This window comes from Triticum urartu, chromosome 7 (genome assembly GCF_003073215.2).
Source record: "Triticum urartu cultivar G1812 chromosome 7, Tu2.1, whole genome shotgun sequence".
NCBI classification, from domain to species: Eukaryota; Viridiplantae; Streptophyta; class Magnoliopsida; order Poales; family Poaceae; genus Triticum; species Triticum urartu.
Window position 1 is genome coordinate 555,427,395 of NC_053028.1, and position 72,089 is coordinate 555,499,483.

Sequence of the window (72,089 nt, forward strand, 5' to 3'; positions counted from 1 at the left end):
TCTATGTCCGCATTTTGTTTTTATCGACACCTCTCTCTCAAAGCATGTGGACATGTTTTTTGATTTCGGTTTTCACTTGAGGACAAGCGAGGTCTAAGCTTGGGGGAGTTTATACTGAAGGAAATATGCCCTAGAGCCAGTAATAAAGTTGTTATTTATATTTCCTTATATCATGATAAATGTTTATTATTCATGCTAGAATTGTATTAACCGGAAACTTAGTACATGTGTGAATACATAGACAAACAGAGTGTCACTAGCATGCCTCTACGTGACTAGCTCGTTGATCAAAGATGGTTAAGTTTCCTAGCCATGGACAAAGAGTTGTCATTTGATAAACGGGATCACATCATTAGAGAATGATGTGATTGACTTGACCCATCCATTAGCTTAGCATGATGATCATTTAGTTTGTTACTGTTGCTTTCGACATAACTGATACATGTTCCTATGACTGTGATATTATGCAACTCCCGAATACCGGAGGAACACTTAGTGTGCTATCAAACGTCACAACGTAACTGGGTGACTATAAAGATGCTCTACAGGTGTCTCTGATGGTCTTTGTTGAGTTGGCATAGATCGATATTAGGATTCGTCACTCCGTGTATCAGAGAGGTATCTCTGGGCCCTCTCGGTAATGTACATCACTATAAGCTTTGCAAGCAATGTAACTAATGAGTTAGTTACAGGATGTAGCATTAACGGAAACAAGTAAAGGGACTTGCCGGTAATGAGATTGAACTAGGTATTGAGATACCAACGATCGAATCTCGGGCAAGTAACATACCGATGACAAAGGGAACAACGTATGTTGTTATGTAGTTTGACCAATAAAGATCTTCGTAGAATATGTAGGAACCAATATGAGCATCCAGGTTCCGCTATTGGTTATTGACCGGAGATGAGTCTCGGTCATGTCTACATAGTTCTCGGTATTATGAGTTTATGTGTTTTGATGTACCGAAGGTGGTTCGGAGTCCCGGATATGATCATGGACATGACGAGGAGTCTCGAAATGGTCGAGACATAAAGATTGATATATTGGACGGCTATATTCGGACACCGCAAGTGTCCCGGGTGGTTTTGGATAAAATCGGAGTGCTAGAGCGTTACCGGACCCCCCGTGGAACTAATGGGCCTAGATGGACCTTAGTGGAGAGAGAGAGGGACGACCAGGGCAGGCCGCGCGCCCCCTCCGCCTTGAGTCTGAATTGGACTAGGAGGGGGGCGGCGCCCCCCATTTTCCTTCCCCTCTCCCACTCCTTCCTTCCCCCTCCTAGTAGGATTAGGAAAGGATGAATCCTACTCCCACTAGGAGGAGGATTCCTCCCCTCCTTGGGCGTCCCAAGGGCCGGCCGGCCTCCCCCCTTGCTCCTTTATATACGAGGGCAGGGGGCACCCTAGAGCACACAAGTTGACATTGTTTAGCCGTGTGCGGTGCCCCCGTCCACCATAATCCACCTCGGTCATATCGTTGGAGTTCTTAGGTGAAGCCCTGCACCGGTAGCTTCATCATTACCATCATCACGCCGCCGTGCTAACGAAACTCTCCCTCGACACTCAGCTGGATCTAGAGTTCGCAGGACATCACCGAGCTGAATGTGTGTAGATTGCGGAGGTGCCGTACCTTCGGTGCTAGGATCAGTCGGATCGTAAAAACGTACGACTACATCAACCGCGTTGTCATAACGCTTCCGCTTACGGTCTACGAGGGTACATGGACAACACTCTTCCCCTCTCGTTGCTATGCATCACCTAGATAGATCTTGCGTGTGCGTAGATTTTTTTTTTTGAAATTACTGCGTTCCCCAACAGATACGTCCATTTTGTATCATGTTTTCTTACTGTTATTTATAATGTTTTTATCCATAATAATGCTTTTTGGAGTAATTCTAATGCCTTTTCTCTCATAATATGCAAAGTATACACAAAGAGGGAGAATTCCGGCAGCTGGAAATCTGGACCTGGAAAAGCTACCTCAGGCTACCTATTCTGCACAACTCCAAATAAGCTGAAACTTCACGGAGATTTTTATGGAATATTTGAGGAATATTGGAGCAAATAACTACCAGAGGGGGCCCACCGGGTGGGCACAACCCACCTGGGCGTGCTAGGGAGCCCAGGCGCGCCCTGGTGGGTTGTGCTCACCCAGGCCCACCACCGGTGCCCATCTTCTGGTATATAGGTCAATTTGACCTAGAAAAAATAAGTGGAAGACTTTCGGGACGAAGCGCCACCGCCTTGAGGCGGAACTTGGGCAGGAGCACTTTTGCCCTCCGGCGGAGCGATTCCGTCGAGGGAACTTCCCTCCCGGAGGGGGAAATTATCGTCATCATCATCATCATCACTAACAACTCTCCCATCTTGGGGAGGGAAATCTCCATCAACATCTTCAACAACACCATCTCATCTCAAAACCTAGTTCATCTCTTGTGTTCAATCTTGTTACCGATACTATAGATTGGTGCTTGAGGGTGACTAGTAGTATTGATTACATCTTGTAGTCGATTACTATATGGTTTATTCAGTGGAAGATTATAAAGTTCAGATCCAATATGCTATTTAATACCCCTCTGATCTTGAGCATGATTATCACTTGTGAGTAGTTACTTTTGTTCTTGAGGTCACAGGAGAAATCTTGTTGCAAGTAATCATGTGAACTTGATATGTGTTTGATATTTTGATATATGTATGTTGTGATTCCCTTAGTGGTGTCATGTGAACGTCGACTACATGACAGTTGACCATATTTGGGCCTAAGGGAATGCATTATGGAGTAGCAATTAGATGATAGGTTACGAGAGTGACAAAAGATTAAACCCCAGTTTATGCGTTATTCCGTAAGGGACCGATTGGATCCAAAAGTTTAATGCTATGGTTAGCATTTATTCTTAATACTTATCTCATAGCTGCGGAAGCTTGCGGGAGGGTTAATCATAAGTAGGAGGTTTGTTCAAGTAACAACAACACCTAAGCACTGGTCCACCCACATATCAAATTATCAAAGTACCAAACACGAATTAAACCAACATGATGAAAGTGACTAGATGAAATTCCTGTGTACCCTCAAGAATGCTTTGCTTATCATAAGAGACCGTTTTGGCCTGTCCTTTGTCTAAAAAATATTGGGCTACCTTGTTGCACTTTTGTTACTACTATCGTTACTTGCTCGTTACAAATTATCTTGCTATCAAACTACTCCGCTACTTATAATTTCAACACTTGCAGACATTTCCTTATAGAAAACCACTTGTCATTTCCTTCTGCTCCTTGTTGGGTTCGACACTCTTACTTATCAAAAAAAGCTACAATTGACCGCCTGTACTTGTGGGTCTTCATGGGGAAAGAGGTTGATATGTCTCCATCGTATCTACTTTTCCTAACGCTTTTGCTTTTGTTTTGGAGTCTAATTTGCATGATTTAAATGAAACTAACCCGGACTGACGTTGTTTTCAACATAACTACCATGGTGTTGTTTTTGTGCACAAATAAAGTTCTCGGATTTGGAAGAAACTTTTTGGACAATTATTTTGGAATATATAACAATTTCTGGAACCAAGACCCACTCGAGGGGGTGCCCTGGATGCCCACAAGACACCAGGGCGCGCCACCCGCCTCTAGCGCGCCTTGGTGGCTGGTGGGGCCCTCTGGGCTCCGCTGGCCCTAATTCCGACGCTATAAAAATCCTATTTTTCCAGAAAAACAGGAGAGGATGTTTCATCGCGTTTTACGATATAGAGCCGCCGCCACCTCCTGTTCTTCATCGGGAGACCAGATCTGGAGCCTGTTCGAGGCTCTGGAGAGTGGGATCTTCGGTCTTCGTCATCACTAACCCTCCTTAATCACCAATTCCATGATGCTCCCCACTGGGAGTGAGTAATTCCTTCGTAGGCTCGCTGGTCGGTGAGGAGTTGGATGAGATTCATCATGTAATCAAGTTAGTTTTGTTAGGGCTTGATCTCTAGTATCCTCCATGTTCTGAGATTGATGTTGGTATGACTTTGCTATGCTTAATGCTTGTCACTAGGGCCCGAGTGCCATGATTTTAGATCTGAACCGTTTATGTTTTCACCTTTATATCAATGTTCTCGATCCGATATTGCAAGTCATATGCACCCATTACGTGTTATGATCCGTATACCCTAGGGTGACAGTAATTGGGATACTTTCCGGTGATTACCATAGTTTGTGGAGTTCATGTATTCTTGATGCGGCTTGAAACTGCGTCGGTATTTCCCCAAAGTGGAAGGGATGATGCATTACAACTACGGTAGGTATTTCCCTCAGTTGTGAAACCAAGGTATCAATACAGTTGGAGAACCAAGCAACACTATGTAAACAGTACCTGCACACAAAGAACAAATACTTGCAACCTCACGCGTAAGAGGGGTTTCCAGTCCCTCCATGGTAAAAAGATTGATTGATTTGTGGTAGTTTGGATAAATAGAGCTGAATAAAACACGAAATAAAATAAATAAATAAATAAAAAGTACAGCAAGGTATTTTTGAGTTTTTGGAAATATAGATCTGAAAAAAATGTGGCAAAAGATAGATCGGAAATCAAATATGATAAAAGATAGACCCGGGGGCTATAGATTTGACTAGTGGCTTCTTTCGAGAAAATAACACATGGTGGGTAAACAAATTACTGTTGGGCAATTGATAGAACATCAAATAATTATGACGATATCCAAGGCAATGATCATGTATATAGGCATCACGTCCAAGATTAGTAGACCTACTCCTGCCTGCATCTACTACTATTACTCCACACATCGACCGCTATCCAGGATGCATCTAGTGTATTAAATTCATGGAGAAACGGAGTAATGCAATATGAATGATGACATGATGTAGACAAGATCTATTCATGTAGGAATAGACCCCATCTTTTTATCCTTAATAGAAACGATACATACATGCCTCGTTACCGCTTCTGTCACTGGGTGAGGACACCGCAAGATCGAACCCATCACAAAACACCTCTTCACATTGCAACAAAAATCAATCTAGTTGGCCTAACTAAACCAAAGATTCGAAAAAGAAATACAAGGCTATAAATAATCATGCATATAAGAGATCAAAGAAGACTCAAATAATATTCATGGATATAGATCTGATCATAAACTTGAACTTCATCTGATCCCAACAAACACACCACAAAAAAGTCATTACATCTAATAGATCTCCAAGAGACCCTTGTATTTGTTGGGGAACCCAGAATTTCAAAAAATTTACCTACGATCACGCAAGATCTATCTAGGAGATGCATAGCAATGATAGGGGGAGACTGTGTCTATGTACCCTCGTAGACCGAAAGCGGAAGCATTTAGTAATGCGGTTGATGTAGTCGAACGTCTTCGTGTTCCAGCCGATCTAAGTACCGAACTTACGGCACCTCCGCGATCTACACACGTTCAACTCGGTGACATCCCTTGAACTCTTGATCCAGTTGAGGCCGAGGAAGAGTTCCTTCAGCACGACGGCGTGGTGACGGTAATGATGAAGTTACCGACGCAGGACTTTGCCTAAGCACTTCAACGATATGACCGAGGTGTGTAACTGTGGAGGGGGCACCACACACGGCTAAAGATCAACTTCTGTGTCTATGGAGTGCCCCCGTCCCACGTATATAAAGGGGGAGGGAGGAGGAGGCCGGCCAAGGGTGGCACGCCCAAGGGGAGGAGTCCTACTCCAAGTAGGATTCGCCCCCCTTTCCTACTTCGACAAGGAGAAGGGGGGAAGGAGAAGAGGGAGAGAAGGAAAGGGGGCCCGACGCCCCCAACCCTAACCCAATTCATATTGGGCCTGGGGGGGCGCATGCTTCTACCTGGTCGCCGCCTCCTGTCTTCCACTAGGGCCCGTGAAGGCCCATTAACCCCCCGGGCGTCCCGGTAACTCCCCGGTACTCCGGAATACGCCCGAACCTATCTGAAACCTTTCCGATGTCCAAACATTACCTTCAAATATATCAATCTTTATGTCTCGACCATTTTGAGACTCCTCGTCATGTTCGTGACCTCATCCAGGACTCCGAACAAACTTCGGTTCATCAAAACACGAAACTCATAATACAAATCGTCATCGAACGTTAAGCGTGCGGACCCTACGGGTTCGAGAACTATGTAGACACGACCGAGACACTGATACGTCTCCAACGTATCTATAATTTTTGATTGTTCCATGCTATTATATTATATGTTTTGGATGTTTAATGGGCTTTAATATGCACTTTTATATTATTTTTGGGACTAACCAATTAACCGGAGGCCCAGTGCCAGTTTATGTTTTTTTGCCTATTTTAGTGTTTCACAGAAAAGGAATATCAAATGGAATCCAAATAGAACGAAACCTTCGCGAGGATCTTTCTTGGAACAAACGCAATCCAGGAGACTTGGAGTGGAAGTCAGAGACGCAACGAGGCGGCCACGAGGCAGGAGGGCGCCCAGGGGGGTAGGTTCGCCCCCACCCTCGTGGGCCCCTCGTAGCTCCACCGATGTACTTCTTTCACCTATATATACTCGTATACCCTAAAAACATCCAGGGGAGCCACGAAACCACTTTTCCACTGCCGCAACCTTCTATACCCGTGAGATCCCATCTGGGGACCTTTTCCGGCGATCTGACGGAGGGGGATTCGATCATGGAGGGCTTCTACATCAACACCATAGCCTCTCTGATGATGTGTGAGTAGTTTACCATAGACCTTCGGGTCCATAGTTATTAGCTAGATGGCTTCTTCTCTCTCTTTGGTTCTCAATACAAAGTTATCCTCGATGTTCTTGGAGATCTATTCGATGTAATACTTTTCTGCGGTGTGTTTGCCGAGATCCAATGAATTGTGGATTTATGATCAAGTTTATCTATGAACAATATTTGGTTCTTCTCTGAATTCTTATATGCATGATTTGATATCTTTGCAAGTCTCTCCGAATTATAGATTTAGTTTGGCCTACTAGATTGATCTTTCTTGCATGGAAGAAGTGCTTAGCTTTGGGTTCAATCTTGCGGTATCCTTTCCCAGTGACAGTAGGGGTAGCAAGGCACGTATTGTATTGTTGCCATCGAGGATAAAAATATGGGGTTTATATCATATTGCTTGAGTTTATCCCTCTACATCATGTCATCTTGCCAAAATCATTACTCTGTTCTTATGAACTTAATACTCTAGATGCATGCTGGATAGCGGTCGATGTGTGGAGTAATAGTAGTAGATGCAGAATCGTTTCGGTCTACTTAACACAGACCTGATGCCTATATTTCATAATCATTGCCTAGATATTCTCATAACTATGCGCTCTTCTATCAATTGCTCGGCAGTAATTTGTTCACCCACCGTAATACTTTCTATCATGAGAGAGGCCACTAGTGAAACCTATGGCCCCTGGGTCTCTTCTTTATTATATTGCATCTCTTTTTATTATCGCATCTCGTTTACTATTTTGCAATCTATACAACAAAAATACCAAAAATATTTATCTTATTATCTCTATCAGATCTCACTTTCATAAGTGACCACGAAGGGATTGACAACCACTTTATCGCGTTGGTTGCGAGGTTCTTGATTGTTTGTGCAGGTACTAGGTGACTTGTGTGTTATCTCCTACATGATTGATACCTTGGTTCTCAAAAACTGAGGGAAATACTTACGCTACTTTGCTGCATCACCCTTTCCTCTTCAAGGGAAAACCAATGCATGCTCAAGAGGTAGCAAGAAGGATTTCTGGCGCCGTTGCCTGGGAGATCTATGCTCAAGTCAAGACATACCAAGTACCCATGCTAAACTCTTCTCCCTCGCATTACATTATTTGCCATTCACCACTCGTTTTCCTCTCACCCGCTTCACCTTTGCTGTTTTATTCTTCCCCTTCTCCATTCGCCTCTTTCCGCTTGCCTCTTGTGTGTTCGCTCTTAGTGCGGTTTGTTGCAATCATGTCTGAAACTGGGGAGGTTATCATTGAAAAGGGTAGTAGTAACGATGGGGAAATGTTGATGCTTTTGATTATCCTCATGAAGAAACTACTATTTTACACACTAAAAAGTTTTGGATTGGTAGTGGCAATATTATTGGAAAAGGAGTTATTCAAGATTTCTTTACTTGCGCCGGTGCTTTACCCACTATGGGCAGGTCTATTCTTCATAAAACTAGTAGTCTTGCGGATGCTATATCTTTGCTCATGGTTGAACTTGAAAGACAATTTATACACATGCATCCTCGCATACAGAGGATTTTTCTAGAATTTTCCAATATTGAGCATTCTTCTGTTAAGCGAGCAGATACCATCTTTTTAGCTCTTGAGTTCAGATTTATAATAAAAGAGGCCAACGAAATTTTTGCGCATTATAGGGTGGATGCCGGCCGTTCTCCCATAGAAGCGATCCTTTTTTATCAAGAAGAAATAATGCGCTTACGGTCTTTAGATCATGTTGCTTTTAATGAAAACCTTAGAAAAAAAAGGTTCCTATCGATGTTCTAGTTGACAGGATTTCTGAACTTAATGATAACTTTGCTATCCAGAACATTGGGTTAGGTTTTTCCCTTGAACAAAGGCTCATGACTTTTTGCCAAAAGAATGCTTATAATGATGAATTCGTTGTGCAATATGAGGGGCCAAAGGAGGAACCAATACCTCCCGAGCTTGATCTTGGGGACTTTTTTCCCATTAAATTTAGCCATTTTGATTACTTTTGCTTGCGACAAAGAAAACTTGCTGCTGAATGCAGGGAGTATGAAATGAGTTCTCGCGATGTGCCTTATCATTATCATGGCAATACCTAGATCTATTCTTGCTTTTTATGCCTAGCTAGGGGCATTAAACGATAGCGCTTGTTGGGAGGCAACCCAATTTTATTTTTGTTCTTTACTTTTTTTTCATGTTTAGTAATAAATAAATCATCTATCCTCTGTTATCATTCTGTTTTTATGTTTTAACTATTGTTTGTGCCAAGTAAAACCTTTAGGATCTTCTTGGGTGATTGTTGTTTGATCTTGCTGAAAAAACCCAGAAAGTATGCGCTCACGAGAATAATTTTCATTTTTACCAGAGAGCGATAAAATACCAATTCTAACTGCCGTAGATCAATATACAAATTATTTAGGTCGTCCTAATTTTTCAGAATTTTTGGAGTTACAGAAGTATTCGAACTATCCAGATTGCTACAGACTATTCTATTTTTGACAGATTCTGTTTTTCGTGTGTTGTTTGCTTATTTTGATGAATCTATGGCTAGTGTCTTGGGGTATGAACCATACAGAAGTTGGAATAGAGTAGATTTAACACCAATATAAATAAAGAGTGAGTTCATTACAGTACATTAAAGTGGTGGTTTGCTTTCTTATACTAACGGAGCTCTGAGATTTTCTATTGAGTTTTGTGTTGTGAAGTTTTCAAGTTTTTGGGTAGAGATTTGATGGATTTTGGAACAAGGAGTGGCAAGAGAATAAGATTGGGGATGCCCAAGGCACCCCAAGGTAAAATTCAAGGACAACCAAAATCCTAAGCTTAGGGATGCCCCAGAAGGACTCTTTCGTCTTCGTCTATCGGTAACTTTACTTGAGGCTATATTTTAATTCACCACATGATATGTGTTTTGCTTGGAGCGTCTTGTATGATTTGAGTCTTTGCCTTTTAGTTTACTACAATCATCCTTGTTGTACACACCTTTTGGGAGAGACACACATGAATTAGAATTTATTAGAATACTCTATGTGCTTCACTTATATCTTTTGAGGTAGATAATTTTGCTCTAGTGCTTCACTTATATCTTTTTAGTGCACGGTGGTGGTTTTATTTTATAGAAATTATTTACCTCTCATGCTTCACTTATATTATTTTGAGAGTCCTTTAGAACAGCATGGTAATTTGCTTTGGCTATAAAATTAGTCCTAATATGATAGGCATCCAAGATGGGTATAATAAAAACTTTCATATAGAGTGCATTGAATACTATGAGAAGTTTGATACTTGATGATTGTTTTGACATATGAAGATGGTGATATTAGAGTCATGCCAGTTGAGTATTTGTGAATTTGATAAATACTTGTGTTGAGGTTTGCAAGTCCTATAGCATGCACGTATGGTAACCGTTGTGTAACAAATTTGAAGCATGAGGTGTTTCTTTGATTGTCCTCCTTATGAGTGGCGGTGGGGGACGAGCGATGGTCTTTTCCTACCAATCTATCCCCCTAGGAGCATGCGCGTAGTGCTTGATTTTGATGACTTGTAGATTTTTGCAATAAGTATGTGAGTTCTTTATGACTAATGTTGAGTCCATGGATTATTTGCACTCTCACCTTTCCATCATTGCTAGCCTCTTCGGCACCATGCATTGCCCTTTGTCACCTCGAGAGTTGGTGGAAACTTCGCCGATGCATCCAAACCCCGTGATATTATATGCTCTATCACACATAAGCCTCCTTATATCTTCCTCAAAACAGCCACCATACCTACCTATTATGGCATTTCCATAGTCATTCTGAGATATATTGACATGCAACTTTCCACCGTTCCATTTATTATGACACACCTCATCATTGTCATATTGCCTTGCATGATCACGTAGTTGACATCGTATTTGTGGCAAAGCCATCGCTCATAATTATACATGTCACTCTTGAATCATTGCACATCCCGGTACACCACCGGAGGCATTCATATAGAGCCATATTTTGTTCTAGTACCGAGTTGTAATTTTTGAGTTGTAAATAAATAGAAGTGTGATGATCACCATTATTAGATCATTTTCCCGTGTGAGGAAATAAAAAAAAGAGAGAAAGGCCAAATAAAAAAAAGAAGGCCCAAAAAAATGAGAGAAAAAGAGAGAAGGGACAATGTTACTATCCTTTTTTCACACTTGTGCTTCAAAGTAGCACCATGGTCTTCATGATAGAGAGTCTCTTATTTTGTCACTTTCATATACTAGTGGGAATTTTCATTATAGAACTTGGCTTGTATATTCCAACAATGGTCTTCCTCAAAATGCCCTAGGTCTTCGTGAGCAAGCAAGCTGGATGCACACCCACTTAGTTTCTTTTGTTGAGCTTTCATGCATTTATAGCTCTAGTCCATCTGTTGCATGGCAATCCCTACTCCTAGCATTGACATCAATTGATGGGCATCTCCATAGCCCGTTGATTAGCCGCGTCGATGTGAGACTTTCTCTTTTTTGTCTTCTCCACACAACCTCCATGATGATATTTTGTTCCACCTATAGTGCTATGTCCATGGCTCGCGCTCTCCATGTACAGTCCTCTTTTGAAGAACCTCGTTTGTTGACCACGCCACGCCGAGCACAACAAGGCGATGGACGACTGCGAGGCCTCGGACGAGAACAACCTGGAGATGGGAAGACGCGGCAGTGGAGTCGCAAGCAGTGTGGAGTACAAGGGTTATAACTCGTTCTAGTGCGGCATGGGGCTGAAGTCTGTGGAGAATAACATTAGGTGTGGAGGGGTGGAGGGATAGCCTAGCCGGCGGTGGGGTAGCGCTTCGCAGCGATGTGTGTTAAGCAGAGCCGCTAGCCATCGGAGGTGGAGTAGGCAGTTCCGGCGACGCTGGAGGAAGAAGACGAGAGATTGAAGGTGCATGCCGGCCGTTGGATATAAATCCAATGGCTGTGGATGTCAGAATCATTTGTTGACTAAGTTGACAACTCCTTGCATAGGCTTCGACCTATTGACCCACATGTCAGCCTGCAAAAATGTGGCATATATTTAACCCATGTTTTCTAGAATTTACAGTCCATTTGCTGGGTTGGGTGAACAAATAATTTCGTATCAATGCAGCCCATTTAATTTTTCTAAGAAATCACAACCCATTTGCGCTTTCTTGAAATACACGAATTGGTCGGGCTTGTTCTATATTTAATGTTTGGTTAGAAGGAGCAATTAAGTTCAAAAAATAAACCGGAGCTACACATTTTATTATATATAAAATTAACAGATTATCGAGTTATTTCTCAAAAGAAAAATGAGCATGTTATTATTACATTGGTCCTTAAAATCTTCACAAGCTTTTGAACGCTATCACAAGGATTTTCCTTGCGTGAGACTCAAAAACAACCAGGATTTTCCTTGCCAACTTCTGTTAAACATTTATTTTTATAAGTTAATAAGACATGAGATGTTTTTATAAGGTGTATATTAGTTTCTATTAAATACACAATAATAGTAATAATATAATTGTATATAACATGGTTACAAGGTAAACCATAAATTGCACACTGCGTTATTATTCTTATATATAGATAAATAGAACATATATCTGTGTTTTATTAAAAAAATACATTAGGCTGCCGATGTTTAAGAAAAAGTAAAACCTATGCTGGGAGGCCCATAGGCCGGTACGTACATGATGGACCTCAAAACATAAGTTGAAACCACTGTCTCGGTATGTCGTGGGCTACGCACGTTAAAAAACAAAACCTAGGCCTAGCTGATACTTGTTCGCCCTCTGAAAAAATGGTACTAGCTAGATCCCTGATACCCCTAAAAAAAGCTCTCCGATGATAGTCATCGTTGGAAATTTATTTTGTTTATTGACTAGGTTGACAAACCCGTGGGCCCCAACGTCAGTATACAATGAGGAGGAAGCTTTTTTTTCCAATGAGGCACTTGCTTGCGTATGGCTTAGACCTGGTGGGTCCCCACTGCCAGTCTCTCAGTGTACAATGCAATCTAGATTCCTCTCGTTTGTTGAGCATGTTGAAAATGGCATAAGGCGGCACCATGACGAGCGCACATGGACGGGAAAGAACCGGAGCAAGGGAAGTCGTCTTCATTCTTTTGAACATACCGCACTAGCCCGGTGGGTGCAACCCTCTCACCCGAAACCTGTACTGCCCTGTTTTGATTCCAACTGGTGAAGTTGAAAAATATATAAAACTTGCCAAAATTCGGTCCCTAGTTTACATAGTTTTTCGCACACTCAACATTGGTGTGCCATTTTGAAAATAGCATATATTTTTTGACTTTGCATCATATGAAGATGTGCTGAACATGAGTGTTGATCAGCATGATGTTAACTTGTTGTTAGTTCCATTTTTACCATGAATAAAATTTCCAATATTCTGTAAACCATGTTTCAAAAGTGTGTGTTGGTTTAAATGCTCTACCTCTGAAATATGCGGTTTCTTATCTGAAAATCACTTGGACAAGCAGCCATCGCCGGCGTTGGACCCGATGCTGCACTTCTTCAATCCCCCGTCAGCGCGAGGGGGAAATAAACTTTTGTCCCGTGCTGGCGGTTGGGGAATGGAGCAAACTGGATTAAAGAGGGGGCCGGCGGCGCGACTGAAGAAGCACATCAGATGCGATGTTTTTTCAGTGGATGTCTCTCAATGGTGTTTTTTACTTGCCTCTGCACCATACAACTTGTATTTTTAGCCTCCCGGTCCGTGGTGGACTAGCAACCCATTTGTTGGGCTGGCCAACCTATAGAAAGCATCACTTGATTGTTCATCAAGGCCCAAAAACAACACAATATTATGTTTGTTTTGACGCCGAAAACATTACGGCAGGGTTGAGCGGGGGAGGGGGGAAGAAAGATCAAAAAGATAAAAAAAAGTGCTGATGCGCCATTGCTACCATAACAAGAAGGTGCAATTCTTCTCTGGAAGAAGGTGTGCCGTTGACATTCACACGTCACAATCCCATAGTAGACATTCTAACAAGTTCACACACAAGTACAACAGAAAAGGTAAACATTCTTACCAAACTCAGGTTCACAGGACACGTTCATATTCATAGCCAACATTCACAATCAACAACTCAAAAGATTCATATATACACAAGTTCAACATGTCTATGCATCCAAATGAGTGATAGATCACAAGAAAAAGTTCATAGATAACATTCACAAAAAGATTCAGATATACACATGTTCAGCATGTTTATGCATCCAAATGATTGAGAGATCACAACCAATATCATCCATGGTCAAACTTTAGTTACCTAGGGTACAGACTGGTAAATGGTGTTCACTCGGTGGTACTTCTTGCTAAAACTAATGCTTATACGAGCAAACTTTTGAGTACATGAGAGGTAGCACAGACAATCTGAACTTTGCTTGTAGGTTCATCCACGAGATAATGGCCTCGATGTCGAGGGAGGTTTGAGCAACTTGGCCACTACTTTCACCCAACTAGTTTACTGGCTCATCTTGGTCCTGTAGCTCGCCAAAATTCTACACTGTAGACAAGAAAGGAGGCGGTTGATAAAATGAACCACCCAATTTTTGTGTGCAGTTCAACTGAAATGTAGCATCCCTGGCATACAGACTGATTAAGTGCCAGATGAATATACGCGTCAACCAACTTGTCTGGAATCTTTAGACTCCATGCCATACAGTTCGCAACCATGTCACTACAAAAAATACACTTCCGTGATGATACGTGTTTGTCACAGTAGGTCATGTTTTCTGTCATGCATGTACATCCATGATGATTTTATGACAGAATCAAGATAGTCATACCTGTGCTGTCATAGAAGTGCTCCATGATAATACCAAAATTATCACCACGGAAGTGTCCACTTCCATGACGATAAATGGCGCAACATGGAAGTGCTTTCGTCAATGGTAACCGACACGTGGCATCCACCGTAACGGGTCGCCATTAAGCTAACGGGTTCCGATTTGGATCCAATAACCCACTAATAGCCCGGACCAATGAGGATTTTCCACATGTAAAATCATCATTGGCTAGAGGAAACACGTGTCGGCTCCTCGGTGGGCCAGATGTCGTCCGTCCAATGGAGGAGACGTGCCTATGATACGTCAACACGTGGCAGGGCCCAACAGAGGCCCATATAGGTTAAAAAGGCTAGCCCAGTCAAAGGCCCATATTATTTACTTAGGTACTAGTGGGACAGCCCACTAACGGCCTATTTAAACATGGCGCACTTACGGCCCGAAGCCATATCTGGCTCGTTAATTGTTCGCCAAATATTTGGGCCCCATTACGGCCCAGTGATATTTTGGCCTGTTAGAGGCCCGATGTAGACAAGGGCCCATTTTAGCCCGGTGTGTCTTTCGGCCTCGGAATGGCCCATGCTACCCATGGGCCATATATGGTCCGCTGCGACATCCGACCCACTAACAGCCCGTGATCAAGGTGGCAACAGTTCAGCCCAACGTGACTTTGGGCCTGTTAAAGGCCTGTCATATAATTCGGCCTTGTTGGGGATATAGCTCTGAGGTGTGACCCGCCCAAGAGGGGCCGGGTTACACCGTTGGCTTCTTAACATGAAGAAGGTCCAAGGTGGCCCAGGGAGAAGTACCAAGACGGCGGCTCTTGGAGGCAGGCCTAGTAAAGGCCCAAGACATGGGCTTGTGAACCACCGCATGAAGACTTGCTCTATAAGGCTTGATTAGTTAGAAACCGAGCCGGTCACGTTGTGTGAGCTGGCCGGGACTCTGTAAGCCTTCGGGTCTCGACCTATGTATATAAAGGTGAGACCCGGCGGCGGGTTAACTCTAGAAACAAGCAATCGAGAACTAGGTCAAGCGTATTCCCTTGTAATCGAAACTCAAGCAATACAATTAGAAGTAGGACGTAGGCTTTTACCTCATTGAGAGGGGCCGAACCTGGGTAAAATCCTTATGTTCTTTGTTCCGTTCAACCCCTTCAAGCTAACCTAGTTGTGATGGCTCCACACCTAAGTCCTTTCACTCGGGCATCTGCCATGTTAAATCCACGACAGTTGGCGCCCACCATAGGGCCAGAGCATGGTGGTTTCGAGTTCTTGAAGGGCAGCTTCTCAGGGATCAACGGATACACCATGAGCCGGATGACCAAGAGCCGCCATGTCAAGATCTACATCAATGATTCTAGCTGGGGTCCTATTGGGGATATAATTATTAGGTATGACCCGCCCAGGAGGGGCCGGGTCAACCCTATGAAGAATCATCACAATGAAGCCCAAGGCCACATGGCGATTCATAGATAGGCTTAGTAGAGGGCCCAGACCCAAAGGCGGCTCAAAGCCCATGAGTATAAACCGCCATGTATGTAAACTTGTACTGTAAGGCATATGTAAAAGGTCACCGAGCCGGATACGTTGTATAAGCCGGCTGGGACTCTGAGGGCCGCAGGGCGTCTGCCCGTGTATATAAGGGGACGACTTAGCGGCGGCTTAGGACAAGAAATAACAGATCAAGAGCCGGGTGAAGCGTACTCGCTCCCTACCCATCGAAACCCTAGCAATACCAACTACAAACTGGACTAGGCTTTTAGCTTTGTCGTAAGGGACCAAACCAGTATAAACCCCCCATGTCCTTTGTCCTGATTAACCCCTTTAAGCTAACCTCAATGTGATGGCTCCATGACTAAGTCCTCACACTAGGACATCTGTCGTGACAATTCCACGATAGTTGGTGCCCATCGTGGGGCTATCGCACGATGGTTTCGAGTTCTTAAAGGGCATCTTCAAAGGGATCAAGGGATACGCCATGGGCCGAATGACCAAGAGTCATTGCGGCAAGCTCTACATCGACGACGCAGACTGGGGGCCCGAGGCCGGCTCAATTGAGTACGGGTACCGGGTCCCCTTTGGTGGAATCCATGTCTTCATCGGCAAGATCGGCGAACCGGGCCCTGAGGCGGATATCTACACTGACATCGTCAAGATGGCTCAGCGTGCGAGACCCTCCCGGGTTTGGCTTGCCATGAACCGTTCCTTCATGGGATTTATCCATGGAGTGGAATCTGAAGACAAGATGGTATCTGGTGATGAGACCGTCGTTTATTCTGATGGCGAGTCATCCACCGATGAGACAGAGTCTTTGTATCAACTGCCAGATGGCCGGCTTGGGGGCTATTCCGATGGCGACAGTATTCTGGACCCTCGTGAGCCGCCGAATCGGGTTGCAATTTTCATGACCGGTACATAGCCCGTACAACACTCATCAACTACGGCAGAGCTAGTTCCTGGATCAGGGGCGGCAGCGGCTGCCTGGTCAGGAGGCCCTGAGTGCCTGCCGGCTCAGGCTTTAACTGATTTGCTGGATAAACTAATGACGTTGTTAACAACGATGGTTAACCCGGCGGATCTAGATCAGCACAATGCAGCGATTACAAAACTACGTGATGAGATAGCGTAGGCCAAGGAGGAGTTAAACGCTGAAAGTTCGAGGATGGCCGAGGAGCGGACCGCTTTGGATGCCCAGTCGCAACGGATTCAGGCGGAGTCTTACGGGCTCATGTTGGATCAGAATGCTTCAAACGATGTCATGAGGAGGAGGCATCAGACCCGTCTGCCGTCGGTACGAGGCAAGAAATCTTTTTAACACGCCAGGAGCAGGAACCAGTAACCCGGCGGGGGTAAACCGGGCCGAGGCACCTACGACGGGGATGCCGGTTCAGTCGCGCATGGTAGATCCACCTTGTCAGAATAATAACCTGCCACAGCACGTGCCGACGCCACCGGGTCATTATTCCAACCCTTTGGATAACATGATCGCTGCAGCATGTCGATTAGCAGCTATCCCGGTTGAAGGTGAATCACCAGCAGCAGTTGAGACACGGAGGGCGAGAGATCTTCTTTAGACAGCGCTGGCTCAGCAGCACGCTTTCTCTTACAGCCGTGATCGAGTCCATTCTACCCCTCGCCCGAGCCGGAGTTACAGCAGACATCTCGATGAGCCGACTATATCAAGAAGTGGGCGGAACCATAACCCGCCACATGGGCATGACCCGATGGGCGGCGGTGCGAATGCTCAGGACGTGATGGATCAAGGTAGAGCTCATTGAGAGGCCGAGCTAGTGGCTCAGTATATAGCTCGTTAACCAACTCCGGTTCGTCCGACCACCTCTGTGGAGCCAAGTGTAACCTTTAGAAACTTGGGTGTACCATGCTTGGTGCCGGATCTACATAATGAGCGTCTGCCCAAGGATTTCAAAGGACCTCGCAAGGTGCCAAACTATACAGCTAATTTAAGCCCTGAGGCATGGATGAGAGTTATGAGATGGCCATGGAATTACTAGATGTCAGTGAGGCTGCGTGTGCTAAGTATTTTTCCCTGATGCTGGAAGGAACAACCCGCACCTGGTTGAAGGGGCTCCCTTCTAATTCCATCGAGTCATGGGCCGAGTTAAAAGCCCGGTTCATCCAGAACTTTAAGGATACGTGTAAACAACCCATGTCGATTGTGGATCTGGCCGCCTGTGTTCGAGAAGAAGGTGAATCAACAACCCATTGGGTGCGCCGGGTCTCTACGATCTTGCACTCGTCAGATCACATCAATGCCGACTCAGCTGTATTGATGTTAGAGAACAATTGCCGCTTCGCACCCTTGAAACAGAAACTGGGGCGACTCAAACGTCACTGCAATGACATGGGGACACTCATGGCGGCTCTGGTTAAGTATGCTGACTCTGATAGCACCAAAGACCCTGAGTCTGAGGATGACAAAGCAGGAAAGGGGAAGAGGAGCAGCAACGTTAAAGGACAGCAGCATAACCTCGCAGCGAATCAAGGAGGTAGTGGTAAGCGCAAAGCTGATAATAGTTTGGACTTTGTGGCAAATACCAATGCACAGAACAATGGTCAGGATCGTAAGGGTAGACCACCCCCATAGACCGGAGGATCAGGCATTAATCTTGGGCATCTATTGGATCAGCCCTGCCTAACGCATGGTACGCGACAAAGACCGTCTACCCATCTCTCGAAGGATTGTTTCATTATGAAGGAGTTCAAAAACTCAAATTTCTTTCAAGGAAACCATGGACCGGGTGGCGGTCCAGGATCCAGTTCTCAGGGTCCGGCTTATGGTGGTGGCGGTTCAAGCTCTCGGTTCCAAGGTCATCTAGGTCATCAAGGCAATCAAAGCTATCAGGGTGGCTACCATCAACAGTCACGTCAGGGGAGTCAGCAGCAGCAGTTTGGGTATCAGAGTAACCCGAAACAGTTGAATAGTGGGCAGTACCACGTCTTCACCACGAGTTTATGCAAGCGGGATCAGAAGCTTCATAAAAGGGCAGTAAACTCCATTGAACCGGCAGTGCCCCGTTACTTGCCCTGGTCTGAGCAGACCATTGTGTGGAGTCGAGAGGATCATCCGCCCAGGGTTGATAATCCGGGTCATCTGGCATTGGTGGTCGCACCTCAGGTTGGAGGGTATAAGTTCACCAAAGTGCTCATGGACGGAGGGAGCAGTATCAATATCCTTTATTGTGAAACCTTTCGTCGCATGGGGTTGACAGATAAAAATCTTAAGCCGCCAAACACTGTTTTCCATGGTTTGGTGCCCGGTAAATCGGCATATCCGGTTGGTAAGATAGCTCTGGAAGTTTCTTTTGGAGATGATCATGACTCTAGATCAGAGACATTGACCTTTGAGGTGGTGAAAATCAAGAGCCCTTATCATGCCCTGTTCGTACAGCCGGCTTATGCTAAGTTTATGGCAAGGCCCTGTTATGTTTATCTGCTGCTCAAGATGCCGGGTCATAAGGGGACCATCACGGTGCATGGGAGCCAGAAGATAGCCTTGGAGTGTGAAGAATGTGATGCGGCTTGTGCTGAGTCGGTTTGTGCAACAGAGGAGTTGAAGTTTTATAAGGATAATGTTGACCCGACAGATATGACATCTTTGAAAAAGCCAACCATGGAGCATGATCCGGTTTTAAAATTTATGTCAGCAGATGACACCAAGATGGTTGACTTTGTTCCTGGTGACTCATCCAAGTAGTTCAGCATCAGTGCTAATCTGGATCTGAAATCGGAAAGCATGTTCATCGAGTTCATTCGTGAGAACCAGGACATCTTTGCATGGAAGCCTTCAGACATGCCGGGTGTACTGAGAGAACTTGCTGAGCACACTCTTAATATTGATCCAAAGTTTAAGCCGGTCAAGCAGTTTCTTCGCCGTTTTAATGAGGAGAGACGGAAGGCCATTGGAGAAGAAGTAGCCCGGCTCTTGGCAGCTGGGTTTATCATTGATGTTTTTCATCCTGAGTGGTTGGCTAACCCGGTGCTGGTACTTAAGAAGAATGGCACTTGGCGTATGTGTGTGGAATACACAGATTTAAACAAGGCTTGTCTGGCTGATCCTTTTTCTTTCCCTCGCATTGATCAGATTATTGATGCTACGACGGGTTGTGAGTGTTTGAGTTTTCTGGATGCTTATTATGGTTATCATCAGATCAAGATGGCAGTTAAGGACCAAGAGAAGATGGCTTTCATAACTCCCTTTGGAGCCTTCTACTATGTGTCTATGCCTTTTGGGCTCAAGTGTGCCCAGGCGACTTATCAGAGGTGTGTGCAAAATTGCCTTCATAACCAAATTGGGTGTAATGTTCATGCTTATGTGGATGATATTGTGGTGAAATCCAAAGAGAAAGAGACACTGATAGATGATTTGAAGGAAACCTTTGATAATCTCTGGGTCTAGAAGATGATGCTTAACCCGGCCAAGTGTGTTTTTGGTGTGCCAACAGGCAAGCTCTTGGGTTTTTTAGTGTCTAACAAAGGGATTGAAGCTAATCCAGAGAAGATTAAAGCTATCACCTCTCTGGCTAAACCTGCGTGTATCAATGATGTGCAACGTCTGGCGGGTCATATCGCGGTGTTAAGCTGGTTCATAAGCCTGTTGGGGGAGAATGCTATCCCTTTGTATCAGATGATGAAAAAGACAGATAACTTTGTTTGGATTGATGCTGCTGATGCAGCGTTTGAGGATTTAAAGAAGCAGCTGATTGAGCCGCTAGTGCTTGCAGCCCCTATTGATAAGGAGCCTTTGTTATTATATGTGGCTGCTAATAGTCGGGCCGTCAGTGTTGCCATTGTGGTAGAAAGAAAGGAAGCAGGAAAGGAGTATCCGGTTCAAAGGCCGGTTTACTATATCAGCGAAGTGCTTATTGAGTCCAAGCAAAGGTATCCACACTGGCAGAAGCTTCTATATGGGGTGTTCTTCGCCAGTCGGAAGCTTAAACTTTATTTTCTGGGTCATCCTATCACTGTGGTAAGCTCTGCTCCTTTGGGAGATATCATCCAAAACAGGGAAGCAACTGGCCGGGTCGCTAAGTGGGCCATTGAGCTTGGACCTCATGGATTAAAATATGTGCCTCGCACGGCCATCAAGTCTCAAGCACTGGTGGACTTCATCAATGATTGGACAGAGCTACAGATGCCTGAGGAAAAGCTAGATAACACATATTGGACTATTCATTTCGATGGGTCCAGGCAATTGGAGGGCTCGGGGGCTGGAGTTAGTCTTGCTTCCCCTCGAGGTGATAAACTTTGCTATGTTCTTCATTTGATGTTTCCTTGTACTAACAATGCAGCTGAGTACGATGCTTTACTCCACGGTCTTCGTATGGCTAAGGAAATGAATTTAAGTCGGGTTAGATGCTTCGGTGACTCAGATTTGGTGCTCAACAAGTCTTTAGTACTTGGGATTCTAAGGATCCACTCATGGCAGCTTATCGGCGAGAGGTGGACGTTATTGCTGGTCACTTCAAAGGTTATCAAGTTGAGCACGTGCTACGAAGGAAAATGAAGCGGCAGACGCTTTAAGCCGGCTGGGGTCTCAACGTAAGCCGCTGCCACCTAATGTCTTTCTTGACGTCTTGCATAACCCATCGGCTAAGATTCCTACAGAGGAGGATTTGGCTATTCCTGACCCGGAGGCTCAGTTGGTGGCGGCTCTTCGTGTAATCCCAGATTGGACAGTAACTTATTTGGCATATATGACCCTGGGCGAGTTACCTGAGGATGAAACTTTGGCCAGGCAGATAACCCTGCGGTCTAAGTCAATGACGATTCTTAATGGAGAGTTACATCATCGCAATGTCACAGGGGCATTTCAGCGTTGTGTTTCTCCAGAAGAGGGCTGTGAAATCTTACGAGAAATTCATGAAGGAGATTGTGGTCATCATGCCGGTTCAAAGTCCCTTGTGGCTAAAGCTGCCCTTCATGGGTTTTATTGGTTAACAGCTCATGCTGATGCACATGACCTCGTCAGCAGGTGTGATGGATGCCAGAAATTTGCACGTCGAGCCCATGTGCCGGCTCAAGAATTGAGGATGATTCCAATTACTTGGCCGTTCGCGGTTTGGGGGCTTGATATGGTCGGGCCTATTAAAATATCTAAAGATAAGAAGACCCACCTTTTGGTGGCGGTGGATAAATTCACTAAGTAGGTAGAGGCAGATCCGGTCAGTAAGTGTGATGCAACAACAGCGGTGCAGTTCATGAAGAAGCACTACAAGAAATATGTCAACTTATGACCTTCTGTCAGTGACCCTCGAAGAATTGGTCATAAATTTATGACCATTTTAGACCAATTGGTCAAAAGCTGTTCAGGGGGCTCCAAACCCTAAACCATTGCGACCATTTTGGTCAGAAAGGTCGTAATTTCCTTACACGAAATGGTCACAAAGCAAACAGTGCTAGTCCGCTGCCTTATTTCTAGTTGTTAATGACCAATATAGATGGTCATAGCCTTGTAGATTGTGGTGGGTTGTGATGACTAGGTGCCATCTCATCAGTTTTGCCTATGTGTCATGTCCATGTGGCAGTTTTTGCCCTAGGTTGTGAAGCAACCTATATTTCTATCATTCCCAAATTCCCAAAAAAATCTCATAAATTCTTTGGGGCATATCTTCATCAAATATGTTAAAATCCTTCCTTGCCTAGTTCAAAACTAATTCAACAATATTCATTTTCCTATTCTGTTCACAACAACACTTTATGAAGGAAGTGCTATTTATATATTCTTGATTGCCCTCGGAATTTTTGGGCACTCTTTCCTATCCAAATTATTACCGCATGACAAAATTCAGCTCCATTTGCCTAGCAAATCTTCCTCGGCAAATTTCCAAAGTTTTTGTCCACCTAGAAGCATTGTGAAGGAAGTACCTTTTTTATATCTCTAAGTGACATGAAATTTATACAGTTCCTTCATATGCCCAAATTATCAACCTCCTCCAAATTGCAGCTCAGTCAAATCATCTATGTGAGCCCAGGTTCAATTTATATTTTATGGCCAAATTGGCACGTTGCAAAGCAAGTGTTATATAGACCCCTCCTATTACCCTCAAACTTTTCGGGCACTCTTCCATACCCAAATCATTGCCACATGATAATATTCAGCTCAATTTTCCTAGTAAATCTTTCTCGGGAAATTTGCAAAGTTTCTACCTCGAGAGAAGCTTTGTGAAGTAAGTACTAGCTAGGCTTACCCAAATGATCTGAAAATTTACCAGCGTATGACCATACCTAAGTAACTTACCTACACCAATTTTGAGATCATTTCATTCATCCAATCTCTCTCACTAGTTTTCCCAAGTTTCTGTCCATAGAAGAGCATTGTGAAGGAAGTACTTCTTTGGCATGTCCAAATGGTATCAATTTTCTACAATGCTTTCCTATGCCCAAATAACCATCCTCCACAAAATTTCAGCTCACTCCATTCATTATTTTTAGCCCAGCTTCAACATTCATATTTTTGTCCAGCGTGGTACTTTGCAAAGCAAGTACCACCTAGGATCCTCCTTTTGAGCTAAAAATTTGTGAAGACATTCTCCTTAGTAGATGATCATCCTCAGCCAAAACTCACGCCCATTGGCCATGTGCATTTCCCGTACCGCTAATCAAACACTTGGCTGCTAATTCATGTTTGAGCATCGATCGGTCTCCTTGTGAGAATCTTATGTTGTAGTTTTCTTCCTAGCACCAACCTGGGGAGTGTCTAATCCACTAGACATGCCTAGGCCGCTCAGAACACATGGCAACATTACGGTCGCGCGGTGACCACGCGACGGGCATGCGAGTTTACGCGCTCTAGAGTTGGGGCCCTCGGCCACCGCCAAAACCTCGACGTATCGCCACCGAACCATGTATTTATGATTAAATAGGTCCTTATGTAACTAGAAATGATTTTTGGAAAAAAAAATAGCAAACTATGAGGCAGCTGCAGTTCAAATTTGACCCGCTTCCAACTGAATCGGCGGAAATTTGTCTTTTTCACGAGAGGTGGATCAAAATTTTTTACACCCAACCATTTTGTCAATTGTGCATTAAATATGGCCTAGTATTTTATAAAAATGATTTGGTCCAATTTTGCAACAATTATTTGGTAGTTCCTTCACAAAAAAACCTCCTTTCAGGCACTCGAAAAATGGAAAATGGTTTTTTCGTCCAACAAAAATGAAAACTTCCTTAGACAACATTGTTTGCCATTCCAATATGCACCCTTGTGCACAATATGAGATCATTTGAACCAACTATACCATGGATGTGGCCATAAGATTGATCATTTGGCTTGAAAGCCATTGATCTCCACACGTGATAGCTCGTTTCTGAGAACACTTTTTTAAAAATAATTGCCGTATTACAAGTTTATTATTTTTCCTAGGAACTTGGCCACATATAATGACACAATGCGAAGGTTTCCCAATTTTTTGATTTTTTTTGAATTTTTTATGCCCGTTTCAAAATGCGGTCAAAACGGTGGGAATGACCGTTCCTAGCTAGTGGTTGAATCTTGAATTTTTTTTGGTGTTTCTCTGATTAAATAGGTCCTTATGTACCTAGAAATGATTTTTGGAAAAAATAAAGAGCAAACTACGAGGTAGCTACAGTTCAAATTTGACCCGCTTCCAACTGAATCGGCGGGAATTTGTCTTTTTCACCAGAGGTGGATCAAAACTTTTGGCACCCAAACATTTGGTCAATTGTGCATTAAATATGTCCTAATATTTTAGAAAAATTATTTGGTACAATTTTGCAACAATTATTTGGGAGGTCCTTCACAAAAGAACCTCCTTTCGGGCACTCGAAAAATGGAAAATGGTTTTTTCGTCCAACGAAAATGAAAACTTCCTTAGGCAACATTGTTTGACATTCCAATATGCACCCTTGTGCACAATATGAGATCATTTGAACAAACTATGCCATGAATGTGGCCATAAGATTGATCATTTGGCTTGAAAGCCATGAATCTTCACGCATGATAGCTCGTTTCTGAGAACACTTTTTTAAAATAATTGCCGTATTACAAGTTTGTTATTTTTCCTAGGAACTTGGTCACATATAATGACACAATGCGAAGGTTTCCCAATTTTTTGATTTTTTTTGAATTTTTTATGCCCGTTTCAAAATGCGGTCAAAACGGCGGGAATGACCGTTCCTAGCTAGTGGTTGAATCTCGAATTTTTTTGGTGTTTCTCTGATTAAATAGATACTTATGTACCTAGAAATGATTTTTGGAAAAAATAAAGAGCAAACTACGAGGTAGCTACAGTTCAAATTTGACCCGCTTCCAGCTGAATCGGCGGGAATTTGTCTTTTTCACCAGAGGTGGATCAAAACTTTTGACACGCAAACATTTTGGTCAATTGTGCATTAAATATGTCCTAATATTTTAGAAAAATGATTTGGTCCAATTTTGCAACAATTATTTGGGAGGTCCTTCACAAAAAAACCTCCTTTCAGGCACTCGAAAAATGGAAAATGGTTTTTTCGTCCAACGAAAATGAAAACTTCCTTAGGCAACATTGTTTGCCATTCCAATATGCACCCTTGTGCACAGTATGAGATCATTTGAACAAACTATGCCATGAATGTGGCCATAAGATTGATCATTTGGCTTGAAAGCCATTGATCTCCACACATGATAGCTCGTTTCCGAGAACACTTTTTTATAATAATTGCCGTATTACAAGTTTGTTATTTTTCCTAGGAACTTGGCCACATATAATCACACAATGCTAAGGTTTTCCATTTTTTAGATTTTTTTTGAATTTGTTATCCCCGTTTCAAAATGCGGTCAAAATGGCGGGAATGACCGTTCCTAGCTAGTGGTTGAATCTTATATTTTTTTTTGGTTTTTCTCTGATTAAATAGATACTTATGTACCTAGAAATGATTTTTTGAAAAAATAAAGAGCAAACTATGAGGTAGCTGCAGTTCAAATTTGACCCGCTTCCAGCTGAATCGACGGAAATTTGTCTTTTTCACCAGAGGTGGATCAAAACTTTTTACACCCAACCATTTGGTCAATTGTGCATTAAATATGGCCTAGTATCTTAGAAAAATAATTTTGTCCAATTTTGCAATAATTATTTGGTAGGTTCTTCACAAAAAAACTCATTTCGGGCACTCGAAGAATGAAAAATGGCTCTTTTGTGCAATGAAAGTGAAAACTCCCCAACTCAACATTGTTTGGAGTTCCAAGATGCACCTCGTGCAAATATTTGATAGCTTCTTCACAAAAAAATTTCATTTTGGACACTCAAAACATAAAAATCAAAATGCTGACATGATTTTACACTTCATTTTTTTTGACCACGACCAATTTTGTATGGTCATAACGTCCAATACTAAATGGTCATAATGTTATACACGCATGCTGCGTTCTGATTGGGCCATAGCCATCTCACACGGATCATGCATCAAGCACCGTTGGATGGTCGTGGATTCAACGGTAGCCCTCGCCCCCCACCCTCTCACCCACCTAGCCCTAACACAACCCCCACGCCCCCACTTCCCCACCGCAACCTTCTCCACCTTCTCTCCCTCTCTCCCTTCTGGATCCACCGCCGCCGCACACCACTCCTTCTAGATCCCCCGCCGCCGCCCCCAACCTCACTCCCTCCCTCTGGATCTCGACGCGCCGCCGCCCCCACCCCACTCCTCCGGCGTTCCTCCCATACGGTCGCCGCTCGGCCCTCCCCATCGCGCTCCCGATCCAGATCCCTCCCCTCCCCACTCTCGGATCCAACTTCTCGAGACGGAGGCCGTCGTGGACATGGTCGCCACCACCGTCCTCTCCCTCATCGTCCTCGGCGGCGGCATCTGGCTGAGCCACCGGGCTACCACCATCGATTGCGAGCGGTTCCTGGAGCGGATGGTCATCGCGCTGGAGGCGCTGCTCGCGGGGCTCGCGGGCTCGCTGTGGCGGACGACCTCCTCCCCTGCGCCGCCTCCCTCCGCCCTCGCATTCTGATTCAAATCCGTCCTCACGGGGCAGATCTAATCCGATCCAGGGCGCCGCCATGATGCAGCACCACCACCAGCTAGCCCAGTGGCTCGTCGGCGTCCGCTGCTCTGACCAGGCGGAGGAGTCGCTCGACAAGCTGCAGGCCTCGCTCCCCTCCCTCCCTCCTCGACGGATCCAGGAACCCTAGATGGCCAGGGTGAGACTGTAGGAGGTCAGACCCCTCCTCTCATTCTCTTCTTCTTCTTCTTCTTCTATCTCTGGTTTTTTTCCTCTCCGCATCTCATCTGATGTAGGCGTGTGTGCGTTCAGTCGTGTGCAGGCACTGTCCTCCCATCTCATCTCCCTTGGTGGTGAAGGAAGGAGTCCATGGAGACGGAAGCTGCTGCCCTCCCATCTCATCTCCCTCCTTGCACGGTGAAGGAAGGAGGCCATGGAGAGAGAAGCTGCTGGGGATGCCGATGCCGATGCCGATTCAAGAGGAGGGCCATGGAAGGTCCTCTCCTTTCCTCTATCTTGTTCGCTTGAGTCCTGTTTCCGTCTTCTCCATTCAAACATGTTCTTCCCGATTCAGACATCTAGTAATGTGCAGGTGCTGTTGCTGACACATTCGGATGCTTCTTCTGTTAATCTGCAGGTGCTGTTGCTGGAGTGTGGAGTGTATGAGGCATGGAGTATGGAGTGGAAAGGGTCCGCGGAGAGTATCACTGGGTAATGATGCTCTGAAAATGTTTCTTTCTTGCTTCTTGCACTTACCTGAACCTTAGGTGAAGGAATATCTATCTGCATGACTGCCTCTATAGAATTATTCTTTGTTTGTTGGATGCTCGAGAGTAGGGGATATGGTTTTCTGGGAGAGACATCTTTGCAAAATATGGTTTGGTAGCTATATATCTGCTGCTAATTGAATTGGTCCTTAGTTTAGTTAGTGGACTAAGTGGTTGACTTCTAAGCTTCAACTACTAAAACCCACTTGCAAATTTGTCTTTATTGTTTGCATAATGTATTTGCTGCGACATGTATATCAAATACTGGACTAATAGGTTGCCAGTTTGTCCACTGCATACTTTGAGGCTTTGTTACCTACTCATTTTAGAGAACTGTATACTTACTACTACAATTGGTATTACTGTTATTGTCATGCAGATTATAACTGAATTATGCCCTGCTTTGTTGTAGTTGTATGCTTATTTGCTATGGTCTGAACTCTGTTTCTCTGTAGGCCCTGAATCTCTCATTTTCTTTGTTGTTGCCTACTACAGGGAATCCACTATTGTTGACAGACGATGAAGGGCTTCTTACGGGCTGCTGCTCTAATGGAAGGTACACGACAAGCATGCTTCAATATGCCACACTTTGCTAGCTGTTGACATGCATCCTTCAAGATGCACCTCTAGTGATGTTCATTGCATGACCTGCACTTGTACCAATATACCATGCTGGTACCTGTAGGTTAGTGTTGGTGGTGCCTAACATGAGCTTGAATGTGGTAGTTGAAGTGTAGAACAACAGCAGGTTAATGTGTGTTATTTGCCGTATGCAAGTCTGTTGTTTTATTTGCCCTTTCTAGTATTGTACAAACTGATGCATTTTTGGCATAAACAAATTATTCTATAAGATCTGTAAAAGAAAACATTTCACTATGCAAGTCTATTGTTTTATTTGCCCTTTATAGTATTGCATGATAGTGTCCAAATTCAGGAAGGGAAAGGTGAGGCTGGAACGTACGAGTGGGTAGATCTACTTTGTTGTTTACATTAGTGTTGCCATTGCAATTGTTTGGTTCTGGCCTCAGCAGCAGTACACTAATGCTGGTAGCCTTTGTGTTCACTCTTTTACAGGAGAGCCAGGACAAATTTGAAGTGAAAATCCATGAAGCCAAGTGCAAAGCTCTGATGCATTGTGATACTGTAGAGATTGTGACATTGGAACGGATTTACTGTTATTTGTATTCACTTGCCAGAGATTTTTTTATTCCGCTTGACTGTAATAGATTGTGACATCGGAACAGATTTACTGTTATTTGACAAATTATGTTTGTTCTGTTTTGTTTGAAATGGTGATTTAAAAATGTGTGAAATGGAAACCTGACAAGTGGGATCCACTTATCAAAATAATCTTAGCAATGTTGAAATATTTGACGTGTGGGACCAGCTCCAATATATAATGGGCAAAACAAGAAATCTATGGACTAAAAAGGCCACGACCCAAAATAAAAAGGCTATAATGTTGCAATGAAGGCCATGGGCCAAAAATAAAAAGGCTGCAATGAAGGCCCTGGGCCAAAAATAAAAAGGCTGCAATGTTGGGCTTGGTCCATGAAGCTGACAAAAAATGGATAGGAAAAAAATATAAATGGGCTGAATTAATGGGCCAGGCCCATGTAGAAAACCGAATTGGACCGGGCTGAATCTTGTGCCACATCAGCTTGCCACGCTGGATGCCTACGTGGCCTGGGGAGGTTGCTAGTGACCAAAACGCCACAGTGGACTTATTTTGGTCATAAACCTTTGGCGACCATCCCAGAAGAAAGGTCGCTATAGTCAGTTTACGACGCCCAACTTTTGACCTTATGTTTTTGGTCACAAAAAGGTCATAAATGGAAATTTGTGACCTTTCAGTGACCAATAGTGGTGGTCATAAGTTGACATATTTCTTGTAGTGAAGGTGATCTTCCGTTTTGGCTTTACACACATCATTATAACATATAATGGTACTAATCTCTTTAAGGGTGCCATGGAAGAATTCTGTCAACGTGAGCATATCCAGCTTGATGTGTCATCAGTGGCTCACCCCCAATCCAATGGTCAAGCTGAAAGAGCAAACCAAGAGATCTTGAAGGGCATTAAACCCCGGATTATGGTTCTGCAGAGGACGCAAGGGTTGTTGGGTGGAAGAGTTGCCTTCCGTGTTATGGAGCATCAACATCACCCCAAACAGATCCACAGGATATACACCTTTCTTCATGGTTTACGGAGCAGAGGCGGTTCTCCCTAGTGACATCCGTCATGACTCACCTCGGGTGGCGGCTTATGTGGAAGCGGACAATGAAAGAGCATGTCAAGAAGCACTTGATCTGTTGGATGAGGAGCGGGACATAGCAGCATCTCGTTCGGCAATTTACCAGGAAGACCTGCGCCGTTATCACAGCCACCGAGTTAAAACGATAAGTTTTCAAGAAGGCGACATGCTGCTCCGTCTTATCCAGGATCAGACTGATATGCACAAGTTATCCCCACCTTGGGAAGGACCCTTTGTGGTCAGTAAGAATCTAAACAACGGGTCATATTACCTTATCGATGTTCGAGACCACAAGGACTCACGCACGTGGAGGAGGAGACCCGCCGGCCCTGGAATATTGCTCAGCTTAGGCCATACTACACTTGAGCCACAGGCTCTCTTTATGTACATCTTCAGACAATGTATATATTATGATTGATATAATAAACCGGCATCCCTACTAAAGCAGGGCCTCTGACCTTCTCATAAATGAGTTTTTGGTTACTAGGGGCTTCCGGCTTAGGCATGAAGTTATGATTACCCTTTGAACCAGCTATAAAAAAACTTGGGGGTTTCCTACCCAGGTTAAAGGGACCAAAGAGAGTCTGTTGTAAAAGCACAGCTCAAACATTGGTACCTCTTGGGCATAGCCCACAATATCACTTGGGGGCTTGGTCGTATTCGAACCATAGATTAAACCCTCTTGTTTGGCGTAAGCCCACCAGGGAAATCACTTGGGGGCTTGGTCGTATTCGAACCATAGCTTAAACCATCTTGATTGGCGTAAGGCCACCAAGGAAATCACTTGGGGGCTTGGTCGTATTCGAACCATAGCTTAAACCCTCTTGATTGGCGTAAGGCCACCAAGGAAATCACTTGGAGCTTGGTCATATTCGAACCATAGCTTAAACCCTCTTGATTGGTGTAAGGCCACCAGGGAAATCACTTGGGGGCTTGGTCGTATTCGAACCAAAGCTTATACCCTCTTGATCGGCATAAGGCCACTGAGGTAGTCCTAGATTAGGGGGTCCTCGGACAACCGGACTATATACCTTGGCCGGAGTGTTGGACTATGAAGATACAAGATTGAAGGCTTCATCCCGTGTCCGGGTGGGACTCTCTTTTGCATGCAAGGCAAGCTTGGCGATGCGGATATGTAGTTCTCCTTCTGTGTAACTGACTCTGTGTAACCCTAACCCCCTCCGGTGTCTATATAAACCGGAGGGTTTAGTCCGTAGAAAAACAACAATCATAATCATAGGCTAGTTTCTAGGGTTTAGCCTCTACGATCTCGTGGTAGATCAACTCTTGTAATACTCATATCATCAAGATCAATCAAGTAGGAAGTAGGGTATTACCTCCATCGAGAGGGCCCGAACCTGGGTAAACATTGTGTCCCCTGCCTCCTGTTACCATCAGCCTTAGATGCACAGTTCGGGACCCCCTACCCGAGATCGGCCAGTTTTGACACCGACATTGGTGCTTTCATTGAGAGTTCCACTGTGCCGTCATGATAAAGGCTTGATGGCTCCTTTGATCATCGTCAATGATGTGATCCAGGGTGAGGTTTTTTTCCCCGGACAGATCTTCGTATTCGGCGGCTTCGTACTGCTGGCCAACTCGCTTGGCCATCTGGAGCAGATCGAGAGCTACACCCCTGGCCATCAGGTCAGGTTTGGAAGCTTGAACTATACTGCTGACATCCGTGGAGACTTGATCTTTGATGGATTCGAGCCCATGTCAGGTGCGCCGCACAGTCACGACGAGCATGACTTAGCTCTGCTGTCAGACGGTGTTCGGGAGATCACACCTGTGGCTACTTCGGCCCTCAATCCGGAGTAGATCGTGCCGTCCGAGGACGGGTGGATGGACCCCGCCACGGAGGCCACACACTCAGCGGCGATAGAGCCGAATACTGACTTCACCTCCCATGAGACCTGTGTTACCGGACCCTTGGATTCTTCCCCGGCCAGAGGCTCCGAGCCGCCTGCGTCCGTGCCTATCCAATCTGATTGGGCACCGATCATGGAGTTTACCTCCGCCGATATTTTTCAGCACTCGCCCTTGGGCGATGTGCTAGATTCATTGAGGTTTCTCTCCTTGTCAGGAGACCCTTGGCCGAACTATGTCCGGCTTGAGTGGGAAGTGGACGACAAAGAAATTCATTCCCCACCCACCACCCACTTAATAGCCACTGTTGACGACTTAACCAACATGCTTGATTTCGGCCCCGAAGACATTGACGGTATGGACGACGATGCAGGAGAAGAACAGGAACCACCGCCCTTAGGGCGCTGGACAGCCACCTCATCATATGATATATACATGGTGGACACCCCCAAAGAAAGCGATGCCAATAAGGCAATGCGGGATAATCCCCTTGAGAAGCAATTTAAGCACCGGCGTCATCAGGCGCCGCTATAAGCCCCGCCATAGCAAAAGCAGCGATACCAGCACAAGAGACAATAACGCTGCGGATAGTGCCGAAGACGAAGACAATCCCCTCCAGCCAGGCTTTGAGCAGGAGGATGGGCAAGCTAGCCCTAAGGAACAGATGACAAACAGAGAATCAGAGGATGACAATTACATGCCCCTCTCCGAAGACAAGGTGAGCCTCGGCGACGAAGAATTCATCGTGCTTGAGGATCCCGTCGAGCAGGAGCGCTTCAAGCGCCGGCTTATAGCCACAGCAAAAAGCCTGAAGAAAAAGCAGCAGCAGCTTCAAGCTGATCAAGATCCTGGCAGCCGAGGAATACGAACTCGAACGCCCAACCAAAAGTTACCCAAAGCACAGGTTGCTGCCCCAACTTGAGGAGGAAGCATTAAAGCCCACACTACCAGCGTATGATGCGGCTGACCGTCCACCTCGTGGCCAAGACAAAGCGGCGTATCAGCCCGAAGTCCAGCCCGCACCCCGTTGCCAGTCAAACAAAAACACCAAGGCCCGAGGCTACACGCAGAACCTGCGGGACGTATTGTAAAACAAAGCAGGACACACAAGATCGATCTACGGATCACGGGGATGCGCCCCAACGCCTGACGACGACCGGCATGCTGGATATACTAAAAGCAAATCTGACCAGGCCGAATACAGCAGACAAGACTCATATGAACTGCGTCGTGATATAGCCCGGCAGAGAGGTGCTGCACACCCCCTATGCTTCACTGATGAAGTAATGGATCATGAATTCCCAGAAGGGTTTAAACCCGTGAACATTGAATCATATGATGGTACTACAGACCCCGCGGTATGGATAGAGGATTTCTTCCTCCACATTCACATGGCACGTGGGGATGATCTACACGCCATCAAGTATCTCCCACTAAAACTCAAAGGGCCGGCCCGACATTGGCTGAATAGCTTGCCAGAAAACTCCATCGGAAGTTGGGAGAACCTGGCAGACGCATTCCTGGACAATTTCCAGGGCACTTATGTGCGACCACCGAATGCTGATGATTTAAGTCACATAACCGAACAGCCCGGAGAGTCAGCCAGGAAATTATGGACTCAATTCCTAACTAAAAAGAACCAAATTGTTGATTGTCCGGATGCCGAAGCCCTAGCGGCCTTTAAACATAACATCCGCGATGAGTGGCTTGCCCGACATCTCGGCCAAGAGAAGCCAAAATCCATGGCAGCCCTCACGGTACTCATGACCCGCTTTTGTGCGGGTGAGGATAGCTGGTTGGCCCGTAGCAACAACACAACAAGCAATCCAGGCACATCAGAGGCCAGAGATAGCAACGGCAAACCCCCGACGCAACAAACACAAGCGTCACAAAAATGGTGGTAATGCCGAAGATACGACAGTCAATGCCGGATTTAGTGGCTCTAAGTCCGGTCAGCTGAAAAGGCCATTCAAAAATGACAATTCGGGCCCGTCCAGTCTGGACCGCATACTCGACCATCCATGCCAAATTCATGGCACCCCAGGAACACCAGCCAATCATACCAACAGAGAATGTTGGTCTTTAAACAAGCCGGCAGGTCAGGTGCCGAAAACAAGGAGAAGGGGTCTCAAAGCGAGGATGGCGATGAGGAGCCCAGATCACCAAATACAGGACGGAAAAAGAAATTTCCCCCGCAAATCCAAACGGTGAACGTGGTAAACGCCACCCACACTCCCAACCCGGATCGGATGCGCACCCTTAGGGATGTCGACTCAATGGAACCAGTCGCCCCACAATATAAATTAGGGCTGATCACCTTCAACCACACGGATCGTCCGGTTAACACCAATCTGGGCAATTCAGCTGCACTAGTCCTCGACCCAATAATTTATGGGTTCCACCTCACAAGAGTCCTTATGGACGGAGGCAGCAGTCTAACCCTGCTTTACTAGGACACAGTGCGCAAGTTGGGCATTGATCATTCGGTGATCAAGCCCACTAAAGCCACCTTTAAAGGTATTATACCAGGTGTGGAGGCCAGCTGTACAGGCTCCATCGCCCTTGAGGTAGTCTTCGGATCACCAGACAATTACCGTGCCGAAGAGTTAATCTTCGACATCGTACCCTTTCGCAGTGATTATCAGGCACTGCTCGGACGAACCGCGTTGGCTCGATTCAACGCGGTGCCACATTATGCCTACCGTCAGCTCTAGATGCCCGGTCCACGTGGCGTCATCACGGTTAATGGCAAGGCCAAACTCCCCCTCGCTACCAAAGAGTGTACCGCTGCTTTAACAACAGAAGCAATGAGTGGCACCTTTCAATCGAACCTCGAGTCGACGACCAAACTCCCAGACACCGGTAAAGGACTCCGAACTACTTCAGGACAAGATAGCCTGGCTCGTCCAGAGCTCAATTAAACACTCCAGCAAAAGCGAGGACAGGCCACATACCGCAGCTCAACCGCTCTGCGGTATACAAACACATGTTGCATTTTCTGTGTAGGTTTATTTTTGCCCAGGCAAGGACCGGCGATATGGAAACAACTCGAACGCGCAAGGGAATTGTCGGTGTCAAAATCGGCGGATCTCGGGTAGGAGGTCCCGAACTGTGCGTCTAGGCCGGATGGTAACAGGAGGCAGGGGACACGATGTTTTACCCAGGTTCGGGCCCTCTTGATGGAGGTAAAACCCTACGTCCTGCTTGATTAATATTGATGATATGGGTAGTACAAGAGTAGATCTACCACGAGATCAGAGAGGCTAAACCCTAGAAGCTAGCCTATGGTATGATTGTATGTTATGGTTGTTGTCCTACGGACTAAAAACCCTTCGGTTTATATAGACACCGGAGAGGGTTAGGGTTACACAAGGTCGGTTACAAAGGAGGAGATATCCATATCCGTATTGCCTAGCTTGCCTTCCACGCCAAGTAGAGTCCCATCCGGACACGAGACGAGGTCTTCAATCTTGTATCTTCATAGTCCTACAGTCCGGCCAAAGGATATAGTCCGGCTGTCCGGAGACCCCTAATCCAGGACTCCTTCAGTAGCCCCTGAACCAGGCTTCAATGATGATGAGTCCGGCGCGCAGTATTGTCTTCGGCATTGCAAGGCGGGTTCCTCTCCAAATTCTGTGTACCTATCGAAATAGTGTCCGGTCTCTTGTGAATGTTGCACTCCTTAGCTTCCATGCCTAATAATGGCCACTTTCCACGTGTCGAGCGAATGTGAAGAGCCAGGGCGTTTTCACATTTACCCCCTAGCTATATGGATGAGCCGCCTATTAAAAAGACAAGGATTCAGATCCAAATCACACCATCCTCCCTCGGCGAGCCTTCATCAGAGCGCACCCGACAGAGATCCATTCCATCATGGCCGCTCGACGCAGCTCCTCCTCTTGCCCCCCTAGCTCCAAGCCTGGAGATTGGGAGAGATGTTCCGTCTCGCACAGCAAATTAGTGATGCTTTAGACCAAGGGATTTCTTCCCCCAGCGTACCTGGTCCCGGTTCAAGCCGGGCTTGCCACCTATAATGGCGGAGAGCAAGCGGAGAGCCTTCCCAATCCCTCCAAGGGAGAGCGGGTATGCCTTGTCCCTTATTTGGTAAGAGGGCTCGGATTCCCAATTCATCCGTTTCTCCGGGGGCTCTTGGAGTTCTACGGCCTCCAATTGCACAACCTTACGCCTGCCGCCATGCTGCATATCGCGGGATTCGTAGCCCTTTGCGAGTTGTTTTTGGGCTGTGAGGCCATTTCGCTCTGTGGAAGAAGCCGTTCTGCCTTGTGCCCCGTTCTCAGAAGGAGTCAATATATCAAGTGGGCGGAGCCGAAGTGTGGCGTATTGCCGGGACCGGATACTTGTCGGGGACCCCAAAGAAGACGTCCAAAGACTGGCCTTCAGAATGGTTTTATATAGAAGACGTCCCCCTCCCAGATCCTATTCGGATCGGCCTTCCTGGGTTCGACAGCGCCCCTTTGAAGAAGCGCCGGAGCTGGCGTCCATGGAGCTCCCTGGAGGAAGATGACAGGGATATTCTTTACCTGATGAGTCGGATAAGTTTTTTAGCTCGATCCGGATTGACCATGATCGAGGTCATGGCCACATGCATCATGCGGGGGGTGCAGCTGCTCCAATATAGAGGCCACCCCATGTGGGATTTCAACGGGGAGGATGACGCCACCCGCCATGGCTGCAAAGGGCCGGGATCGGCTGCTGATCTAATAAAGATCTTGTCCACTTTGTACAAGGGAGAAGAGGAGGAATTCCTTCGTGTCAACCCGCAGGGCAGATTCTCTATGTACAATCCTCCGAGCTGGGTAAGCGGAGACTTTTCTCGCCCATCCGTTTCGTATTCCCGTAGTTAAGTATTCCGTCTAGCGATTTCATCGCAGGAGCTGCGCTAGGCTGTAAAGGAGATAAACATCCCTCCTCCACAACCCGAGGACCCTGGCTGGTCCCTTGACCCGGCCTCCCAGGAGGATCCGGACATATCTGTGGAGCTGATCGATGGGGTATTTTACCAATCGAGTAATGACAACACCTTGGTGGCCATTACGGCTGATTACCCTGGGCTAGTTCCAGCCGCACAGGTGACCGAGACCGAAGTCCCAGCACTTAAAAAGGGATCCGTCCTTGTGCTTTTTTGATTGCCGTATAACAGCCGTGTTTTGCAGGGAAGGTCCTCGGGGCAGAAGGCCGAGCCTGTGGCAACTAGCCAACAAGGGTCCGCGAGGCCAGGCGGGCTGAAAAGACCCGCAGTCCAGATTGAGACACCGGCGCAGCGGTACGGCGCGCCGGCTTTATTGCAAGCCATTATTCTCAACGAACTTTGAAAAAGAGTTCGGCGAGGAAGCTGGCTGACAGAGTTATGTCTGTAGGTATGCTAACAGGTCGTCCTGTCGAGGAGATGCCTGGTTCAACGGGTGATCTTCTTCCCGAGCTCGCACAGTTGCACGAACGAGTTCGGCAGGTGATGCAAGGCGTCGCCCAGGCCTTGTGGCCGTCCGTCTCCATATCCAAAGGCCTTGGAGAGCTTGTAGAAAAGCTGAAGGGAGCATAGTGGCGCTTCCGATTATGGAAGATATCGGCCTGCCGTCAGGGCGCCAGGGAAGCCTGGGCAATGGTGAAGACACGGTACACGAAGGCTGACCCGAACCACATGGCCGGAGTCGGACCTGTGGGGCCTGATGGCAGTTGAGATCCCTGTGAGTTTAGTGGACAGCCAAGTAGAATTGTCCGCAAAGTATTCCCAACAGGACCGTAGACTAGACAACCTATTGGATGGCATTGAAGAGGAATTCAACCAGTCAAATTGACTATGTAATTTTAAAGTGACATGTATGATGCCTTCTAGCCGGATTGTAGATCGTTTGTCGTGGCGGACCTTTTCGCTTCAACCTCGGGACCCGACAGTCTGGAGTGTATCCGAATACCCTCTCGGTTATGTAAGAACCGGGGCATGTGTGGAGACCAGGCGTAGGTGTCATTAGTGCTTTATCAGACAAGTGCCCAACTAGTTATGTTATATTACATGGGTAGTAAGAAACATCTTCCAGAGAGAATAGTTCCGTTAAGGGTTCCTTTCCCTGGGTAAGCATGCCCTAAAGTGCATGTCCGGACTGCGACAAGAAGCATAGAAAAAGCATCTGGGGGCAGATATGGATAATAAATAAAAGTCATCTTTTGTTCACCGACCGAATATTCTCTTAAGAACGCTAGCTTTCGGCTTCACCCAGTCTGAGGTACACGTCCGATTGACCCGGCTGTAACAATCGCAGAGGTGCTCCCCTTATGCCCTAGCCGAATTAACGGGAACATAGGGCATAAGTACAAGAGCCAGGCAACCCAGCTTGGCCAAAACTTAAGTCATATCGATGCATATAATGGTGAAAAAAGGTGCATGCGTAAGTATAACACATGTGTTGGGCGTGAGGCCCAGGTAGATAATTTAAGCTTCTGTGAAAGAAGCCCCCAGGTAGTAAGAGTGCGGCTAGAGCATCTGTGATGTATGAGTGAAGCACAAGGTGACCCTTGAATGCCTAGAGAAATAAAATAAAGAAAGGGAAACATGACAGATGATGCATATGCAGAAATGGACAAAGGGAGGGGACTAACATAAAGTCCGGTGCTAGGCGTAGAATCTTCAGAGCCTGGCTGCATTCCATGGGTTCGGCTCGAGTCGACTAGTCGATTCCGCAGTCGGTATGCTCCACCGGTCAGAACTTGGTCGATAATGAAGGGATCTTCCCATTTGGGCTTGAGCTTGTTCATTTTCTTATCCGGCAGCCGTAGAACTAGTTTGCCAACGTTATAAGTATTGGGTCGTACTTCTCTGCTTTGGTATCTGCGGGCCTGTTGCTGGTAAAATGCAGAACGAGCTTTGGCTACGTCGCGCTCTTCCTCCAAGGTGTCCAGACTGTCCTGCCGATCGAGCTCGGCTTCTCTTTCTTCGTACATGCGCACTCGAGGTGAGTCATGAATTATGTCACAGGGCAGGACTGCCTCTGCGCCGTACACTATAAAAAATGGTGTATATTCGGTATTACGATTCGGCGTGGTCCGCAGCCCCCAGAGTACAGAGTCGAGCTCCTCTACCCAGTGCGTGTCAGACTCTGTTAAGGAGCGCACTAATCTGGGTTTAATGCCGCTCATTATAAGACCATTTGCTCATTCGACTTGACCGTTGGTTTGTGGGTGATAGACTGAAGCATAATCGAGCTTGATGGCCATTTTGCTGCACCAGAGTTTTACCTCGTCAGCCATGAAGTTCGTGCCGTTATCAGTGATGATGCTGTGGGGGACATCGTAACGGTGTACAACCCCGGATATGAAATCTATCACCGGTCTGGATTCGACTATTTTAACCGGTTTAGCCTCTATCCATTTGGTGAATTTATCCACCATGACCAATAAGTATTTTTTCTTGTGGGTTCCCCCTTTAAGGGGTCCAACCATGTCAAGCCCCCAGACCATGAAGGGCCATGTAATGGGGATTGTTTGGAGGGCGGTGGGTGGCATGTGGCTTTGATTTGCAAAGAGCTGGCAACTGGCGCAACGTTGGACCAAGTCCTGTGCATCTGCCCGGGCCGTTGGCCAATAGAATCCTGTACGGAAGGCCTTGCTTACAAGAGCCCGGGCTGCGGCGTGATAACCGCCGAGTCTGGCGTGAATTTCAGCCAAAAGGTTCCGCCCTTCCTCTTCGGAGATGCACCTTTGAAGGACTCCGGTAGCGCTTTTTTTGTACAATTCTCCCTCATGGACCCTGTAGGCCTTGGATCGTCGCACTATGCAGCGTGCCTCATTTTGGTCCTTCGGAAGTTCCTGTCTAGTTAGGTAGGCCAGGAATGGTTCTGTCCACGGGGCAATAATGGCCATTATTTCATGGGCTGATTGTGTTATTTCGGTGGCGGAGCCTCCGATTGTGTCAGAGAGTTCGATATTGGGTATTTTGGCTGGGTCCGAACTGTTGTTACCGGTGTCCCCTTCCCATGCTACGGATGGCTTGAAAAGCCTTTCCAGAAATATGTTGGGAGGGACCGCGTCGCGTTTTGCGCCGATGCAGGCGAGGATATCCGCCGCCTGATTGTTTTCCCGAGCCACATGGTAAAATTTGAGCCCCTCGAACCGAGCTGACATTTTTAGGACGGCATTGCGATAAGCTGCCATTTTCGGATCCTTGGCATCAAAGTTTCCATTTATTTGGGATATCACGAGGTTCGAATCCTCGCGCACCTCCAGGCGTTGAATGCCCATGGATACTGCCATCCGGAGACCATGTAAAAGGGCCTCATATTCGGCTACGTTGTTGGAGTCCGTATACATTATCTGTAGTACGTATTCAACGGTGTCTCCTGTTGGGGACGTCAAAACGACGCCAGCCCCTAGACCAGCCAACATTTTGGAGCCATCAAAGTGCATGATCCAGTTTGAATATGTGCCGTACTCTTTAGGGAGTTCGGCTTCCGTCCATTCAGCGACGAAGTAAGCCAAAACATGCGACTTAATAGCTCGCCGTGGCTTGTAAGTTATGTCGAACGGGAGGAGCTCAATGGCCCATTTAGCAATCCGGCCCGTCGCGTTGTGGTTGTTTATAATATTGTTAAGTGGTACTTCCGAGGCTACCGTTATCGAACACTCTTGAAAGTAGTGTCGCAGCTTCCGGGATGCCATAAATACCGCGTATGCTATCTTTTGATAATGCGGGTACCGAGATTTGCATCGAGTAAGGACAGTGGACACATAGTAAACCGGCTTTTGAAGGGGGAATTTGTGTCCGTCCACTTCTCGCTCGACGACGAGCACTGCGCTTACGACTTGATGAGTTGCCGCAATATATAATAGCATTGGTTCGCCAATGTTTGGCGCGGCCAGGACTGGGTTTGTTGCCAATATGGCTTTTATTTCATTGAGTCCGGCCGTGGCGGCATCCGTCCACTCAAAGTGTTCGGTGCGCCGGAGGAGGCGATAAAGGGATAATGCCATTTCGCCCAAGCGGGAGATAAAGCGGCTTAGAGCCGCCACGCCTCCAGTCAATTTCTGTATTTGTTTGAGGTCTGTTGGGGTAGCCAACTGTGAAAACGCTTGGATTTTGGCCGCATTTTTCTGGATTGAGCTTGATGTCATATGTTCGGAGGTTGTCGAATGTGAGCCTCAAGTCGTCTACTAGAGTTTCGACATGCTTGGTTTTAACGACCACGTCATCTCCGTATGCCTCCACTGTTTTGCCGATCTGGTTTGCCAGACATGTCTGAATCATGCGATGATATGTTGCGCCGACCTTTTTTAGCCCGAAGGGCATTGTGTTGAAGCGGAATGGGCCGTATGTTGTGATGAATGCCGTTGCGGCTTGGTCTGGCTCTGCCATTTTAATTTGATGGTAGCCGGAGTATGCGTCGAGGAAACACAATGAATCGTGTCCCGCGGTAGCATCGACGATTTGATCGATGCGTGGAAGGGGAAAGGGATCCTTTGGGCAGGCCTTGTTAAGGTCCTTAAAATCGACGCACAAGCACCAGGATTTTTCCTTCTTTGGTACCATCACCAGGTTTGCTAGCCAGTCCGGATGTTTTTATGTCTCTGATGAATCCGGCCTCCAATAGCTTGGCTAGTTCCTCTCCCATGGCTTGTCTTTTAGGCTGGGAGAAACATCGAAGAGCCTGCTTGATTGGCTTGAATCCTTTTAGGATATTTAGGCTGTGCTCAGCCAGCCTGCGTGGGATTCTTGGCATGTCTAAAGGGTACTAGGCAAAAATGTCCCAGTTCTCGCATAGGAACTCTCGCAGTGCGGCATCGACATCAGGGTTTAATTGTGCCCCGATGGAAGCTGTTTTTGTAGGGTCCGTTGGATGGACTTGGAATTTGACTATTTCGTCCGCCGGTTTAAAGGAGGTGGACTTGGATCTTTTATCGAGTATCACGTCGTCCCTGTTCACCATGGAGCGCAGTGCAGTTAGTTCTTCGGCCGCTAGGGCTTCGTATAGTGCCGCAAGGGCCAGTGCAGCTGTCTTATTTTCAGTGCGAAGTGCTATGTCCGGATCACTAGCAAGAGTGATGATTCCGTTGGGCCCGGGACTTTTGAGCTTCATGTACCCGTAATGGGGTATGGCTTGGAAGATTGTAAACGCCTCCCGCCCTAATAGAGCGTGGTATCCGCTGCTGAACGGGGCCACTTGGAATGTAATTTCTTCGGACCTGTAATTATCCGGCGTGCCGAATACCACGTCTAGTGTGATTTTTCCATCACAACGTGCTTTCCGACTGGGGATGATTCCTCTAAAGGTTGTGCTACTTTGCTTAATGCGGCTCCAGTCTATTTCCATCTTTTGAAGAGTTTCCTCATAGATGAGGTTTAGTCCGCAGCCGCCGTCCATGAGTACCTTGGTGAGTCGAAAGCCGTCCACGATTGGAATGAGGACCAGTGCGGCTGGTGCTCGGGCTGTTCGGAATTTAGGTTCATCACTGGCATTGAAGGTAATAGTCGTGTCACTCCAAGGATTTATTTCTGCTATGTGGCAGATTTCGGCCATGCTGCGGAGTGTTCGCTTGCGTCTATTATTTGATGCGAAGGTCTCAAAGACCGTTCACACCGTATTGTTGTCCACGGGATGGTGTTCTGTGGTCTTAGGGAGGAGTAGATCCTCACCACTTTTGGCCACCTGCCGGAGTATCCAACATGCTCTAAGGCTGTGCGTTGGTATTGCATCTGCTGTACTATGAATTTTGCAGGGTTCGTTGAGCCATCCCTCCAGTACGGTTTCTTGCCCCGTAGAAGGCTTTTGCTTTTTGGTAGATAACCCAGGTGTATTGTGATAATGCACCCTTTTATTTTGGACTGGGTTTGTATTCAGGGCCGGATTATATCAAAATTTTATTTCGGTTTTCCAGGCGCTTTCCATCGCACAGTACTTTCATACTATGGACACCAAGTCGGCAAAGCGTGTAATTTCGCGACGACTTATGGCGTTGAGGATTCCCTTGTCCGTGCAATTATTGCAGAAGAATGAAATTGCGTCTTCCTCGTGGCAGTCCTTTATCCTGTTCATGACCAGGAGGAATCTGGCCCAGTAATGGTGTACTGTTTCTTCGGGCTCTTGCCTAATTTGGGATAGTTCGCGTATGTTTGGGTGGGTGGGTGGAATTGAATCCGAATCCTCACCCAATCTGAGACTCAGGGGCCAAGGAGTTTCCGAACTTGGAAGTTTGGATTCTTGGATGTTTTCCGATAAATCTAGCCCGCTGCTTGATTCTAGGTTCAGGCCTTGAGTGATGTCCTCCCCTCCGCGGGTATCTGGCTTGGAGGGATCGGGAATCCGGACATAGCTAGTCCTTAAGATAGATGAAGGGTTGCCGCATTGTTCCTCCACCACTGCAACGTGATGGGTGGCCTGGGGAGAGTTGATCTCTCTCCGATCGGGTTTAGGCCCAATCTGATCATAGTCTATAGCGACTCCCAGGGTGGCGATGCAATCCAAGAGCTCGTTCAAGGAAGAGAGATCCATTGGATCTAACTGCTCGGCGAGTTCTGAGTTGATATGAAGATTGCTTTCGATGACCCAAGAAGCCATCGTCGGCGCAGCGGCCGAACATGCGGTCATAAGAAAACCACCTAGCCGGAGAGTCTGACCGATAGCCAAAGCTCCCTCAGCGATAGTGCCGTCTTTAAAGACGGGATGAGACATCCTTCCTGGCGGCGACGGCACATCGGAACTCTCAATGAAAGCACCAATGTCGGTGTCAAAACCGGCGGATCTCGGGTAGGGAGTCCCGAACTGTGCGTCTAGGCCGGATGGTAAAAGGAGGCAGGGGACACGATGTTTTACCCAGGTTCGGGCCCTCTTGATGGAGGTAAAACCCTACATCCTGCTTGATTAATATTGATGATATGGGTAGTACAAGAGTAGAGCTACCACGAGATCAGAGAGGCTAAACCCTAGAAGCTATCCTATGGTATGATTGTATGTTATGGTTGTTGTCCTACGGACTAAAAACCCTTCGGTTTATATAGACACCGGAGAGGGTTAGGGTTACACAAGGTCGGTTACAAAGGAGGAGATATCCATATCCGTATTGCCTAGCTTGCCTTCCATGCCAAATAGAGTCCCATGCGGACACGAGACGAAGTCTTCAATATTGTATCTTCATAGTCCTACAGTCCGGCCAAAGGATATAGTTCGGCTGTCCGGAGACCCCCTAATCCAGGACTCCCTCAGGAACCCTTAGATATTCCCCTTGATGACCATCCGACTGCAATCCGGATCCGCACACAGCTTCCTCCCGCCTGGTCTCAGTATGTTCCGCAGTCACTTTCTTTTTTTATTACTTTACATGTACTCATACGCATCGACGTATTATTCAAATACAACATGTGGATTTATATGATGCTTATCTGCCGTTAACTCTTATTGAAATTCTTTTGTCAAATGGCATCCGTACACCGCGATATGCCTTAAATATGCCAGGGGCTTCGGTTTACCCATAATACGGCAATAAAGTCCGAACACCTTCATGGTAGTTTGGCACCCCGAACTTATAGCATTATATGCATCAGCTCCAAATCATGTCTTGGGTCAAATGTTGGGTTTGCCTAGCTCCCATGTTTTGCTGCCTTACGTTCCGCTATATAGGCTAAGGCGGCACAGGGAGAACTACTGCGATTGTGTCCCAGTTCTTCCGGACGATTACCTTAGTAGAGAAAGCTTAAAACTGACTGTCATGATACAGCGAGAGCTGGTCAGCTGTTCGAGAGGTTGTAAAATCTTTAAGGATTTATCCCGCATAATGCCATAACCAATGCAGCGTGGGATGGATCGGCTTTTTGTCCGATCAGGTGCTTATAGAGCCCCTCGTGCGGTCTTCCGAACACCAGGGGCTGCGCCTACCTTCCTTTTCTAAAGCTCCTATGGCTAAGTGAGAGTGATAAAGCCCTATAGTCTGATTGCCTGGTTCATTGTGCTGACCACCTCATTCGAAGGACCCAAAACTGGGATAAAGAGTGATCAGATTTATCCCGAACACCCCCATACTTCCTACGTGGGGGCAGAAGCCGATGACTGGCCAACTCTCAGCATTAATATATAAAACGGCCACGCAGGAGGATAAACTTTCATATAACAGGCAATAAATAATAGAAATGACCTTGTTCAACATTACAAAGGATAACATGATTGTATTCATGGAAATATAATTTCCTTGGTGCATTGCTCCGCCGCAAGGCAGGATTCTTTCAGGACACTTTCATAATATAACTCAGGCTTGCGGTGCTCCTTTCCCTCCGGCGGTCCCTTGGTCACCAGCTTGTTAGCATCCATCTTCCCCCAGTGCACCTTTGCGCGGGCGAAGGCCATTCGCGCACCTTCTATACAGACCGACCGCTTGACAACGTCCAGTTGAGGGCAGGCACTCACAAGCCGCTTCACAAGCCCGAAGTAGCTTCCTGGAATCGGCTCAGCGGGTGATACGCCTCCAACGTATCTATACTTTTTCATTGTTCCATGCTATTATATTATCTGTTTTGGATGTTTACGGGCTTTATTATACACTTTTATATTATTTTTGGGACTAAGCTATTAACCTAGAGCCAAGTGCTAGTGCAGGTTTCTGTTTTTCCTTGTTTTAGAGTATCACAGAAAAGGAAAATCAAACGGAGTCCAATTGACTGAAAATTTACGGAAATTATTTTTCGACCAAAATAAGCCCATGGAGTATTGGACTTGGACCAGGAGAGTCCCGGGCTGCCCACGAGGGTGGCGGCGCGCCCCCTGCCTCGTGGACAGCCCGGAGGTCCACCGACGTACTTCTTCCTCCCATATATACCCATATACCCTAAAAACTTCGGGGAGCACAATAGATTGGGAGTTCCGCCGCCAGAAGCCTCCATAGCCACCGAAAACCAATCTAGACTCGTTCCGGCACCCTGCCGAAGGGGGAATCCCTCTCCGGTGGCCATCTTCATCATCCCGGTGCTCTCCATGACGAGGAGGGAGCAGTTCCCCTTTGGGGCTGAGGGTATGTACCAGTAGCTATGTGTTTGATCTCTCTCTCTCTCTCTCTCCCTCTCTCGTGTTCTTGAGGTGATACGATCTTGATGTATCACGAGCTTTGCTATTATAGTTGGATCTTATGATTTTTCTCCCCCTCTGCTCTCTTGTAATGGATTGAGTTTTCCCTTTGAAGTTATCTTATCGGATTGAGTCTTTAAGGATTTGACAACACTTGATGTATGTCTTGCGTGGGATACCCGTGTTGACAGTGGGGTATTCTATTGATCCACTTGATGTATGTTTTGGTGATCAACTTGCGGGTTCCGTGACCTTGGGAATCTATGCATAGGGGTCGGCACACGTTTTCGTCTAGACTCTTCGGTAGAAACTTTGGGGCACTCTTTGAGGTTCTATGTGTTGGTTGTATAGATGAATCCGAGATTGTGTGATGCATATCGTATAATCATACCCACGGATACTTGAGGTGACATTGGAGTATCTAGGTGACATTAGGGTTTTGGTTGATTAGTGCCTTAAGGTGTTATTCCAGTATGAACTCTAGGGATGTTTGTGACACTTCTAGGAATAGCCCAACGGATTGATTGTAAAGAATAACTTTGAGGTGGTTTTGTACCCTGCCATAATCAATTCGTTTGTTCTCCGCTATTAGTGACTTTGGAGTGACTCTTTGTTGCATGTTGAGGGATAGTTATGTGATCCAATTATGTTATTATTGTTGAGAGGACTTGCACTAGTGAAAGTATGAACCCTAGGCCTTGTTTCCTAGCATTGCAATACCGTTTACGCTCACTTTTACCACTTGTTACCTTGCTGTTTTTATATTTTCAGATTACAAAAACCTATATCTACTATCCATATACCACTTGTATCACCATCTCTTCGCCGAACTAGTGCACCTATACAATTTACCATTGTATTGGGTGTGTTGGGGACACAAGAGACTCTTTTTTATTTGGTTGCAGGGTTGCTTGAGAGAGACCATCTTCATCCTATGCCTCCTACGGATTGATAAACCTTAGGTCATCCACTTAGGGAAATTTGCTACTATCCTACAAACCTCTGCACTTGGAGGCCCAACAACTTTTACAAGAAGAAGGTTGTGTAGTAGACATCAAGCTCTTTTCTGGCACCATTGCCGGGGAAGTTAGCGCTTGAAGGTATATCTTTAGATCTTGCAATCGAATCTTTTTGTTTCTTGTTTTATCACTAGTCTAGTCTATAAAAGAAAACTACAAAAAAATGGAATTGAGTTTGCCTCATACGCTTCATCTTTTTAATATCTTTCGTGAGTATGATGGAAAGGAAAATTGTGCCAAAGTGTTAGAAGAAGAATGCATTAAAATGTTTGGCACTAAATATTTGAATGATGGGCATGATTGCAATGTTGTTAGTATGAATTCCTTAAATATCCATGATACTAATGATATGCAAATCCACAAGCTTAGGGAAGCTATGTTTGATGAAGATGATACTTTTTGTCCCCCAAGTTTTGATGAGCAAATTTATTATGTTGAAAGCATGCCTCCTATTTATGATGATTATATTGATGAAAGTGGATTTGGAGAGGTCATGACTTTATTTTGTGATGAATCCACTATTTTGGAAGAGGTTCCAATTGATTATGAGAACAAAGTTGCTATCTATGATGATTATTGTGATGACTTGTATGCTATAAAGAATAATGATATCCATGAAACTTGTCATCATGATTTTAGTTTCCAATTGGATTATGCCTCACATGATAATTATTTTGTTGAGTTTGCTCCCACTATTATTCATGAGAAGAATTTTGCTTGTGTGGAGAGTAATGAAATTTCTATGCTTGTAGATCATGAAAAGAATGCTTTAGGTGCTGATTATCTTGTTGAATTCATTCATGATTCTACTGAAAATTATTATGAGGGAGGAATATATGCTTGTAGGAATTGCAATAATATCAAGTTTCCTCTCTATGTTCTTAAAGTTTTGAAGTTATGCTTGTTTTACCTTCCTATGCAAGTTGATTCTTGTTCCCACAAGTTGTTTGCTCAGAAAATCCCTATGCATAGGAAGAGGGTTAGACTTAAATGTGCTAGTAATATTCTTCATGATGCTCTCTTTATGTTTCAATTCTTATTTTTTATGTGAGCATCATTGAAATCATCATGCCTAGCTAGGGGCGTTAAACGTTAGCGCTTGTTGGGAGGCAACCCAATTTTATTTTTGTTATTTGATTTTTGTTCCTGTTTAGTAATAAATAAATTATTTAGCCTCTGTTTTGGTTGTGTTTTTTGTGTGTTTAGTTAGTGTTTGTGCCAGGTAGAACCGTTGGAAAGACTTGGGGAAAGTCTTGTTGATCTTGCTGTAAAAAAACAGAAACTTTAGCGCTCACGAAAATTGCTGCCATTTTTTATTGGAGAGTGCTATTTAGTTAATTCATTTTTTGATGATTAATAGATAAATTCGTCACGTCCAGCAATTTATTTTAGAATTTTTGGGGTTCCAGAACTTGCTTTAGCTACAGATTACTACAGACTGACCTGTTTTTGACAGATTCTGTTTTTCATGTGTTGTTTACTTATTTTGATGAATCTATGGCTAGTAAAAGAGTTTATAAACCATAGAGAAGTTGGAATGCAGTAGGTTTAACACCAATATAAATAAAGAATGATTTCATTACAGTACCTTGAAGTGGTGTTTTGTTTTCTTTCGCTAACGGAGCTTATGAGTTTTCTGTTAAGTTTTGTGTTGTGAAGTTTTTTTAACTATATAATGCAAGGCAACAGCCTCACAACCCTTTATTAAAACCAAGAAGTAAAGGATACAAAGTTACAAAAGAGGAACAAGGTTAAGGAGTAGAGGCTACTTACAAAGGGAGATTAGGGTAGGGAAGCTATCCAAGAAGTTAGACTATCTCTATATTTACACTTGATTCTATGAGCTAAAAGAGAAATATCATGAATAAAATTCCTCCTCCAAGATCTGAAAGTAGGCAACTCATTTCTGAAGATCCTCCCATTCCTTTGAGTCCAAATATTCCAAGTAGCCATGAAGACTACCTCAGTAAAAAAAGGATAGCCAAAATCCTTCCTGGTCGCGCAAGCCATTTCAAAAGTGGTCTGGTTAGGGTGAACATTCCATGAGATGCCCAAATAATTCCAGACACATTGGCTAAAGTTGCAAGCAAAGAAGAGATGAGCTCTATCTTCATGCAAAGCTGAGAGACACATAGCACACGTGTCATCCTGAATAATCCAATGCCTTCGCTGCATCATGTCCCTAGTGTTTAGACGATCCATCAAAAGGAGCCAGCCAAACACCTTGAGCTTGAGTGTGCAAGAGCATTTCCAGATCCACCCAAATATGGGGTCAACCACGACGTCGGAAAAACAAGACAAATAATAGATCCTTGACCGATAATCCCCAGATTTTGAAGTCCATTTCCAGACATCATTTTCCCCTTCATGCAAATTGATCAAAGGCATTAAAGCCTGAAGCTGATTGAATTCCTCGAAAGCTTCAACTGATAAAGGCAGGTGAAAATTGTCGGTCGGGTCAGACAGCTCCATCACATCCTTGATGGTAAGCATGTGATCGATCACAAAAGAGTGGAGCCTCGGGAATCATTGTTGCATGATAACCATGGCGTTATTAAGTTGCCAACGATCCAGCCAAAAAACCACCGTATCCCCCGAGCGCACGTGAGGGACGACCAATTTACAAAATTTGTCATACTGCTTCAACATGTCTCGCCACCAGAAAGAACCACAACTTTGAGTGACTTGGGGCAGTGCAGTAGCATAATATGTGTCCCAGATGAGTGAAACCCAGGGCACATCCAATTTATTAAAAAAATTGAAGAGATGCTTGATCAGCAAGGCATCGTTTTGTATGCCTAGGTCAAGCACTCCAAGGCCTCCATGATTCTAGGGCCGAAAGACCAAATCCCAAGCTGCCAATGATTGCCTTGGTGTATCAGAATTTCCTCGCCACAAACATTGCCGCATGATACGTTCAATCTTCTTCAAAATTCCTTGAGGCAACGAGAGAGTGCACAGGAAGTATATTGGCATGGAACAAAGAACAGATTTCAAAAGCTGCAGCCGGCTCCCTTGGTTCAACAGACAAGAGGAAGCAAATAATCTTCTCTCTATGCGATCCACTAAGGGCAGCAGGTCATAAATTGCGGGCCGAGAGGTACACATTGGCAGTCCTAGGTAGGTAAATGGCATGGAACCAACATCACACCCAAGAAAAGTAGCAACACGCTTACCCTCATCATCAGACAGATTTATTGGAATCAATGAGGATTTACTAAAGTTGACCTGCAAACCCGTAGACTTAGCAAAGACCTCAAGCATTTCCTTGAAAGCAATGAGCTGGCTGTCCACCGCAGGAAGAACAATTTGTGTGTCGTCGGCGTATTGCACAATCCGATAGTCCATCAAAGAGGTTGGTATGGGAAGTGTGAGAATGTTCCTTGCGCACATCTCATTAACCACCGACTGTAATAAATCCACAGCAATCACGAATAATAAAGGGGATAATGGATCTCCTTGACGCACACCCGACCGGCAGACAAAGTGGTTACCAGGCACACCATTTAAGAGAACCGAAGAGGACCCAGAGGACAAGATGCTATCAATCCAACTTGTCCAACGGTTATCAAAGCCCTTACATTTCAAAATCCTGAGAATAAGCTCATGCTCGATGGTATCAAACGCCTTCGTGAAGTCCAACTTGAGAAGGATTATAGGCCTTTTGGATGCCTTGCACTGATGGATGTATTCAAAACACAATGCTAGACAGTCCTGAATGGATCGACAGCAAAGAAACCCATATTGATTGCGGTGAATGCACTTTAAGATCACACCCTGTAAACGATTAGCCAAAAGTTTAGTTAAAAACTTAAGGCAATTATTTGTCAATGATATGGGTCTAAAATCGCCAATATATTCTGCGCTAAACTTCTTGGGAATGAGGGTAATAAGAGATGTATTCAGACACTCCAGGTCACACTTTCCTTCATAAAAATCCTGGACTAGCTTCATAAAATCCTGCTTCAAAATAATCCAACACTTCTTTAAAAAAAGACCACTAAACCCGTCAGGGCCCGGAGCGCGATCGAAGGGCATGTTCTTAATCACCGTATCCACCTCGGAGTCCATGAAAGGCAAGGACAAATTCTCAAGACCATCAATCCGAGTAGTTAATGTGTCAAGGTCAAAATCCATTTGGATACCTTTGGCCTGGCCCATTCTTTGATTAAAATCAGACCAAAACATCCCCACTAACTGTTGATGATCCGAAATCACCTCCCCATCCACAGACTTGATCGAGGAAATGGTGTTCCTCCAAAACCTTTCTGTTGCCATAGCATGGAATTTTTTTGAATTTTCCTCGCCAACTTTGATATTTCTGATCGTGCAACGTTGTTTCCAATAAATAAACTGCCAGTGCAGAATTTCTTCAAGGTGTAATTTGACAATCCTACGAAAATTGAACTCCGGCCAACTCAAGGGCCTAAATTCCTCAATATTATCCAAAAAAAGAATTACTTTATTGCAATCAGCAATGAGAGCCTTGACTGTGGACAGATTGAGATGCCATTTCTTAAGAGCATAGCAAAGAGATTTGAACTTAGCAGAAATGGTTAAGGAAATTGAAGATTTACCCACAGGCTTGTTCCAAACCTCAGATACACAATCCATAAAACCAGGCAGATCAACCCAATAGTTTTCAAAGCGAAAAACTTTCGCCTTGGGAATACAAGTGGCAATGGAAACCACACACGGGACATGATCAGAGGCAGTGCACGCAAGCGGAAGAACCATTGTGTTGGGGTGATCATGTGTCCAAGCCACAGATATAAAAAACCAATCAATTTTCTCGAGCAATGAGGTTTGCATGTTGGACCATGTGTACTGACGACCCTTGATTGGCAATTCAACAAGACCCAAATGACCAATTATTTCATTAAACAAAAAAATATCATTCACATCACCACCCGGCTGATTTCAGCTCTCAATCGAGCGCATAAAGTTGAAATCACCTAAAAGCAACCAATTCTCCTCGAACTGAATATCAAGGTTATATAACCACTGCACAAAATCGTCACGCGCCGGACCTTGACACGGGCCATAGATTGAGACAAGAAACCAAGATTCCGATGTGTGTTTAGATTGAAACTTCACAATAATACCATAGGGTTTAGCCTCAATTAAGTTGCCTATGAAAAAAGAAGAATTCCAAATAACCACCATACCAGCGGATGCCCCAGCCGAGGGCACATAGACAAAGTTATCAAAACGCCTTGGACAGAATTTTCTAATGAAACGTTGATCAATATGCATGCATTTGGTTTCCTGGAGGCAAACAACAGAACACCCACTTTCCTCAATCTTTTGCCTAACCGCAAGCTGACGCGCTTCAGAATTCACACCCCCAACATTCCAACAAATTACTTTCCACTCTCTAAACATTGTCTGATTCATTACAAACCAAAAGGATACACATTAAAAGTAGTCCACACAATGACCTACAACCCACTAAACAGACGAGTACTGCAAAGTTCCAAATAGATAAGAACAGATAAATGGCGATTATGGTACGCCATGGACCTAAACCCTGGATGAAGTAGCTAATCATCAGAACTTGTGCTGTTGTTGGACTTGGTAGGATTAGCTGCAAGCTTATCCATCAAGATCTTCGCCGGCGCAATGCGAAGACGGGCACCAATTCTCTGAAGATCAACTATGGCAGTCAGAGGAGGCACTGCAGAGTTATCGTCAGACTGGGAAGACATAGTTTTGCGCTTCTTCAGAATGCGTGGCTTCCTAGATGGTGAACCAGCAGTCACCTTGCGATATCCATCACGTAGGGCACTGAGATGAGCACTGCGCCTGACCTCAGAATCAACAATGACACGAGAGGCCTTGGGCTTTCTTCCACGCTTCAGAGTAACTTGAGGAACAACAGTAAACTCAAACACTTCAGTAACAGGCTCATCAATATCATCAAAACAAAGAACTCGAGCTACTGGCCTTTTAACAGATGTCACCTCCCTTATCTAATTTACAGGAACAGGTGCATGCAGGAGTAGCAAATTTGAGGCTGGAGCATTGAAAAGAGGCTCCCACGACTGCTTGTTTAGAAGAGCACCTAAATCAGACTGGAAAACATACTTTGGAATGTCAGAGGTCCCAATAAACGGCAACACCTTCTCAAAAGTACGCTTCCACTGCATGGTAGGAGGCAAGACCGGCCCAAAAACAGTTAAAACTTGCCCAATCATCAATGGAGGCTGCTATGGTCCCATTGGGTGCTGGAAAACAGCAATATCAGCAGCAACATTCTCATTGTTAACTGAATCTTCAGAGAGCTGCAGCACAATGGACTCCTGAGACTGAACTTCCTCAACATTATCCTGCTGCACAACTTCATGAACATGTGGGGGCTCATTCTGTGGCTGCTCATTGGCAGGTTGAGGCACATCGTTCCAACCCAGCTCTGGGAATTCAGGCATGACCCAATTGTGATTGTTGAACTGCATATTGCCAGGGAGTGGTTGTGGATTGCCATTGAAGGGCATTGGGTCCTCATCAGCAGGCAGGATATCAGCAAAATCCACAGATAGGATGTAAATCGGAGCATACCAAGAAATCTGAACCCCTCCAAAATCAGCGAACTCTCTGTATGTCATTGATCTAGGAACCATAGTCGGTGCAGGGAAAGACACATAGGCTAAAGATCGGACCATCATCGGGTCATCCTGATGCCAATGGGGAAAACGGCCAAAAGTACTGATAACATCTCCAAGATATTGAGAGCGCCTATAATCCAGAGGGACTCCTAGCAGCATAACCCATCCCCTTCGAAAACCCTGCGCAGCTTTGTAGTTGATACCCTCATCATGCGGAATAAACCTAACAAATCTACCATTGCCCGATCGAAAGGAGGATGATCAACTAATGCTTGGCGGGCCAGAGCACTATGGAAACGAAACAAACCAACCCCTTGAATCCATGGCTGAGCATCCAGCACAGCTCTCTGCAGGTTATTGACAACAAAGTCACTGACAAATTCCGAAAGATGGCAACTTCTTCAGGCAGAGGAGCCGGCTTGACAATGGCGATGGCATACTCCTCATGCTGCCGATCCGGAGCCACCGCCGGTGCAAAGAAAGTGCGAGGCAGACGCAGCTCCCCGCCGTCGATGATGTCGAAACCATGCGGGAGGAAATCCATCGGGTCGAGTGGAAAGTTGGCCATAGCCGGAGCTGGGGGTGGGGAGCAGGATTGATCGGTGGTGCTGTGGTATGCAAGCAAGGCCGGCGGTGATGTGATGACAGGCGATGGGAGTGGTGAGGTGGGCGGAGGAGGACTTATGGGCGGTGGCTCAGCGGGCAATGGTGGAATAGACGGGGTGGCATCCTCGATAGGACTGGGCATAGACCCTGTAGGACTAGCTATTGGAGAAATCGAGGAGTCCCGCTCCAAAAAACTAGCGGACCTGTTAGATTCAGTGGATTTGCTCCGCGGGACCCACCTGTAAGTGGGAGATAGGCTAGAATCTGAACAACCCTTTGCCCTGTGCCCCAACCGAAAACATCTACGCCACCTAACCCTGCTGGTGCACGCGCTGGATAAATGTCTCATGGATAAACAATTTTGACATTTCCAGACTTTGAAGACCATGTCATCCAGAAAATCATTAAATTTATCATAATCGCCAGGTGATTCCGATGTTTTGGAATGAATAAACTCCTTATTTCCAATAACAGATTGAGAGGCAGCTTGAGATACGGTGGCAGCTTGGGCCAAAACAAACTGGGCCGGGGAAACATCCTGACCCGGGGAATTAACCTGGGCTGGAGAAATAACCTAGGCATGAGGCATAGCTGGACCAGCCCGCTCCCTCCCATGCACATGCAGATTCACGTCCGAAATGGTTGGAGTAGTCATACAAATCCCGGCCGAAGAAGTAGCTTGGACGTTGACTGTTCCAAAAATGATGGGTGGTTCCACCACCGTCCATCGGAGTTCAGTCACCGGCGGCGGAGGCACAGTATCCCTCTCACGAGGCAACACATCGTACCCAACATCAGAAACTGCATCAACAAGGCCTGGCGATGCAGGAAAAGAGTATCCCTTGCAAGCATCATACTATTGGAAAGTGGCAAAAGAAATCTTCTTCGGAGGCCTAGAACCCGAACGTAAAGCAGATTTGGAAGGTGGCTTATGCATAGCAAGCAAACCAAGAGAAGCACGCCTCTTAGAAGGACTGATGATAATCCATTCAGCATCACACTCTTTCTTCCAAATAACAAACTCATGTTTCCAATTAGGGCCATCATTACCCCATAGATGAAAATAGCATTTGAATTGCGGGCACGGGAAAGATCGCAAATGAAGAATAAAAATGCCAACATGTTTGCATGAGACCATAAATCAGAATACCTTGTCTGAAATGAGTTGCACAGGTAGATCAATGGCAGATTCCAATGCCGCCGCCACCGAATACTCATCAAGACGAAATCTATGTCTGCTGAAAGACATGACCATAATAAAATGGCTCGTGTCATCCGAGGGATGAATGGTTTTCCCACAAGATCTAAAAACCTCCTCCGCAAAAGCCACTCCTTTGGAGAAATCCAGATCCAAAGTTGATCCACCATGAGAACACATGTGAGATGGGTATAGGGTGATAGATCAAAGAACGCCGGAGAAGATGGGTGGAGAGAGGACAGGATTTACTGGTTGGAAAGGAAGATCGCCGGAGAGCCTAGGGCGCCGTTGGGAGGAGAGGTGGGAGCCATCCGTTTCTCACCACCGTTCCAGATAATTGCGCCGCCAAGTAAGTCTTCTCCATCCCTCCTTTCGGCGTGCGTGTTGTGAAGTTTTCAAGTTTTGGGTAAAGATTCGATGGACTATGGAATAAGGAGTGGCAAGAGGCTAAGCTTGGGGATGCCCAAGGCACCCCAAGGTAATCTTCAAGGACAACCAAAAGCCTAAGCTTGGGGATGCCCCGGAAGGCATCCCCTCTTTCGTCTTCGTTCATCGGTAACTTTACTTGGAGCTATATTTTTATTTACCACATGATATGTGTTTTGCTTGGAGCGTCATTCTATTTTATTTTGTTTTGCTTGCTGTTTGAATAATATACCAAGATCTGAAATTATTAAATATTAGAGAGTCTTCACATAGTTTCATAATTATTCAACTACTCATTGATCTTCACTTATATCTTTCGGAGTAGATTGTCATTTGCTCTAGTGCTTCACTTATATCCTTTTAGAGCACGGCGGTGGTTTTATTTTGAAGAAATAGATGAACTCCCATGCTTCACTTATATTATTTGGAGAGTCTTTATAACAACATGGTAATTTTCTTTGGTTATGAAATTAGTCCTAAATATGATGGGCATCCAAGAGGGATATAATAATAACTATCATATAAAGTGCATTGAATACTATGAGAAGTTGGATACTTGATGACTGTTTTGAGATATGAAGATGGTGATATTAGAGTCATGCTAGTTGAGTAGTTGTGAATTTGAGAAATACTTGTGTTAAAGTTTGTGATTCCCGTAGCATGCATGTATGGTGAACCGTTATGTGACGAAGTCGGAGCATGATTTATTTATTGATTGTCTTCCTTATGAGTGGCGGTCGGGGACGAGGGATGGTCTTTTCCTACCAATCTATCCCCCTAGGAGCATCCGCGTAGTACTTTGTTTCAATAACTAATAGATTTTTGCAATAAGTATGTGAGTTTTTTATGATTAATGTTGAGTCCATGGATTATACGCACTCTCACCCTTCCACCATTGCTAGCCTCTCTAGTACCGCGCAACTTACGCCAGTACCATAAACCCACAATTTACCTTCCTCTAAACGGCCACCATACCTACCTATTATGGCATTTCCATAGCCATTCTGAGATATATTGCCATGCAACTATCCACCGTTCCGTTTATTATGACACACTCCATCATTGTCATATTGCTATGCATGATCATGTAGTTGACATCGTATTTGTGGCAAAGCCACCGTTCATAATTCTTCCATACATGTCACTCATGAGTCATTGCACATCCCGGAACACCGCCGGAGGCATTCATATAGAGTCATATCTTTTCCTAAGTATCGAGTTGTAATTCTTGAGTTGTAAGAAAATAAAAGTGTGATGATCATGATTATTAGAGCATTGTCCCAATGAGGAAAGGATGATGGAGACTATGATTCCCTCACAAGTCGGGATGAGACTCCGGACAAAAAAGAGAGGCCAAAGAAGCCCAAATAAGAAAAGGAGGCCATAAAAAAGAGAAGGCCAAAATAAAAAAATAAAAAAAATGAGAGAAAAAGAGAGAAGGGACAATGCTACTATCCTTTTACCACACTTGTGCCTCAAAGTAGCACCATGATCTTCATGATAGAGAGTCTCCTATGTTGTCACTTTCATATACTAGTGGGAATCTTTCATTATAGAACTTGGCTTGTATGTTACAATGATGGGCTTCTTCAAAATGCCCTAGGTATTCATGAGCAAGCAAGTTGGATGCACACCCACTTAGTTTCTTTTGTTGAGCTTTCATACACTTATAGCTCTAGTGCATCCGTTGCATGGCAATCCCTACTCACTAACATTGATATCTATTAATGGGCATCTCCATAGCCCGTTGATACGCCTAGTTGATGTGAGACTATCTTCTCGTTTTTGTCTTCTCCACAACCACCAATTTATTCCACCTATAGTGCTATGTCCATGGCTCACGCTCATGTATTGCGTGAAGATTGAAAAAGTTTGAGAACACTAAAAGTATGAAACAATTTCTTGGCTTGTCATCGGGGTTGTGCATGATTTAAATATTTTGTGTGGTGAAGATAGAGCATAGCCAGACTATATGACTTTTTAGGGATAGCTTTCTTTGGCCATGTTATTTTGAGAAGACATGATTACTTGGTTAGTATGCTTGAAGTATTATTATTTTTATGTCAATATTAAACTTTTGTCTTGAATCGTATGGATCTGAATATTCTTGCCACAATAAAGAGAACTACATGGATAAATATGTTAGGTAGCATTCCACATCGAAAATTCTGTTTTTACCATTTACCTACTCGAGGACGAGCAGGAATTAAGCTTGCAGATGCTGATACGTCTCCAACGTATCTATAATTTTTGATTGTTCCATGCTATTATATTATCTATTTTGGATGTTTACGGGCTTTATTTGTAGCATCCCTAACCTTGCTATGCACTTGGACAAGCTTGGTTGTTGCATCATGTCTAAATTTATTTGAAATTTGAAATGGGGGTGATTAAACCCTAGCATTTTGAAATCCAAATAGGTCCAGTTTAAAAAAATGCATTCAATGAAACCAAAATGTTTTCATCAATGTTTGGTAATTTTGGCAAGGCTTTGGGTCCAAACCAAAAACAGTGAACATTTTTGTGGAATATTTTGGGCATTGAATTTAAATCATTATCGTATTTGCATTTGGAATTATATTCATAATATGTAGAATATATTTCAAAATACCCTGAAATAATTTATGTGCATTTGGATGGGTCCATTTTGGCAACATAGATATTTCAGTGAAGTTTGGCACTGGTTTTGAATCTTGCTTAGATTTAAAACAGTAGAAAAGTAATAAACAAAACAGAAAACAGAACAAAAATAGGAAACAGAGAGAGTGAGAGAGAGGGACCTTACCTGGCACTTACCTGGCCTGGCCCAGCACGGCCCAGCCCAGCTGGCTGACGCCAGTCGTTGTCTCCACCGCGCCACAAGGACGCCGAGCCCGTGCTCGCCGTGCGCACACACGCGCCCGTGCCACCTCCTTCCTGCTAGCTTGCGTGGCGCCGCGGACAGACCCGCGAGAGCCATTTGGATCGCTCTGACCGCCCCGCCACTCTCCCCCTCGCCTCCCTCTCGCCCTCTCCACCATGGCCGAGACGCCCGCGAGCTCGCTGCCGCCATAGCCGCGACCACCATGCTCCCCTCGCCTCACCGACGTGTCTAGAAGCTCCGCCACTTCGTCCTCGACCCCCTCGCTGAGCTACACAACGCCGGACGCCTCGAATCGCCGCCACCGACGCCTTCTTCTTCCTCGGGTCACCGAGATCGCCTCCACCACCCCGCTCGCTTCGGACCTCCTCCGAGCTCGCCGTAGCCTCTGCTGCAACCACTGTGAGCTCACGGACCGAACCCCTCTATCCTCGCGCTATTTTGCTCTCTCTAGACCGTGCTACCACTGAAGCCGAGCGCTCCTCGCCATCAACCATGTTGCCGCCGTGGCCACGACCGTGCAAGCTTGCACCTGAGCTCACCACTGCACTCAGTACATCCCCACAAGTCGAACACGACCACCCGCCGCTCCTGATGCCGCCGGTAACGCCATTTCGAACAACGACCGAACTCCGGCGGCCGCAAAAGGGCACGCCGCGGTCGACTCCTGCCACCCCAGGCCTGGCTACTGCCACCAGCCGACGCGCTGCAATGCTAGCTACCCGTAGAGACCAATGGCAGTTCAAACTGCAGCCTGTACGCGAAACCCGAGCCACTCCAGCGAGTTGCCACCACGGTTTTGGTCGCCGCGGGCTGAATTCCGGCGACGCCGACGTGGCACACTTACTTAGACACTAATGACCCTGCTAATTACCCCCTGACCCACTTACATATGGGCCCCACACCCTTAATTAACCATAGTTTATTTCCTGGTTAGTTTAAGTTAATCACTATGGCCCCACGCGTCGGCATTGACCTCGCTGACGTGGCCGTTGACCTGGACCCACTGGTCAGGTTTGACCTAGACCGTCCCCGTTGACCGCTGACGTCACCCTGACGTAGTGCTGACGCAATAATGTAATTTCTGGATTAAAAACAATTCTGGAAATTCCTGAAATTGCTTTAAACTTCAAAATTCATAGTAATTCAACCATAACTCAGATGAAGATAATTTATATATGAAAAATGATCAGAAAAATCCAATCTATCCATCTGTACTGGTTTCATGCATGTTTAAACAACTTAACCTTGCTGTTTAGATCAAAACATGATAATGCACTTTATAAGTTCTTAATTTGAATTTGAATTTGAACCTTTGGTTCAAATCAACTCAAACCCTTCTGTTCCTAGCTGCATTAGCTCAAATCAAAGCATATTGACATGTCATGATCATCTCTGTTGCCGGTGTTGTTCCCCCTCGATAGTCGTTGTTCCGACGCTGTGATCGATGACACCGATGAAGAGTTATACTTTCTTCAGAAGTGCCAGGCAAGCAAAACCCCCTTGTTCATTCCGATGCAATCCCACTCTCTCGCTCCTGCTCTCTTTTACTGCATTAGGACAACAATGATTCAACTGTTACATGCTGCGGTAGTTGAACCCCTTTCCTCTGCATGACCTGCCGTTGCCACAGTAAATAGATGAAACCCACTAGCATGAGTAGGAGTTGTTTGAGCCCTGATGTGCCTACTCATTCATGTTTGCTTGTCATGACTGCTATTGCTTAGAGTTGTGTCAGGTCTGATTCATCGGGGATGAATTGGAAAGTTGTGAACATGTCCTAATGTGTGTGAGCTTAGTGTGTTGAACACGATTTGGTAAAGTTATCGATGAGAGGCCATGTAGGAGTACATGGTGGGTTATTTCATTGAAACTGTCCTTAAGCACCGAGATCTGTATGTGTGATTTAAGAACCAGTTACTACCATGCATTGGGATCCTTAATTGACCCTCTCGGCTTCTTAACCACCCTAGTCCTCTGTCCAGGAGTTGCAACTAGTTTCTGGTGTTTGTAGGATATGTGTTGGCGGCCGTGCGAAGCGCTGACCCCAGGGGTGCGCTATGTTGCAGTATATACACCGTGGCCGGGCATGCCGGGCGCCCGTTTGGTGTCTCAGAACCCTGTACACATCGTTCGGGGACGTATGTGGAAACCTCGGCCGGACTCCCTGCGGATGGAACCTGGATAGGTGATAAACCTGGACTAGAGACTTGAGTGTTTAGGTAGGCCGTGGCCGACACCCTCGTTGGGCTTCCGCTTGAAGGTTGTCGAGTACATGTCGTGTAAACGACGGTAAGTGGTGAGAGCATGTATGAAGTACACCCCTGCAGGGTTAACATCATCTATTCGAATAGCCGCGTCTGCGGTAAAGGACTAGTTGGTTGCCTATACAGTTCATAGACAAGTGAAAGTGGATACTCTAAAATGCGCAAGATAAGCGTGAGTGCTATGGATGGCGTTCTCATAGGGAGAAGGGGGCAGATCCATAGTGGTGTATTGATTGGTGAATATGTGGACTCGTGTGCGCCACCTCAAAAGAGTTACTTGCAGTCGTAGTTTAAGATAGCCACTGAGTCAAAGCTGGCTTGTTGTAGTTAAACTCCACCACCCCCTTTGTTGATACCGATGCATATGTAGTTAGTTCTGATGTAAGTCTTGCTGGGTACATTTGTACTCACATTTGCCTATTTTATGTTTTGAAGAGAGACGTCAGTCTCGCTAGTAGTTCCGTGTGGACTTCGACGTTTAGCTTGATACCTCAGCTACGATCTTGTGCCCTCGGCAGGGTCTTGTAGATAGTCAGGCTTCTCAACCTTTTCCATTTGTAGATGTCTGTACCCAGACATGTTAAGCTTCCGCATGTGCTTTGATTTGTATGCTATGATTGTTGGGTCATGAGACCCATGTTTGTAATATCTCGCTCCTCGGAGCCTATTGAATAAATACTTGAGTCGTAGAGTTATGTTGTGATGCCATGTTGTATTTAAACATATCGAGCATATTGTGTGTATGATTGAAATGCTTGGTATGTGTGGGATCCAACAACCTAGTTGTTTATCCTTGGTAGCCTCTCTTATGGGGAAATGTAGTCTTGTGCTTCCATGAGCCATAGTAGTCTGCTACAGCCCGGTTCACTGGAGTCCTGCTAGCCCAACACTACTGCTACAGAACACTTGACTGGCCGGCATGTGATTCACTTTGTTCCTGTCTCTATCCCTTCGGGGAAATGTCATGCGGTGACATCCAGAGTCCTGCCTAGCCTACTACAGCCTGGGTCCCCGGAGTCCTGTTAGCCCAGTGCTACAGCCCGGATTCGCACGCTGCTGACCGACATGCTCGATGTTGATTCATGTATGCCTGTCCCCATAAGTTAGTGCCACTTTGGGTTCACGACTAGTCATGTCGGCCCGGGTTCTCTGTCATATGGATGCTAGCGACACTATCATATACGTGAGCCAAAAGGCGCAAACGGTCCCGGGCCATGGTAAGGCGACACCCGTGGGAATACCGTGCGTGAGGCCGCAAAGTGATATGAGGTGTTACAGGCTAGATTGGTGTGACTTAGAATCAGGGTCCTGACATTATTATACACTTTTATATTATCATTGGGACTAACCTATTAACCCAGAGCCCAGTGCTAGTTTCTATTTTTTTCCTTGTTTTAAAGTATCGCGGAAAAGGAAAATCAAACGGAGTCCAATTGACCTGAAACTTCACGGAACTTATTTTTGGACTAGAAGAAGCCCACGGAGTATCGGAGTTGGACTAGGAGAGTTCCGTGCTGCCCACGAGGGGGGGGGGCGCCCACCCACCCTGGGCGCGCCCCCTGCCTCGTGGACAGCCCGGAGGTCCACCGACGTACTTCTTCCTCCCATATATACCCATATACCCTAAAAACTTCGGGGAGAAAAATAGATCGGGAGTTTCGCCGCCAGAAGCCTCCGAAGCCACCGAAAACCAATCTAGGCCCGTTCCGGCACCCTACCGGACGGGGAATCCCTCTCCGGTGGCCATCTTCATCATCCCGGCGCTCTCCATGACGAGGAGGGAGTAGTTCTCCCTCGGGGCTGAGGGTATGTACCAGTAGCTATGTGTTTGATCTCTCTCTCTCTCTCTGGTGTTCTTGAGGTGATACGATCTTGATGTATCGCAAGCTTTACTATTATAGTTGGATCTTATGATGTTTCTCCCCCTCTACTCTCTTGTAATGGATCGAGTTTCCCTTTTGAAGTTATCTTATCGGATTGAGTCTTTAAGGATTTGAGAACACTTGCTGTATGTCTTGCGTGGCATACCCGTGGTGACATTGGGGTATTCTATTGATCCACTTGATGTATGTTTTGGTGATCAACTTGCGGGTTCCGTGACCTTGGGAATCTATGCATAGGGGTTGGCACACGTTTTCGTCTTGACTCTCCGATAGAAACTTTGGGGCACTCTTTGAGGTTCTATGTGTTGGTTGAATAGATGAATCTGAAATTGTGTGATGCATATCGTATAATCATACCCACAGATACTTGAGTTGACATTGGAGTATCTAGGTGACATTAGGGTTTTGGTTGATTTGTGTCTTAAGGTGTTATTCTAGTACGAACTCTAGGGCTGTTTGTGACACTTATAGGAATAGCCCAACGGATTCATTGGAAAGAATAACTTTGAGGTGGTTTCGTACCCTACCATAATCTCTTCGTTTGTTCTCCGCTATTAGTGACTTTGGATTGACTCTTTGTTGCATGTTGAGGGATAGTTATGTGATCCAATTATGTTATTATTGTTGAGAGCACTTGCACTAGTGAAAGTATGAACCCTAGGCCTTGTTTCCTAGCATTGCAATACCGTTTACGCTCACTTTTACCACTTGTTACCTTGCTGTTTTTATATTTTCAGATTACAAAAACCTATATCTACTATCCATATACCACTTGTATCACCGTCTCTTCGCCGAACTAGTGCACCTATACAATTTACCATTGTATTGGATGTGTTGGGGACACAAGAGACTCTAGGTTATTTGGTTTTAGGGTTGCTTGAGAGAGACCATGTTCATCCTACGCCTTCCTATGGATTGATAAACCTTAGGTCATCCACTTGAGGGAAATTTTCTACTGTCCTACAAACCTCTGCACTTGGAGGCCCAACAATGTCTACAAGAAGAATGTTGTGTAGTAGACATCAGCGGGCCATGCCCGGATAATCAATTCCTTCATGGCTAGCTCGGCCGCCTTCTATAGTTCGATCAGCTGTTTCAGTTGATCGGCAAAAGGCACCGGATAATTCTGTGCCAGATACTATGACCAGAAGAGCTTATCTGTAGTGTTCCTTTCTTCTGTTAGGTAGAATTGTGCGGCATCACATATACTACATGGCAGCTCCACAAATACCCCTGGAGAAATCCGAACTCAAGATTAGAAACATGATTCTCTCCCCCAAATACTTTCCTTACATGGAACAAGCCTTACCCGCCGCGATCTTCCTCGCCTCTTGGATCTCCTGCAGGGCACCTTGGGTTTCCCCCTGGGCATCACATGCGGCCTGATGAGCCTTGGCAAGATCGGATTCTTTCTCCATTAGACTCTGCTCCAAGGCCTCGCATCTTTTCATGAACTCTTGAAGCTCCTGCTCAGCTTCAATAACCCTGGGCTTGTGCTTCTCATGAAGAGCCCGCTCTACGGCTGCCTTTCTCTCGACCTCGGCAACAGCCTTCTTAAGATCCTTGACTTCGGTCATCGCCCCTGGCGCAAATCATAAAACATATTTTAAATTCGTTCGCACTGAACGTGAGCAAGGTTTGTGCATACCTTGTTTATCCTCCAACTACCTTTTCAACTAGCCCAATTCTTTTGTGGCCCACTCCAGACTTTGATTTAGTCCGGAGACCTCCACAGTATGAGAGGCGGCAGTCGCTACAGATGCCTGTTTATAAAAGAAGAGAGGTAAATGTCATCAAGTGAGTCTCCCGCGAGCATAGATTTGATCCTCTGTCCGGTTCTTTCTCTCACCAAACAGTGTATCAGGGGCTACCATCTATACTGTGACACTCTTAGAAACCTCATAAAACATACCTCAAAGCCTCTTATAAGGCTAATACAGGCTTCATTCAGTCCACTCTCCGCAGACTGAATCTTCTCCATCACCGCACCCATAAGGGCACGATGTTCATCGATGATGGAGGCGCTTTTCAGCGCCGCCAATAAAGTATCCAGCGCCTTTTGTTGGACAGAGGTTGCCGGTGGAACAGGTACACCACCTCTAGCTGAGGGAGGCCGCCTGCCTGACTCTGGAACCATATTGGTCTCCGAAATTGCGTCTGGCTGGGGGACGAATTCGAGATGGCTCCTGCCGACGGCACCCATGGGAGCCTTCCCTCCCATGTGTCCGGCCCCTGAAGTTTGACATCCTGGCGCCACCTTGGCAATCTCACCCCCTCGTTGGCCTGGGTCCTCAAGGACAAAGCCTCGGTGTCATTCACATGTTTTGGGGAAGGGGCCTTCGGGGGTGTCCCGCTCGCCATAGCGTCCGAGCCTAGCAAATCCTCCGACGAGGATTGCTCCGTGCGGGACCTCGCCGGACGGCAAAAAGTATGGCCCGGATTAAAATATTGTGCCATGACAAGTCTGGACACATAAACGTGTTCGGATTTTATATACTCACGAGTTCACCAGGGGCTGAGCCCTGTGATCCCACTCCGGGCTGCTATTAGTGGCGGTGGCTCCTCTGGAAGATGAGTTTTTCCCTTTTTAGGCGACTCGGCCTCCAACAATGTGGAGGCTGTCCTTTTCTTTCTTCCCCCCGCCGGGGATTTGTCTTCCTCATCATCATCATCCTCTTCGGTGGAAGAACGGGCATTGGAGTCTTCGGATATCGTGTCCGAGGCGCCACGACGATGGAGGCCGCCTTGGTCTTCTTGGCCCCTCTCTCGGCCTTCTTCTTCGGCGCCTTGTAGGGCGCCAGGACCAGCATCTTCGTTAGAAGCGGGCTGGCCGGTTCTTCAGGTAGCGGGGCCGGACAGAAGATCCGCCTCGCCTTCTTCATCTAGCCCTAGGAGACTTGTGGAAAACACATTAAGCGTTTCCCTTGGGTTATGCGAATAAAACTTATAATGGCTTACCGAACTTGCGGGGTGGGACAGGTGGTACCCGCGGTCCTCGGTTGAGTCCGGCCATGATTTTCCAGACTTAAAAAGCACCTTCCAGATATCTTTGTGTGAGAAGCCAAAGAGCTCTCACAGGGTCTGATGCTTGGCCGGGTCGAATTCCCATAAATTGCAAGCCCGGTGTTGACAAGGAAGGATCTGGCGAGCTAACATCACCTGGACTACATTGACAAGTTTGATATCCTTCTCTTCCACATTCTTGATGCGCGTCTGAAGTGCCGACAGCTCATCGGACGAAGACCAATCCAGACCCTTCTTGGGCCAGGACATAAGCCGCAGGGGGCTCTGGATCGGAATTCAGGAGCAGCGGCCCATTTCGTGTCATGCGGCTCAGTGATGTAAAACCACTGATGCTGCCACTCTTTGATGGAATCATTGAAAGTACCTGTTGGCCATGTGATGTTGGGCATCTTGCTCAGCATGGCGCCTCCGCACTCGGCGTGCTCACCGCCCACTACCTTGGGCTTCACATTAAAGATCTTCAGCCATAAGCCGAAGTGTGGCGAGATAAGGTGAGGGAGTCCTGGATTAGGGAGTCTCCGGACAGCCGGACTATCTCCATTGGCCGGACTGTTAGACTATGAAGATACAAGATTGAATACTTCGGCTCGTGTCCGGATGGGACTATACTTGGCGTGGAAGGCAAGCTAGGCAATACGTATATGGATATCTCCTCCTTTGTAACCGACCTTGTGTAACCCTAACCCTCTCCGGTGTCTATATAAACCTAAGGGTTTTAGTCCATAGGACAACAATCACAACATACAATCATACCGTAGGCTAGCTTCTAGGGTTTAGCCTCTCTGATATCGTGGTAGATCTACTCTTGTACTACCCATATCATCAATATTAATCAAGCAGGACGTAGGTTTTTACCTCGATCAAGAGGGCCCGAACCTGGGTAAAACTTCGTGTCCCCTGCCTCCTGTTACCATTCGGCCTAGACGCACAGTTCGGGACCCCCTACCCGAGATCCGCCGGTTTTGACACCGACATTGGTGCTTTCATTGAGAGTTCCGCTGTGCCGTCGCCACTAGGAAGGATGTCTCATCTCGTCTTTATAGACGACTCTATCACTAAGGGAGCTTTGGCTATCGGCCAAACTCTCCGGCTAGGTGGTTTTCTTACGACCACCTGTTGGGCCGCTGCACCGACGATGACTTCTCAGGTCATCGAAAGCAATCTTCACGTCAACTCGGAACTCGCCGAGCAGTTAGATCCAATGGAGCTCTCTTCCCTGAACGAGCTCTTGGATCGCATCGCCGCCCTGGGAGTCGCTACAGACTATGATCAGATTGGGCCTAAACCCGATCTGAGAGAGATTACTCTCCCCAGGTCACCCATCACGTTGCCTTGGTGGAGGAACAATGCGGCAACCCTTCATCTATCTTAAGGACTAGCTATGTCCGGATTACCGATCCCTCCAAGACGGATACCCGCGGAGGGGAGGATGTCACTCAAGGCCAGAACCTAGAATCAGGCAGCGGGCTAGATTTATCAGAAAACATCAAAGAATCCAAACTTTCGAGTCCGGAAACTCCTTGGCCCCTGAGTCTCTGATCGGGTGAGGATTCGGATTCAATTACACCCACCCACCCAAACACACACGAACTATCCCAAATTAGGCCAGAGCCCGAAGAAATAGTACACCATTATTGGGCCAGATTCCTCCTAGTCATGAACAGGATAAAGGACTGCCGCGAGGAAGACGCAATTTCATTCTTTTGCAATAATTGCACGGACAAGGGAATCCTCAATGCCATAAGTCGCCGCGAAATTACACGCTTTGCCGACTTGGTGTCAATAGTATGAAAGTACTGTGCGATGGAAAGCGCCTGGAAAACCGAAATGAAATTTTGGGATAATCCGACCCTGTATACAAACCCAGTCCGAAATAAAAGGGTGCATTATCACAATACACCTGGGTTAACTACCAAAAAGCAGAAGCCCTCAACGGGGCAAGGAACCGTACTGGAGGGATGGCTCAACGGACCCAGCAAAATTCATAGTACATCGGATGCAATACCAACGCACAGCCCTAGAGCATGTTGGATACTCCGGCAGGTGGCCAAAAGTCGTGAGGATCTATTCCTCCCAAAAACCACAAAGCACCATCCCGGGGACAACAATACGGTGTTAATGGTCTTTGAGACCTTCGCATCAAATAATAGACGCAAGCGAGCACTCCGCAACATGGCCGAAATCTGCCACATAGCAGAAATAAATCCTTGGAGTGACACGGCTATTACCTTCAACGATAGTGACGAACCTAAATTCCGAACAGCCCGAGCACCAGCCGCACTAGTCCTCATTCCAATCGTGGACGGCTTTCGACTCACCAAGGTACTCATGGACGGCGGCTGCGGACTAAACCTCATCTATGAGGAAACTCTTCAAAAGATGGAAATAGACTGGAGCCGCATTAAGCAAAGTAGCACAACCTTTAGAGGAATCATCCCCAGTCGGAAAGCACGTTGTGATGGAAAAATCACACTAGACGTGGTATTCGGCACGCCGGATAATTACAGGTCCGAAGAAATTACATTCCAAGTGGCCCCGTTCAGCAGCGGATACGACGCTCTACTAGGGCGGGAGGCGTTTACAACCTTCCAAGCCATACCCCATTACGGGTACATGAAGCTCAAAATGCCCGGGCCCAACGGAACCATCACTCTTGCTAGTGATCCGGACATAGCACTCCGCGCCGAAAATAAGACAGCCGCACTTGCCCTCGAGGCACTATCCGAAGCCCTAGTAGCCGAGGAACTAACTGCGCTGCGCTCCATGGTGAACAGGAACGATGTGATACTCGATAACAGATCCAAGTCCACCTCCTTTAAACCGGCGGACGAAATAGTCAAATTCCAAGTCCATCTAACGGACCCTACAAAAACAACTTCCATCAGGGCACAATTAAACCCTGATGTCGACGCTGCACTGCGAGAGTTCCTACACGAGAACTGGGACATTTTTGCCTGGCACCCTTCAGACATGCCAGGAATCCCACGCAGGCTGGCTGAGCACAACCTAAATATCCTAAAAGGATTCAAGCCAGTCAAGCAGGCTCTTCGACGTTTCTCCAAGCCTAAGAGACAAGTCATGGGAGAGGAGCTAGCCAAGCTATTGGAGGCCAGATTCATCAGAGACATAAAACATCCGGACTGGCTAGCAAACCTGGTGATGGTACCAAAGAAGGACAAATCCTGGCACTTGTGCGTCGATTTTAAGGACCTTAAAAAGGCCTGCCTAAAGGATCCCTTCCCCCTCCCCCGCATCGATCAAATCATCGATGCTACCGCAGGACACGATTCATTGTGTTTCCTCGAGGCATAATCTGGCTACCATCAAATTAAAATGGCGGAGCCAGACCAAGCCGCAACGGCATTCATCACACCATACGGCCCATTTTGCTTCAACCCAATGCCCTTCGGGCTCAAAAACACCGGCGCAACATATCATCGCATGATTCAGACATGTCTGGCAAACCAGATCGGCAAAACAGTGGAGGCATACGTGGACAACGTGGTCGTTAAAACCAAGCATGTCAAAACTCTAGTAGACGACTTGAGGCTCACATTCGACAACCTCCGAACATATGACATCAAGCTCAATCCGAAAAAATGCATTTTCGGCGTACCGGCCGGAAAGCTCCTGGGATTCTTTGTCTCCAATAGAGGTATTGAAGCTAATCCGGCCAAAAACGAGCGTTGTCACAGTTGGCTACCCCAACAGACCTCAAACAAATACAAAAATTGACTGGATGCAAGGTGGCTTTAAGCCGCTTTATCTCCCGCTTGGGAGAAAAGGCATTACCCCTTTATCGCCTCCTCCGGCGCACCGAACACTTCAAGTGGACGGATGCCGCCTCGGCCGGACTCAACAAAATAAAATCCATATTGGCAACAAACCCAGTCCTGGCTGCGCCAAACATTGGCGAACCAATGCTATTATACATTGCGGCAACTCATCAAGTAGTAAGTGCAGTGCTCGTCGTCGAGCGAGAAGCGGACGGACACAAATTCCCTCTTCAAAAGCCGGTTTACTATGTGTCCACTGTCCTTACTCAGTGCAAATCACGGTACCCGCATTATCAAAAGATAGCGTATGCGGTATTTATGGCATCCCGGAAGCTGCGACACTACTTTCAAGAGTGTTCGATAACGGTAGCCTCGGAAGTACCACTTAACGATATTATAAACAACCGCGACGCGACGGGCCGGATTGCCAAATGGGCCATTGAGCTCCTCCCGTTCGACATAACCTACAAGCCATGGCGAGCTATCAAGTCGCAAGTTTTGGCTGACTTCGTCGCTGAGTGGAGGGAAGCCGAACTCCCTAAAGAGTACGACACATATTCAAACTGGATCATGCACTTTGACGGCTCCAAAATGTTGGCTGGTCTGGGGGCTGGCGTCGTTTTGACGTCCCCAACAGGAGGTACCGTCCAATACATACTACAGATAATGTATACGGACTCCAACAACACGGCCGAATATGAGGCCCTTCTACATGGTCTCCGGATGGCAGTATCTATGGGCATTCAATGCCTAGAGGTGCGCGCAGATTCGAACCTCGCGATATCCCAAATAAATGGAGCAAGGATCCGAAAATGGCAGCTTATCGCAATGCGGTCCTAAAAATGTCAGCTCAGTTCGAGGGGCTCGAATTTCACCACGTGGCTCGGGAAAACAATCAGGCGGCGGATATCCTCGCCCGCATCAGCGCAAAACGCGACGCGGTCCCTCCCAACATATTTCTGGAACGGCTCTTCAAGCAATCTGTAGCATGGGAAGGGGACACCGGTAACAACAGTCCGGACCTGGCCAAAATACCCGATACCGAACCCTCTGACACAATCGGAGGCTCCGCCATAGAAATAACACAATCAGCCCACGAAATAATGGCCATTATTGCCCCGTGGACAGAACCATTCCTGGCCTACCTAACTAGACAGGAACTTCCGGAGGACCAAAATGAGGCACGCTGCATAGTGCGGCGATCCAAGGCCTACAGGGTCCATGAGGGAGAATTGTACAAAAAAAGTGCTACCGGAGTCCTTCAAAGGTGCATCTCCGAAGAGGAAGGGCGGAACCTTTTTGCAGAAATTCACGCCGGACTCGACGCTCATCACGCCGCAGCCCGGGCTCTTGTAAGCAAGGCCTTCCGTACAGGATTCTATTGGCCAACGGCACGGGCAGATGCACAAGACTTGGTCCAACGTTGCGCCGGTTGCCAGCTCTTTGCAAATCAAAGCCACATGCCACCCACCGCCGTCCGGACAATCCCCATTACATGGCCCTTCGCGGTCTGGGGGCTTGACATGGTTGGACCCCTTAAAGGGCGAACCCACAAGAAAAAATACTTATTGGTCATGGTGGACAAATTCACCAAATGGATAGAGGCTAAAGCGGTTAAAACAGCCGAATCCGGACCGGTGATAGATTTCATATCCGGGGTTGTACACTGTTACGGCGTCCCCCACAGCATCATCACTGATAACGACACAAATTTCACGGCCGACGAGGTAAAACTCTGGTGCAGCAAAATGGGCATCAAGCTCGATTATGCTTCAGTCTATCACCCACAAACCAACGGCCAAGTCGAACAAGCAAATGGTCTTATAATGAGCGGCATTAAACCCAGATTAGTGCGCTCCTTAACGGAGTCTGACACGCACTGGGTAGAGGAGCTCGACTCCGTACTCTGGGGACTGTGGACCACGCCAAATCGTAGTACCGGATATACACCATTTTTTATGGTGTACGGCGCAGAGGCAGTCCTGCCCTGTGACATAATTCATGACTCACCTCGAGTGCGCATGTTCGAAGAAAGAGAAGCCAAGCTCGATTGGCAGGACAGTCTGGACACTCTGGAGGAAGAGCGTGACGTAGCCAAAGCCCGTTCCGCATTTTACCAGCAACAAGCTCGCAGATACCAAAGCAGAGAAGTACGGGCCAAAACTTATAACGTTGGCGAACTAGTTCTATGGCTGCCGGATAAGAAAAAGAACAAGCTCGAGCCCAAATGGGAAGGTCCCTTCATTATCGACCAAGTTCTGACCGGTGGAGCGTACCGACTGCGGGATGCATCGACTAGTCGACTCGAGCCGAACCCATGGAATGTGGCCAGGCTTCAAAGATTCTACACTTAGCACCGGACTCTATGTTAGTCCCCTCCCTTAGTCCATTTTCTACATATGCATCATCTGTCTTTGTTTCCCTTTACTTTCTTTTATTCCTCTAGGCCTTCAAGGGTCACATTGTGCCTCACTCGTACATTACAGATGCACTAACCACACTCTTTATACCTCGGGGCTTCTTTCACAGAAGCTTAAAT